This window comes from Setaria viridis, chromosome 9 (genome assembly GCF_005286985.2).
Source record: "Setaria viridis chromosome 9, Setaria_viridis_v4.0, whole genome shotgun sequence".
In the NCBI taxonomy this organism is placed as follows: Eukaryota; Viridiplantae; Streptophyta; class Magnoliopsida; order Poales; family Poaceae; genus Setaria; species Setaria viridis.
Genome location: NC_048271.2, coordinates 8,955,633 through 9,007,748, shown reverse-complemented (window position 1 = coordinate 9,007,748; position 52,116 = coordinate 8,955,633). Strand labels below are relative to the sequence as shown.

The 52,116-nt window shown below is 47.7% G+C and overlaps 4 protein-coding genes, 1 long non-coding RNA gene and 1 pseudogene across 5 annotated transcripts; 2 read left to right on the top strand and 4 right to left on the bottom strand.

Moving 5' to 3' along the window:
* Window positions 1-1,194: 1,194 nt before the first annotated feature.
* LOC117837395 (photosystem I P700 chlorophyll a apoprotein A2-like) lies at window positions 1,195-6,415 on the bottom strand (annotated as a pseudogene).
* A 1,970-nt stretch (window positions 6,416-8,385) lies between these two features.
* On the top strand, window positions 8,386-10,066 carry LOC117837149 (bisdemethoxycurcumin synthase). The gene is made up of 2 exons (XM_034716734.2): window positions 8,386-8,703; window positions 8,909-10,066. Exons 1-2 carry the CDS (start codon window positions 8,487-8,489, stop codon window positions 9,886-9,888), a joined length of 1,197 nt encoding a protein of 398 aa, XP_034572625.1. The 5' UTR covers window positions 8,386-8,486; the 3' UTR covers window positions 9,889-10,066.
* A 4,305-nt stretch (window positions 10,067-14,371) lies between these two features.
* On the bottom strand, window positions 14,372-15,944 carry LOC117837052 (uncharacterized). Its single transcript, XR_004636223.2, has 2 exons — window positions 15,538-15,944; window positions 14,372-14,787 (listed from the first exon to the last, which is right to left on the bottom strand). It is a non-coding gene; the product is annotated as an uncharacterized lncRNA (long non-coding RNA).
* Window positions 15,945-26,900: 10,956 nt separating this feature from the next.
* On the bottom strand, window positions 26,901-27,806 carry LOC117840457 (EPIDERMAL PATTERNING FACTOR-like protein 2). The gene is made up of 2 exons (XM_034720966.2): window positions 27,476-27,806; window positions 26,901-27,366 (listed from the first exon to the last, which is right to left on the bottom strand). The coding sequence occupies exons 1-2, from the start codon at window positions 27,566-27,568 to the stop codon at window positions 27,088-27,090; spliced, it is 372 nt and encodes a 123-aa protein (XP_034576857.1). The 5' UTR covers window positions 27,569-27,806; the 3' UTR covers window positions 26,901-27,087.
* Window positions 27,807-29,955: 2,149 nt separating this feature from the next.
* LOC117840455 (endo-1,4-beta-xylanase 1) lies at window positions 29,956-32,683 on the top strand. Its single transcript, XM_034720963.2, has 2 exons — window positions 29,956-30,621; window positions 30,708-32,683. Exons 1-2 carry the CDS (start codon window positions 30,058-30,060, stop codon window positions 32,391-32,393), a joined length of 2,250 nt encoding a protein of 749 aa, XP_034576854.1. The 5' UTR covers window positions 29,956-30,057; the 3' UTR covers window positions 32,394-32,683.
* Window positions 32,684-35,003: 2,320 nt separating this feature from the next.
* On the bottom strand, window positions 35,004-39,984 carry LOC117840456 (homeobox protein knotted-1-like 4). The gene is made up of 5 exons (XM_034720964.2): window positions 39,555-39,984; window positions 39,275-39,394; window positions 39,027-39,138; window positions 35,723-35,988; window positions 35,004-35,623 (listed from the first exon to the last, which is right to left on the bottom strand). The coding sequence occupies exons 1-5, from the start codon at window positions 39,801-39,803 to the stop codon at window positions 35,381-35,383; spliced, it is 990 nt and encodes a 329-aa protein (XP_034576855.1). The 5' UTR covers window positions 39,804-39,984; the 3' UTR covers window positions 35,004-35,380.
* Between the last annotated feature and the right edge of the window lie 12,132 nt (window positions 39,985-52,116).

The window sequence follows — 52,116 nt, the reverse complement described above, 5'->3', positions numbered from 1 at the left end:
GACCCCTCGGCCGCGAAGCTTATCCAGGGGATGTTTTTTATATGTATTCACACCTTTTAGAAAGAGCTGCTAAATTAAATTCTCTTTTAGGCGAAGGGAGTATGACCGCTTTACCAATAGTGGAGACGTTTCCGCCTATATTCCTACTAATGTAATCTCAATTGCAGATGGACAAATATTCTTATCCGCGGATCTATTCAATGTCGGAATTCGACCTGCTATTAATGTGGGTATTTCCGTTTCCAGAGAGTAGGATCCGCAGCTCAAATTAAAGCCCTGAAACAAGTAGCTGGCAAATCAAAATTGGAATTAGCTCAATTCGCGGAGTTACAAGCCTTTGCACAATTCGCCTCTGCTCTCAATAAAACATGTCAGAATCAATTGGCAAGGGGTCGATGATTACGAGAATTGCTTAGACAAACCCAATCAAACCCTCTCCCAGTGGAAGAGCAAGTAGCTACCATTTATACCGGAACGAGAGGATATCTTGATTCGTTAGAAATTGAACAGGTAAAGAAATTTCTGGATGAGTTACGTAAGCACCTAAAAGATACTAAACCTCAATTCCAAGAAATTATATCTTCTAGCAAGACATTCACCGAGCAAGCAGAAACCCTTTTAAAGGAAGCTATTCAGGAACAGCTTGAACGGTTTTCCCTTCAGGAACAAACATAAATATAGCATGTCTACTCTTATTAGTAGAACTCGTGTTAGTAGAAGAGGAATCATTGAGAAAGATTTTTCATTTGAATCATGCAAATAAGTTTTCTTAGTTTTTAGTATAGTTATTTAAAGAATAGATAGAAAAAAGATTGTGTCCGATAGAATTTGAAACTATACCAAAGGTTTAGAAGACCTCTGTCCTATCCATTAGACAATGGATGCTTTTCTTTCGTATTTTTTTCTTTCTTTTACTTTTTTTCTCGGAACAAGAGAAAAAATAAAAAACTGTTAGACTGAAACTCTTTTAGGAAAGAAAAAAAATCCATATACCATATACAAATGGATGGTACATATATCATAAAGAAGGAATATGGAGCGGGTAGTGAGTATCGAACCTGTAACCCTAAGGTTATGAGCTTTGTGAACTACCAAACTGCTCTACCTTCTTAAACTAAAGAGCGGGGAACTTGTGGATAAAAGGGGATCGGATACGCCCCTCTACCATATCTATATAAATAGAATAGTCCATTTATACAGAATGGTAAAAAGGGCTCTTCTACGATCATCAATTCGAGAATACCATACAAATATGAAAGGGTATTTTATCCTTACCAACTGGATCTTGTTGCACTCGGTAACAAACATGCATAAACCATTTCTCGAAGTATGTGTCCGGATAGCCCAAAGTCTCGATAGTTAGCTCTAGGTCTTCCGGTTAAAAAACAACATCGATGAAGGGGTGTAGATGCACTATTACGTGGTAGGGATTGCAATTTTTCTTGCATTTTTTTTCGCTCAAACTCAAAGGGGAAACTTTGCTTCTTATCCTTTTTTTGAGGATCCACGAATCAAATGATATCTTTTTTATAATTTCTGCCGCTTCTTCTCCCTCTGAATCAAACTTTTTTTTTTGCCATAATGTGCCGTTCCTATTATTACCAAGTATATGGTTCTAATCCTAGATGGAAAAATAAATAGAAAAAAAATCTAAAAAGGCAGATCCTCCCTCTCCATCAAGAGTAAAACTAGGTTCTGATACAGTAAAAAAAACAAAAAAAAAACTAAATTAACCAAACTTGCCTGATGTTAAGGCAATCAAGAAAGCTGCATAAGTGAATATATAACCCACAGAAAAGTGGGCTAATCCAATCAATCTTGGTTGCACAATGGAAAGAGCCACGGGCTTATCTCTCCAGCGAATTAAATTAGCCAAAGGTGTGCGTTCATGGGCCCATGCTAAAGTCTCAATTAATTCCTACCAATATCCACGCTAGGAAATTAAGAACATAAATCCAGTTGCCCAAACAAGATGTCCAAATAAGAACATCCAAGCCCATACTGATAAACTATTCATCCCAAAAGGATTATATCCATTGATAAGTTGTGAAGAGTTTAACCATAGGTAATCTCTTAACCATCCCATCAAATAAGTGGAGGATTCATTAAATTGTGAAATGTTGCCCTGCCATAATGTGATGTGTTTCCAATGCCAATAAAAAGTAACCCATCCAACTGTATTTAACATCTAGAAAACTGCAAATAAAACGCGTCCCAAGCAGAAATATCACAAGTACCACCGTGCCCTGGGCCGTCGCAAGGAAAACTATATCCGAAATCCTTTTTATCCGGCATTAATTTGGAACCGCGTGCATCTAAAGCACCCTTTACTAAAATCAATGCAGTTGTATGCAAACCTAGAGCAATAGCATGATGAACCAAGAAATCTCCGGGTCCTATTGTTAAGAAAAGCGAAGTGGCTAGTGCTGTTTTGCCGGTCTGTCTGTCCCCAATAATTAACTCTCGTTGACCGCGCCTTATGGGGATCATCGAATCGATAGCAATAAGCCCTATTTGAAGGGGTTCATATACGGAACGCATAGAAATTATACCTAGAGCAGGAGATTCAATTAAGCGAGATTCCGAAGCGACAATTTCGCCTCTCCCATCAATAGGTTTAGCGAGAGCATTTATAACACGACCCAAGTAAGCCTCGCTCACGGATATCTGAGCAATTCTTCCTGTTGCTTTTACAAAACTTCCCTCTTGTATCATCAACCCATCGCCCATTAATACAATTCCAACATTTTTGGATTCCAAATTCAGAGCAATACCTCTCGTCCCTTCCACAAATTTGACTAATTCACTTGACATTATTTCACCAAGACCTATAATATGAGCAATCCCATCCCCCACTTGAACTACGCGACCGATATTCTCAATCCCTACTTTCCTATTAAATTGTTCAATACGTTTGCGGAGAATTTTATTAATTTCGTCGACTCGAAGGGTTGCCATTAGTGTTTCTTGAATCTTTTTTTCGAAAGCAAGGGGAAAATAATGCCTAAATTCTAAAAGAAAGTAGAAGTTCAAAACCTAATAAATTTCATTATCTCTTCCATTCTATGGCCCCGAGAATGCCAATATTAGCACGAATCGTACGGAAATGTAACTCGGTATTCAAACAACTATTCAAAGTTCCTAGAGCTCCTTGTACGGCTTGTTGGAAAACCCGTTGTCGAACCTGATTCATCGCCCTTTGTTTTTCAAAATAAAGGGTTTCGTTTTTAGACTTTTCTAATTGTTCCAAACTAATAGAAGTAGCATTAATCAAATTTGCTTTTTCTCATTCTATTTCAGAGTATCCATTCATTCGATACTCATCTGCTTCTAGTTCAACTTTCTGTAATCGAATCCGAGCTTTTTCGAGTTGTTCAAGGGTCCCTCTATGCAATTCTTCCGAATTTCGAATAGTACTTAAGATCCTCTATTTTTTATTATCTAATAAATCTTTTAAGGAAAGTAGATTATCTTGCTATTAAGTTTACAATTTTTATGATCTCTTCCCGAACCAAACATGAATCTTTCGATTCATTTGGCTCTCCCGCTCCTTTTTTTCTCTTTTGCTATGTATTATGGCTATTTCCATATCTTTTTTTATGTAATGAGCCTATCCTCTGTTTTCTGTTTGTATTTCTATATACCCAAACATATATAAGACTAGATGAATATTAAGATAAGAGGATTCTTCCAACTAGATAAAAATATATCATGGTCAGCAAAGTTGTTTCTTTATTTGTGTTTGCTCTGTTAGTTAATAATTTCAATTTCATTAAGAAAAAAAAACTAAATAAATGGAAAATCTAAATTGATACAATTGCTTTTATTTTTTCTTCAAATCCAAAAACTTTCTCTTTTATACATAGGTCGTCGATTCGGCATTGGAAAAAGGGCTGGATGCCCTTCTAGTAAATAGTTCAAACTATTTTATCGATATGAGTGTTCTATATCAGATAAATTCCACACTAGCTATTTCCCGTTTAAAGCATTTCGAGACTAATGTAGTTGTAGAAAGAGTATCCCCTTTTGCCCGGACTTCAAGCAGTTTAGCTTTAACCGTGTTAATGGTCTCACATTATTGGTCTATAGAGAATCAAAGTAAATTTACCAATGAGTCACGAAATGCTATGGTTCTTCCATATGATTTCTAAAGTTATTCAGAAGTAATTCGTCGAGATCGTGCACCTTTTCTTATTTATCAAAAAAATACTAAAAAATATTCTAAAGTGCAGCCGGATAGATCCAATCTATTCTTGAAATAGACAACTCGCACACACTCCCTTTCCAAAAAAAAATTAATACACCAACCACTACAGTTAGATTTATTAGATTTGTTGCTAAAATATCGGTATTAAGTCCGAAACTCCCAGCGAATGGCCTGTGAGCTAAAAAAATGAAAGAATAGGTTACATTTTTCATATGCTCTCCTCTTATAGATAGGATGAACAAAGAAGAAAGTTTTTCGATCACTTATTTCGCTCGCCCTTTTTTGATCAGTTTTTTTAATGCAATCTTTTTTTAATGCAAATAGATTTAATCTAATAATTTCTTTAGATTAAGTCTTAGGTCTTGTTTGACCCGTAAAAAATCTCCTTTGTTGAAATGTTCCTAAAATTCCTAAAATAAAATAAAAGAAAAAGAGTTTCCACTATCCTAAACTAAGAATGAAGGAAGAGGACGAGCGTATCCTCTAAATTGATCCAGCGAAGAGGCAAAAACCTTCCCTTGTGATGCAGAGAACGCGTGGAGCTTGCCTTGACCCGCTTCAGATTAGAATAAGCAAATCGATTCTCGTCTAGCGCTTGCTCGTGTGTTCGCCTTCATGTGCGCGTACCAGGATCCTTGTCCAATTGCTTCTCACAGGAGAAGACAATTCTCAAAAGGTAATCATTACTCCGTTTGCATGTTGCAGTAAGACTGTATGTTTTCTCTCTCTACTGCTGATCGGACAGCAGCAGCGCGATATTCCTCCGTATCGGACTTGCACATCAGAGAAGACTTGACTTTGGTTCAGACGGGATGCATGCATCTGGTTGCTTTCTATCATCGGCAGCGGCGGGTGGCCATCTTGAGCAGTCCTCTTCTGCTTCGGATACCGACTCGACGTCTTCGACTTGAATACGCAACGCGTCTCTGTTTCAAAATATTCACACGCTGGGTGATACGCCGGATGCTGTATGGTTTCGGTTCGAAGTTGCCGTCTGAAACTTGTCAGAATCAACTTGAAAGGAGTTGGCATCTTCCGCCGATGGAATTGGCCATGATCCGACTGTTTTTCTAAACTTCTCGACTCTGCTCCGAATCGAAATTCGGCGACTTGCTTCTCGTCGAGTAGATTGATTTTGAAGATAAAGTCCTTCAAGCTCGCCTGATAATATCGAAGATCACTCCTACCTGGCGCGCCAGTTGCCGATACCTAGGGAGTACCCAAGTAAAAGATTGATTGGTGGGAGTAGCCAGATCTGAAACTTGAAGGTAAAAGTGAGGACACAAGATGCGAATTTATACAGGTTCGGGTCGCCAGAGTAGCGTAATACCCTACGTCCTGTTTGAGGTGTTGTGTATTGCGCCCTGCGCTTGGGTGTTGAGTAGCCTAGTTGTTGGTTATTAATGATGGTTCTACCGATCTAGATACCCTTGCCTCATTTATATACTTTAGGGGGGGTGAGATAACTAGTCGGTTACAAGGAGGAGTCCTAGTAGGATTACATGGGATGAGTCCTAGTAGGATTATAGGGGAATCCTTGTAGGAGTCCGACTTCTTCCTTCTTTTCGGGTACTGTGGATTTATCCCAGACACCAGAGGAGGGAGAATGAAGTTGCTAACCGGTCTAGTGAAGAAGTTGGTCGAGTGAAGAAAAACGAAGCCCGAGCAAATGGTTGAGCTTGCTTGGGGAGGAAGCTAAGAAAGCAGCTCATTTTATATAGAGCAAATGGTTGACATTAGTACCGGCTGGTAGTTTCAACCGGTACTAAATGGTTTCATTTAGTACCGGCTAGCCATTTAGTACCGGTTAAAGCTACCAGCCGGTACTAAATGGCATTCTCACATTTAGTATTTAGTACCGGTCGTCACTCACAGTACCACCGGAGCCTCTATAATACCGGTTTGGAGCCTCAGCCAGTGCAACGTGTCCGGTACTAACGCGTTGAACGAATGCTCAATTTTCCAGTAGTGGTTGTACATACTCGAAGCTTAGGAGAAGGTGGCGGAGCATAGCGCCGCAGAGCCGAACGAGCAGGACCAGGTGAAGGCGAGGCGGACGGTGCCGACCACCATGAGCCGCCGCCCCAACGCCGGCACGCCGCGCTTCTTCCCGACGCTGGACGCCATGCCACCACGGCACAAGCGAGCGAGGCGTGTGCAATCGAGGAACGCTGCACCGCGAGAATATGATGGTGAGTGAGAGGCTGAGAGCCCGAGCAGAGCACGACTACTTATAATGCATTTTCGTTTGCTGTTCAATGCTATAGGTAGCCATATCCACGTATTTTTGTTGGAATTTTTCATTTATATTTAGAGATACTTCTTGTGTCGGTACGTAAAACTAATACCACCATAACACATAGGTAGTCATCCAGCTCTAGAGCGCACCATCATTCACTTCGATCCATTGGAGACAACTTGGACTGTTTCGTCTCGGCACGGACCGGACGGATCTCTCACTCGTACAGTACTCCTACTCTTCAACACTGCAATCTAGCATTGTAGGTGTTGGTGCACGTTGCTGTATGTTTGGATGCACGAAGCTTACCGCAAAATGACAATATATAAACAGATGCATGAATCATGTGCACACACACATACTCCAAACAAAGCTAGAGACGCAAACTCATTTTACTCGCCTCAGTTTGGCGTGCAGGTGCAGTACAGTGTCCGCATATGTCTCCGCGTCACTGCTGCACTGAAAGGGTCTGTTTGGTTTGAGTTGCTTATTATAAGCAACTTAAAGTTGCTTAAAGATGCTTATTTGGAGTTACTTATTTTTAGTCTAAGCTGTTTGGATACCCTTGCTTATGAGATGGATATTGTCATATTTACCCCTTGTGTTGCTACCTTCCAATTTGCCTCCCCACCCTTCTTCTTCCTGCACTACCCGATCCCGGCCTCCGAGCCCCAGAACCAGGGTGGATCAGCACGGCGGCGGGCGGTAGCGGCGGCGGATGGCGCGGAGGCGGGCGGCAGGCGGGAGCGGCGGGGAGGCGGGCGGCGGCGGGCGGCGCAGCGGCAGCGGGCGGCGCGGAGGTGGGCAGCGCGGAGGCGGGCGGTGCGGAGGCGGGGAGGCGGGCAAGCGGCGGCGGGTGGGAGCGGCGGTGGGTGGCGCGGCGGCCGGCGGCGGCGGGTGGCGTGGAGGCCGGCGGCGCAGAGGTAGGGGAGTGGTGCTCGGTGACGGGAGAGGGGAGAGAGAGGAGGGTAGGGTGCATTGAATGAGGGCAGAAGGTGTAAAGTGCACCTTTTACTCCCCATAAGCAACCATAAGCAACCTAAGAGTTGCTTATTTGCTTATAATAAGCAACCCCATAAGCAAAAGTGATTGGTTCCATAAGTAACTTATTTGCTTATTTTAAGTGCTTATGCATACAACTCAAACCAAATGCCTGGGAGGCTGTAAAGGAATTGTTAAGAGCATCAGCAGCGTAGCGCGAGGCTTGGAACGTCACTTCACAGGGGAGGCTTCTATCAGTTTTTTGTCACAGGGTGCATGCTTGCCAGGCATCGATGCCCAAAGGGCTGTGGGGCCTGTCCAGAAATAAAAAAGAAGCATGGCCCAACTAGCACAGCTTCATCCACCGAATATATTATTCTATACCTAAGCAGAAGTGAGCCCCGGTGACTCTACTCTACCCGATGCTAGTATTTTTTCAACCGAGCATCGGTGGCTGCAATGGGAAAAGCGACGCTCCAAACATCTCCGGAGACTACTTTTTTTTCTTGTATGTGTGTTATCATGTAATTGCGCTTCTATGCTCTAAATCGTGTGCGAGTGCTCAGATAAGCCCGCGTTGTAATCGTTCTATACGTTTTATCCTCCTTAATAAAAAATACGCAGCTCTCTTACGTATTTAAAAAAAATAGAGTATTGTTTTTTCACTACACTGCGGGTGCTCTTAAGTTACTGGTTCTATGCACGGTTCGGATCGGATGGACAAAGACGGGTCACATATACAAATTTTCGCTGGCCCACGTTACTACAGTACACGGATGCATCTGAATCTGGGTCTGCTACACGAAGAAAACATGGATGCATATGTGTTCCAATGAACAATACGTGAGTAAGTAATATAGATTAGCCACGGATCTTAAATTCATTTACAAACTTCTAATACTTAATTACCACTCTTAAAATTAGTGCAGGTCCATTATATATAGTATATATGCACGTCCAAATCTTGGGCTCTTGGCACATCCATCTCTCAGGTGGCTATAGAGAGTTGTCAGCCACGTAGCTGCATAGAAGTTAAGCTGGTACAAGTGCGCGTACAAGATGATCGCTCCGCTGCTCAGCAACCAAATAGCGAGGCCGGCTGGTGCCATCAACGACACAAGGCGGAGGCTGCAGGCAGACGGCCCGGCCACCGTGCTCGGCATCGGGACGGCGAACCCGCCGAATTTCGTGAGGCAGCAGGATTACGCCGACTACTACTTCCGCGTCACCAAGAGCGAGCATCTCACTGACCTTAAAGCCAAGCTCAGGAGAATATGTAAGTAATGTAAAAAACCATCTTATTTTGCGATCGTGATTGGTGATGTAGGGTGAAGATCGAAGCATAAGATAAGATAAGTTAGGGCACTTGAAAATATATAGTCACACTTAGAAACAAACGTACGATTAGTATATAAACCAGGATTTGTTCATTTGTAAGTTGTCGGCTCAGACTCAGTTGCTCAGTTGATTACATGTTTCAGGCTACAAATCGCCGATCAAGAAACGCTACTTCCACCACACGGAGGAGCTGCTCGACAGCCACCCCGAGTTCGCCAACCGCACGTCTCTATCCTTGGACGCGCGGCAGGACATCTTGGCCACTGCCGTCCCCGAGCTCGCCGCGGCCGCCGCGGCAAAGGCTATCGCCGAGTGGGGCCGGCCAGCGACGGAAATCACCGACCTCGTCGTCAGCAGCTACTCCGGCGCCCAAATGCCCGGCATCGATTTCCACCTCGCGTCCTTGCTCGGCCTCCGCCCTTCCGTGCGCCGCACCATGATGTACATGAACGGCTGCTCCGGCGGCGCCGCCGCGCTCCGCCTCGCCAAGGACATCGCGGAGAACAACCGCGGCGCGCGCGTCCTCGTGGCCTGCGCCGAGCTCACGCTCATCATGTTCCGCGCGCCCCACGAGGCCCAGCTCGGTTCGCTCGTCATGCAGGCTCTGCTCGGGGACGGCGCGGGCGCCGTCGTCGTCGGCGCCGATCCCGTCTCCGGCGAGCAGCCGGGCTTCGAGATGGTGTCGGCTTCGCAGACCACGATACCGGAGAGCAAGAACATAGCCGTGGGCCGGCTCGGCGCGGATGGGTTCCTCTTCAACCCTTCCAAGGAGTTGCCATTACTGGTTCGTGAAAACATCGAGCGATGCGTCGGTGATGCGCTTGCGCCGCTGGGGACTGTCGCGAGCTGGAACGACCTCTTCTGGGCGGTGCATCCGGGTGGGCCCGCCATCTTGGATGGCGTCGAGGCGGGGCTCGGGTTGGATCCCCGGAAGCTGGAAGCGAGCCGACGGGTACTGCGGGAGTACGGGAACATGTCCGGGCCGTCGGTGATCTTCGTGCTCGATGAGCTCCGCCGCCAGCAAGAGGAGATGAACGAGATGGGCGTCATGGTAGGGCTCGGACCAGGGCTCACTGTCGAGACCATGGCGTTGCGCGCCATAGATAGTCAAAGGAAGGTTTAGCACACCAGCATACGATAAGCACCGGCTGGTGTCTTAATTATATATGCCTCTATATGTTTTGCACGTAAATTTTGCATTTGCATGAACATAGTTCAGTTTAAGTCGTGCATGGCATGTATGCCACATTAGGAATATCTTTTTTTTTCATTTACATAACTCTCGTGCCTGTCGTCCTGAACTCGGTTCTTGTTGAGATCTTGGGATCATATAACAAAGCAAATAAAGAAAATAACGGTAGGTGTACGAAACTCTCATTTGTTTTTTTACGAAGCTTTTATATACAAGTGGCAACAAAAAATCGTAAAAATATTATATTATATGATTATTTTCAAAGCGAATGAACTAATATTTATGCCCTTGCGATCAAATCAAAATTAGAACCTTTATTATCAAAAAAAATTATATCCTTTTTATCATCTGCGCAAATGTACATAGGACACGACAGTTGATTACAATGTGAATGTGAACATCACCAGATGCGATGTACCAACACTTTTTCTCCTCAACGTATCAATTATTAAGTTGCATGCTATACCAGTTTTTAAAAAAAGTTTAAATAATTCACACATACGTCAACCTTTCTCTCGTGAGCATGCTCCCTTACACCTCAAAAGTTGAAACAGGAGCTGATTCGAGATCCCTCACAATATTGAGTTACTACATGCATGGATGCACCGACAATTTCAACCTAAAAGTTCAAGCTGATAGCGAAAGGATGCAATTTACTTGTACTTCAACACTAACCTCAGTGGATCTAATATTTTTTTAACTAAATGTATTTAGCAGGTGCACTTCTACTTGTACCTCGTTTATTTCCTCCTATTATTTATCAAAATATTTCTACCCCCAAAAAAAAATCTCCAACAATTGTTAATGTTGTGAAGAGGTTGACAATAATTCAGCTTAGCCTAATGATAAAAGATGGACAATTTGCTTATACTTCACCAGGTTATACTTTTTGCTAAGTGTATTAAATTAGCATGCACCCTTATGTTTCTACCTCCTTTATTTCTTCCTATTATCGTACCGCTCAAGATAAGGAAAAAGCCAAAAAGTTCCATGAGAACTAAGGTAAAAAGGGTGGACAATGCCAACTTATTCAATTCAAGGAAGAATCCTTTGTTGTACACATGGTACATGAAAGAAAGAAGGTATTGTAGCAACTCCTGATCAACAACCTAGCTAAGTCTTAGCTTTTGCTGGGCAAGCTTGAGGGAGTTTGTTGATGGTCCTTATGACATAAATCCGACCGTCACATTACTCAAAGGATAAAGGAAAACCCCACATATATTGGCAAATAAGTAATTTCAAGAATACAAGTCTACATAAAGAGAGAAACGTGCACAAACGCTAGAGAAACACATCGAAGATCATTCTAGGCGAAGCACGAATACCAAAGGGCCCACATGCTAGGGCAAAACCAGCCAATCCAGCGGGGGTCCACAAGGAAAAGTGCCAAGGCCCATCCAGCAGCCCACCATGCAAAGGCGGTGGAGAACCGGCCCAGCCCAGGGTCGGCCGAACCCCAGATTCAGCCGATCCTGGACAGTCGGTTCCGTCCTCATCCTCCACATGGCGCTCACTGGTTGACTCCCCAAGGCGGTGGCGAGGGATTCCCTGGAATATTCGCCTGGGAACCGCCCTCTACCAGCTATAAGAAGAGGAGACCCCCTCACAACACACACCATATTTGAAGCCTCTCTCCCTCTCTCTCTAGTTACTCTTGTACTCCTTAGGCTAGTGGAGCTAGGCTAGAGCTGAAACTCTTGTAGTGCTAAGCTAGTCTTCGGGTTGGTTGGGGACATAACCTCCGGCTCTCAATATGGCTTTGTACTCGAGTTGTCGGTATTCGATCTACAAAGAGTATGGTTGTTATGCTATTTCGGTAGTATGCTATGCCATGTCTTGCGCTTTATTAAGTTATACTCGTATGCTTAGGCTGAATCTATGTTACCGCATCGGTTCGTTGTGCCTTCGGACTTGCTCTAGTTCTATGCCTATCGATCATCATGGTTGGGGTTCCGAAGGGGCCAGAGTAGTGATCACGAATACGAGCGTGGTGCTCGGGCACGTTGGGATCCATCAAATATTATTGTACCCCACGGTCTGTCGGGGTAGGCGGCAGGTGGTGACAGTCCTGTCCGTCCCTTGTAGTCCCCCACATTCAGGTATGATATGGTGTAGGAGTTCTGAAAGATATCTTGCCCTAGCAGATCAGGGAGGGATATTCTCCCCGTAATGTTGTATGGTTAGAGTTAGTTCTAATCATGTGCTTGTATGATCCTTGCTAGTATAGATAGATGCTACTAGGACCTCTTGTATGCTTTGCTTCCTCTAACCTTAGGTTTATTTGTTTATTCTTTATTTTTGAGATTGGCTTATGTGTGTGTCACATTACCCTCACATCTATATCATGGCTTACCCCTGTGAGATCTTTGGTCTGTTACTTAAGCATATCGTCCTAGATATGTACCTAATAAATCCTTTTACACCAGTGCCATCCTTTGGGAAAATATAAATAACAATACCCTGAATACTCTCCGGGTGAAATGCTACAACGGTATATTTGTGCACTTGCGGATTTATTCATAATGTTAAGAAATACCAACAGGCATCGGCTGGGTGGCCCACATGTCAGGTTTAGGACAAGAGAGAGGGTGATGGAGGGAGACGGCAAAAGGATGACGGTGTACCAGTTCGGAGGAAGGGGGCGGCGCCGCCGTGTGGCCATGGCCACTGCCACGAGAGCTCACCGGAGCACTCCTAAATGGTGTTTCCAGCCACCTCCAGCCCCACGGCGAGCACCAGAAGAGAGAGGAGGATGAGGGGAGCTCGGCTAGGTGTTGTGGGGGAGAGGGAGAGAGGGGATGAGGCGCAGCCCCTGGAGGACAGGGCTCGACCCACCTCGGGATGTTGTGGGGAACTCCGGCGAGGGGGTGTGTGAGGCGGCCACATCACCCTGGAATGAATGAGGGCGAGTGGCTGTCATGGCGGTGAGGGATGGTAGGAGGTGTGCACATGGCAGCCGATAGAGTGGGCTCGGCCAAGGGCTCTATTCTACGATGACATGGGCGAGATGGCGACAGGGCTAAGGGAGAATGAGGGGGGACGGATTGCGGGGAGGGGATAGGGAGGCCGCGTTCAGGAGGGCGACCACCTGTGCCGGCTATGGTGGTGTCCCTGCCGGTGTCAGGCAAGGTGGTCGGTCATGGGGGATGCACCAGGGAAGAGGATAGGGAGGAGAAGGGGGAGTGGATAGGTGAGTGCAGCGCCCGGGAAGGAGAAATGGATGGCGAGGGCACGCATGTGGGTAGCAAACTCAGACGCGGTGGCGCAACGAAGTTACTGTGATGGGGTTACCGCGGCAGAGGCGGGGGAATTCTTCCCCGCCGGCGGTGGCGCTACACAGCCAGTGGGTGGCTGCGCTCATGAGGCCAGGCCGCAAGCGGAGCTAGGCCGAGGTGAGTTGGGCTACGGTCATGAGCGAGTGTTGTGCTGGGCTGGCGGAGAGGGCTGGGCTGTAAACGGAGCTGGGCCAGAGGCGGGACGTGCCGGGCTGAAAAGAGGGAGCGGCCGAATGGGAGATTGCGCCCGTTAGGGTTTAAATAGGTTTCTCTTTTGGGTGAATATGGTTTTAGGTTTGAATTTGATTTGGAATTCAAATTCGAACAGGGTTTGGGATATGAGTTTGGATGGGACCTAAAGATTGGACTTTTTGAAAGGATTTGAGATTTAGCAATGGTTTTGCATGAATAGAGTTAGCTAAGGTTTTTTTATAGGAGATGAGTGATATTCAATATTCTAACTTAGATTAGATGAGTGATTTAGTTTGAATATTGATCAAAGGATTTTAGATAAGGGGATTATTTTAGAAATATTACTTCTAGGGTCTGGAAGACTTAGATAGAATTTCTAGGAACAAGCAAATGCTTCGCATATGTGGATTAATGCATAGTTTTATTTATAAAATAGGTTTTGTATATTTTAGGAAAGAAGATTATGCTTTATTTAAAGAATTTTTTTAACGGACGGTAAGAGAATTGCTGAATTTTTATTAGAAGAGGAGCAAAAAATAAAAAAGATATAACTAGGGGTAAAAACACACCCCTCGGCGATAAAAAACAGCACGACTAACTCCCCCACACAATAACAGCCGGCACGACTAAAAACACAAAATAAACTAGAAAGAAGAACAAAACTAAGCAGACTGTGGCAGTTCTGGAGATCCTGATGCTCGAGTTGCCAACTGATGTGGCAGTTCTGGAGATCCTGATGCTCGAGTTGCCAACTGATATCGGTGAAAGTCTTCTCGCACAAAAAAAGCCACATCATCCACTAGTTTGTTTTTCCTGATTGAAAGTTCTTCTGTTGCGTTCCTTCCGGATGTTCCACCAGAAGTAAATCATGAGGCTGTAAAAAAGAGGTCTATTTTCTTTGTCATTCGCGACTCTGCATTTTTTCCACCATCTATATACGGAGTCCGTGGTTAAAGAAAAAATTTAAAAAATTCGTATTTTTAAATGCTCTAAAAAGTAGGGATGCTATACACGAGTATGCATTACAACACAATAGTTTAAGCTAATCTCAAAATAGTTTAACTTATGCATTGCTATACGTCGGTTAAGCTTCATCTTTGGTCAACTTTCACAGCCGAGCCATTTAAGCACCGCCACACAGCAGCTTCCTCCACTAGAAGCTTTATAAGTACTGTCGACAGTAACACAAGCACACAAACACTTAGGTCACCACCCTTAGAACAGAGGAGCTGCACACCTGCATCTTCTCACAAGAGTTGGGCACAAGAACACTAGTAGCAACTGCATCAGTCTTAGTCTAGGTAAGCATCCTTTCAATCCATCCTTTTCACGTAGCAGCATGCCTTCTCCCGATCCCAATGATCTATTAGATAAAGCATAGGTGATTAGTGCATGAAAACATATTCACATCATTGGAAATTAGCAGCTAGCAGCCTACATATATCATCAGGTTGCATTTTTTGTCCGAGAGTTTCAGTTTTGCACAGCATGAGAATTTACTTAAGAGCTCTAATTTCTAATTTAGAAAATCTGCACAGCTACACTTGAATTTCTTTCAGGGATCACAATAGAGATTGGACATGTGCCTGTACATGTTCTTTTTAGAGACCTGTACAGCTAGATGTGAATTCGAACTCCAATCTGAACAATTAATCCTTTGGAACCTTACCTGACCATGTCAATTGTATAATCTAGTGGCAGAAAATTTCCCTTCAGGAGGCTATTAGGAACTAATCTAGTGCATTCGCTGCAAGTCACAGAATTAAACATCAGGCATGACTGAACCCAAGCATATCAGATACAGTTATTCTCAGATCAGGCACTTTCAGCCTCCCACAGATACGCTGATAGGCTAATCTAGACATGAACTAACCTCAATGATGGAGGAAGTATACAGCGACAGGGTCCATAATGTACAGCAAAGCAAATATATGGAAAAGCAGAAACTGAAAATTCATTTGGGCAAAACAACAAACAGGTGCTGGGCATAGTCGAGGTGACCTGTACGTGCAGGTGCTGGCCACGGCCGCGGCACCAATGGTTGTAGTGGAGGAGACAGTGAACAGCCCCAGAACAAATCAAAGAGCTGAGGCCTGAGAGCTTCGAATCGTACCTTAGCTTCTCTGTGTGGCGGAGGGCAGATGCGGCCCATGGTGGTGGCCGAGATGCGGCCAGCGGGTGGTGACCGTCTGACCGGAGGCTGGCAAGCGAGAGCGGCCGCGCATCGCTGCCGGACAGGGAGGGGTGCGTCCCCGTGCCGTGACCTCTGCTCCTCATGTCGAAACATCTTCTAGTTGTGATGGGCAGTTGTCCTCTAGGTGAAAAATCCTTCTCATGAATAGCCTTCTTGAATCCACATTATTTAGAGGCTTAATTTCATAGATTCGCTCTTGAGAATCACTGCTACAAGATTTGGCAACGCTACTGATCCGGGTAGTTGTAATTACTCTGCTGTGATGACTATTCTGAGGTAGGACTGACTTCACAAGCCCCCAGTTCGATGTACTCCAGACATCATCAATGACAATTAAGTACCTGTATGCAATTTTAGTGAATGGCTTTGAGTAAACTTGCATAATAACTAATAATTTGTGGTCTGTAGAATTATGGTACCACTGGATTTTCTAAACCTAGGGCCTAGGCTTATATCTACACCTCATATTTTTATGTGTGACATGTGCACAACAGAAATCTGGAAAAATGTAATAATGAGGATGTAAATATATGTATATACTATATACGTGTTCAGGCGCGCGCTCCAAAAAAAATTTATATACTAAAAAAACGAAAATGGCAATGCCTACTGCGAAAAATAGACTACTTCATCATACTAACACTATCACCATGGTTGCTGTTCATGCTACTTTGAATCATCTATCATGTCCAACTCGCCATTAAAACCTTGAATCCATGTGTAGTTCGATACGTGAATGATACTATATGTTGCAGTGCTCACTAGTAATTCTTCTCTTGAATTTAATTTTAGCCAAAGTCCCTCTAAGTCCTATCCAAAGCACAAGTCCTTTTTAGCCGAAATACAATAATTTAATCTGGGGTTTAATTTTATGTTCGAAATTTATAGTGAAAAAGTTCAATACCCAAGTTAAAGTTCAATCCACTTTTTGGAAGTTCCCTAGTTATTAAAAAGTCTCCCCGTTCTAAATCCCAGGTGAAGCCTTTGTAGCTTTGCTTTGAAAAAAAAATGTCAGCTGTATATCCCTATATTTTTCCCAAATTTTTGGAGAAACTGAGAATTATACATAACCAATCATAAACCAGTTTTCTAACAAGGATGTAGTAACTACAAGTACTTCTTATCTTGCAAATAATCCCTAAGGGTGCGTTTGGTTACGAGGACGAAGTGGGACGGGACGGGACGATCCCACTTCGTCCCGCGTTTGGTTGGAGGACAGGTGGGACGGGGACATCCCTACGAGGGAATATATCCTCCAGATGCGGGATGCTCCCATCCCACCAAAACGAGCGGACGGGGGCATCCCACTTCGCCCCCGTCACGCGTCGTCACGCGCCGTCCGCACCGGTGGAGGGGGCGAGGTTGGGCGGCGGGCGAGCCGCTGGCGGAGGGGCCGGCGCGGGCGAGCTCCGCCCCGGCCGGCGGGCGCGAGATCCGCCACGGCCGGCACGGGCGAGCTCCGCCGTGGCCCCTGAGATCCGGCGGGCGGCGGCGTGGCCTGGGGTGAGCGGGGCGAGCGGCCGGCGGGGCAAGCGGGTCCAGCCGGCGGGGCGAGCGCCCCCGGTGCCGCGGCCGGTGCCCACGGCCTGGGCGGCAGGGAGCTCCGGCGGGGGCGGTAGGGAGCTCCGGCGGTGGCGAGCGGGGGCGGCATGGCTTGGGGCGGCAGGGAACGCTGGCGGGGGCGGGAACCGGCTTGCCGGCGTCGGATGGGGAGATGGGTCTGGTTGGAGAAGATACGGGTGAGGAGAAAAAAAAAGAAAAGAAGATGACATGTGGGCCCATATATGACATGTGGGTCCCACTAAACACATGCAGCTAACGGTGTTACCCGAGCCATCCGTCCCTCGTTTTCAATCCATCGTACCAAACAAAAAACTGGGATGAATTCATCCCTCTCAACCAAACATCAGACGGGATGATCCCATCCCAAAAAATAGAGACGGCACCGTCCCATCCCATCTTGTCTCCAAACCAAACGCACCCTAAGAGTGCGTATCAATTGCTCAACCTCCAGACGGCCAAATTGTCCACGCTCATGCTCTTGTAGAAGCTGGGAAAGTGCATCCTTAGTAAGCTTCTTGAGATCAAGGTTACGAGATACAGATGCTGCGGCCTTGTAGTGGAATTGCCCCCCAAGTGAGCGATACACCTCCATGGCAAGCGGGGTCTTGCCTAGTCCTCCAAATCCTACAATAGAGACCACCTTCAATTGTGGCTCTCCATCCATCAACCACCCAGTTATCGTGTCCCGTGGACCATCAACGCCTATGAGGCCCTTGGACTCTGCAAGTAGCACCGGCAATCGGGGGTCGATGGCCACAGGCGTTGCACTCCTGACAATACACTCGTCCAGCTTATACCTTGACCGGCGTTCGCTCACATCCTTGACGCGATCGCTAAGTTCCTGGATCTGGTTTGCCACCTGGTGACGCGCCCAGAGCTTCTTGATCTTGCGTCACATCTTCTTGATGATGCCCGGTTGATCGGCATCCCCACGGGCAAGTTTGTGCATGAAGGTGTCGATGCAGTCTTCCATGTCATAGGCGAGGTCTCGCGCGTTGTTCCTCCACTGCTTGAGCTGCCCGTCAAGCCCCTCCACATGACCACATCGGCCAGCTTGACCAGCAAGGCGTTCATGCTCCCCAGCTCGTCCCTGAGGTTCTCGATCTTGCGGCGGACGCCCTTCTGCTTGGTGTACTCCTCAGAGAGTAGGCCGGTGAGCTTGGCGAGGAGGGAGGTCATTGCCCCGGTGGAGGCGCTCACCATCGCTCCCACCATATCGGTGCTAGTAGGGATGCTGGTGGTGCTGTTCGTGCAAGGTAGGTGTTTGCTGCACTAATGCTTGTGCTGCAGTATATGGATCTGCAGCGATTGGAGAACTGAAAAAAATCTGGGTTTCATCGTCGTTGGACAGCATATATGGACAGCATGTTCATAGCAGAATCAAAGGACTCAACTTCTGTCGCGGTGGCATCCCAACATTGAATTTTAACAATGACACGCTTCAGAACTGAAAGGTGCTCAAGGCCGAAATTGGCACAACGCCATGGTTGCGCCTTGTTTTCCTTGCATAAAACTCTATACGAAATGTTTCGACCTCTGGCATAGCTCCCGGTGCAAACACCAGCCCCACTCTTCCATTCAGCACTTGGAAGGAGAACTCCTTTAGGCTCTGGAATCCTTGGTTGCTGATCACGAGCCTTTCAGTTCCCTATTCTGAAGTAATTGACTGAGTTAACCGGCCCCGCGTCATCCCCGCTCGGGCGACTTGGGCGGCGACCGCACACCCCCGCCGCCGACACCCCCTTCCTCTCCTTCCCTCCCCTCGCCGCCGCCGGAGGGGCCTGCCGGAAGCCTGCATCAGCCCCTAGGATGGCGGCGGCGGGGTCTTCCTATGGGCGTGTGTCCCGGGAGGGGGACATCGCGGATCCGCCGGACCTGGTGACGGTGGCGGCTCGGGGTGGCGAATCCGGCGCCCCGGAGGACGGATCCGCGTGGAGACAGCGGCAGCGTGTCTGCGGAGGCCATGGAAGAGCGGCGCGGCAGCTTGTGGCGACCGGGCCCGAGCGTGGAGGTGAGATGGCGGTGGCCGACCCAGCTGCGTGCCAGTGTGGGATGGAGGACGCAGCGACCTTGGCGGCTCGCCCCAGGCGGATCGGGAAGGCTGCGGAGGAAGCGGCCGCGGGTGGTTGCGGTAGAAGGAGGGCCGACAGCACGGTGGTAGCTCAGTGCGGGAACGACGATGCAGCAAGGAGTGGCGGCCGATTGGGGGAAGGCCGCGAGAGGTGGCCACGCGTGTGCAAAGGCGCGTGGCGCACGCGACCGGTCAGCGGCGGCGGTTGGTGCGGTGTGAGGCGGGTCCGGTGTGAAGCCGATCGCCCGGCGTGGGGTGAGCGGCGGACCGGCGCGGAGCGAGGAGGCCACATAAGCGGGGATGACGTGGGGACCACCGGCAGTGGAGGTAGAGGTACGACAGCGTGGCGCGTGGAGGCGTGGCAGCAGCACCACCCCGGATGGGCTGTTGTGGTTGTGGTCCGGTAGTGTCGAACCGTGAGCGTGCAGCGAGGGGTCGGGATGCTCCGGGTGAAAGCCCTCACCGGCATTCTTGCTAGTGGTCATCGCTGGTGGAGATGATGGCATCGCCCTAGGGTGTCATTTTCCCCATTAGGGGCGTGATGTTGTAGCTCCAACCCTGCTGCACGGGGTTCTCTAGGTGAAAACCCTGTCCAGATCCTGGACGAGCGACGGCGGTGCCATTAGCGTTGTGCCCTCGGAGGCGTCGTCTCTAGATACCCAACTTGGTTTGTGGCATTGTTGGTCCATTGGTCATGGGCGGCCGCGGCCGGTGGTGGCAATTCTGCCGCATGGCAAGCTGGACTGGTAAGGCAATCACAATTATGGTGGCGACCAGTGGTTGTCGCATGGTTGTTGGATTTGGCTGCTTGCAGCGGACTGCGGGGGCTAGCGTTGCTTGGCAACGGTCAGTGTGGCGAGGGATAGCGTTGGAGGATGGTGCTTGCAGCAACGCATCGTGGGACCACTAGACTTGCAGCAGACCGCAGCGGGTTGCTCAGCTTCGTTGGGCTATCCAATGCGGTGCATCGTCAGAAGATGGCGCAAGCGACTTCTTTGGCTTGCTAGCACGGCGGCGGAGGCTATGGGCGCGGGTGAAGCAACAAGGAGATGTCGACCTGCAACGACGGCTTGGCTGATTGATGGAGACCTTGGGGAGCGGGACAACATTGCTCACCACTTTGATGGCGACAAAAGAAATGGATCCGTGACGTGGAATATTGTGGCTGGCGTGGCGAGGCCCCCACGTGCGGTATTTCTTCGAGGCGATGAGAGCGAGGTGGAGTTCAACGATGGATGTGGCGAGGCCCCCGCGAGTTGTGTTATCGTGGTGGCGACTACGAGGCAGCCTACAAGAGATCTGGATTCGGTGGTATTACCCTGTCAGGTGGAGTGTGGTGTTGTAGCGGTACTACGGCGGAGGGTCCCGCATGGCGGTGGCCTTCTCAGTGTGGTACGGTTTGCTTCTCTCGGTTCCCTGTCAATGCAGGGTCACGCCTGGAAATTTCGGCAACTACATGAGCATGAGAATATTGGTGGGGGCTGCGGTAAGGCTTCGGTTCTGCTACCATTGTCGGGCAGAGTAAAATCCGCTTGAGATGAGTTGAGTTCGGCGCATGTTGATGTCCCAATCCAACCGGCCGATGTGTTATTGAGTTGAGTTGAGTGCAATGGCGTGGTGCGGTATGTGTTGATGATCCAATCCAACCTGCCGGTGTTTGTGTTGTGTTTTTCCCATTTGTTGTTTTAGCATAGTCTGAATTTTATCTTCTTTTTAATATAATCGGCAGTTTTCCTGCCTAGTTGGTTTCAAAAAAATCACGAACCTTTCAACAGGAAAGTGGCATCTCCATAGCTCAAGATATAGCAAAGTAGGCAGATTACATAATATGTGAAGATCTTCGTTATCCATGGTGTCAACAAGAACTTGCAAGTAAGAGAGATGGAACAATGAACCGACCCATGGTGTAACCTGAAGATGGACGTGGTGATGGTAAGCTTTTGCAGAAGTGGAAGAGCTTGTCCAGAATCAATCAGCGCATCTAGAATATCATCGTCATAGCACTGAATCTCTAGGAACTGAAGGTTTTGTTTTCGCAATGTCTGCAGAGATGAACAGAAATTTTGTTGCGCCCAGCCACATCACTATCCTGATCATCAGGCTTCGAGTACTTTATCCCAAGTCTTCTTAGTTGAGTCATCTGACCAAGACCTTCTAAGAATTCGGTGGAGTTGCCGGAGGTAGTATATAGCACTTGCAGAACCTGAAGATTTGTGATCTCCACTGGCAACATCAATTTAGGGCAAACAAATAGGCAAACCAATTTTCTCAATCGACCTATTGTCACTGGTAGTATTCCTTCTATTGAATAAGGTCTCAGGTCCAGTGTCTCTAAAAATTTGCCGATTTCTTCTGGGATACTTGTAATATCTGTGCAACTGAGATCCAAATACCACAAATGAAAACAATTTCCTATGTTTCTCACTTGTGCAGAAGGGCGCCATCTCACAAAATCCAAGACACGAAGAGCTTGAAAGTTCAGCTGATCAAGCATTTCAACCCAACACCCAAAAATATTGATGGAATGGACATGGTCGTCCAAATTATTCATGCTCGCTGGTAGCCCTTCATGTTCTGTGTCATATATTGCATGGACAAAAGCCAAATCTTGCTAGCCACAAATTTAGGTTCATGTCCATCTAATATTGTAATAAAATTCTCTTATGTTGATATTAGAATGTCAAGGATCAAATGGTTCATTTCCATCTAATGTCAAGGACCAGCTCTTCTTTAAACAGTAAACAAGTTAATGGCCTAACAATATTGTAATTTCTAAATTGTCATAATCATCACTAATCATAACGTGGCTTAAAATGTTTTAAACGGAATGATAAAAATGCTGTAAAAAGCATATATGTACCAAACCAAACATTATGCTGCAAAACTGAACATACTTGCAAACAGTAGAGCAGCGATGTATCAAAGTTTCCAACATTTCCAACCTGCCATGCTCCCCAGGGTCAACTTGAGAGAGTAGATCACTGTTAAGTTTCTTGAGATCAAGGTTTCTGGACACGGATGCTGAAACCTTGCACTGGAACTGTCCCCCCTACAGTGCGACACACCTCCATAGCAAGAGTTTTCTTGCCTAATCCTCCAAACCCAACTATTGAGACCACCTTCAGCTGCTGCCCTTCAACCATAAGCCACTTTACTATCTCTTCTCGTGGACCATCCATGCCCACAAGGTCCTTCGACTCAGCAAAGAGCACTGGCAATCGAGGCCCTTCAACTGCACATCCACATGGGATAGCATTGTAGTCAAAGCATTCATGCTGCTCAACTCATCTTTAAGGTAGCTGTTCCCAGGACAGACAATATGCTGCTTGTAGTAAATAAATGAACCATCAAGAAGTCCAGATCAAATCGCAGATGGTGTAACACTGACCTGGCCAGTTGTGACTTGGTTAATTTAACAAATCATACTGAAACGTTCTCAAAGAAAACAAATCATGTATGATAATTACGAAAGGAACAGTTGCAATTTGGTTGTGTATGACGACACTCACATTTGCAATATGTCAATGGAGTAGATGGCCTGTAAAATGTTCAGTAACGTCTATGTGGGTTTACAAGTTACTACTGTACCTATTAACATATCAATATACCATGTACATTGCTTCAGAGAAGGAAGCTTGCAAGAAGCTTCCAACCGTGGAATTATGGCCCATCAAAGTTTTCGCTTGTCAAATTCAGGCATCACTCCCCATACTTTTAGGCTCTAACTACATGTTATGTATTTGCTGATTGCAAATTGGACCTGTAAAGCTGTACAGTGGCAGGAATAATAGAGTGGAGAGGAAACAATGATTATGAGGACTAATATTTCAGTTAGCTGCCAATTTCAGTTAGTAAAATATATAAATTGCATAAGGCCGGATGTCAAATATTCGGATTGCTCAACTCGAAATCAAATGCTTGGCATCACTGTTCTAAAAAAAATGCTTGGCATCAAAATGTATGAGGGTGAACAAAAAAAATCAGACTTGTGGTTTCCTTCGATACAAGTACCAACGCTGCGCACTGATGATGAGCCAAGAGCATCGGAAAGTTGAGATAGAGGAGAGGAGATGCCACTTACTGCGTAGGTTACATTGCATTGAAGGCGACGGGGTAGTTGGGGTGGGGCTGTCCGACCGGAACTCCATGCCTGTGCAGGCGCCGCGGTGGCGGTGCTCGTTCGCGGCGATCGACTCCGCCGCCGCCGCCATGAATGCTCGAATCGGAGGCCTCGGGTTACGAGCGAGGGACGGACAAGTGCTGATCCCTACCGCTGCAGAGCGCGTCCTCGTCGTCTCACCCAGTCACCCTACTCCACGGCAGGAGCTTACGGCTGCCGCCATCCCTCTTGGTGCCTATGCCCTTCGCACCATCTCGATGTGCCGCCGCTGCATGGTCTGCGAGCGGAGGCGGAGGCGTGCGCGGGGAAGAGGCAGCCTAGTCCGCGTGGATTCGACGGAGGCTCGCGCGGGAGGTATGGCGACGGAGCCAGGGGAGGTCGCCGGCGGCGATGGCGCCCGCCCGAAACCGACCAAAATTTTGCAGAGAGACCCCTGAATTGGATCGCGAACCCCCGATTTCAGAAAGGATCCTAGTTTGGGCCACCGGCTCCCTTCCCCTTTCTCGTCGGCTCCACCACCCGCCCGTCCGCCGTTGCCGTCCTTCTCGATCTGGATCCCTGCTGGCTCCTGGATGGAAACGCCGTACATCTAGGGCAGCGCTCTGCAGCAGCAGAAAGGATCGTGAGTGATCGATTCGCCGTCGCTGCCGCATCCGAGCGGAGCGAGCAGCCGCGCGCAGGTGATGAGATCGCACCGGCGGCAGCAATGGCGGCCTGGCCCGCAGCTCCGTGACGTTCGTGTCCTCCCGAAAAGGCGGCGGTCGCTGCCTCTGCAGTCTGGGCTGTGGACCTGTGGACATCGTTTTTGCTCGTTGGAGTACTTCACTTCACCAATTTCTTTCGTATGTTTCGCGCCTGATTATGTTGCTCGTACGTGAAGCGAGACATTGTAGTAGACGTGGCAGAAGAAGTCTGGCGATGGCAACGACCTGAACGAGATGTTGAAATCATCCCTGCTGTTCAGCTGATGATCACTCTGAATTGCTTTCAGCTCCTATATGTGCTTAAGCAATCAGTCCCGTTAATATTAACTGGAGGCGGCATGGCAAGCGACGAAGGAGCGGAGGAAGAAGGCCTTTGGTGGATGTCCGTGCCCGCCGCCATGATGCTGGCGATGAGCCTCTAGAAGTCCATGTAAAGTATGTATGGGCCGCCGTTAAGGCCCATACGTCGACGCCTCGGCTTTCACCATGCAACAGGCGGGCTTTATTGAGCCCGTGACGACGTCTAAGGATTTGTCCCACCTCGGCTATTTAAACCGTTTTTTTTTTCATTTCATCGTGTGCGTGGTTTTGACCGTGTTCACAGTTCAGGTAGCAGGTCGCCGGTGTCCGTGACGCTACGCTGAGGGAGAAGTCCTTGCCGGGCAGTGAATTTGAATTTCTGGATGACAATGATTCATTTTTTTTAAAAAAAATGTGTTTGTCCAAAATCTATTGAAATTGTATCCAAAATATCGGTACCGCCAATAGCTGTCGATATATTTCAGGACCAACACCACTGGAGTACTACTGCTACAGCATGCAATTGCAAGCTGGAGCTGCAAACGTGCACATTTCCCAAGCTAGCGCCTGCGTAGGGGTATCTCGTCAGGCGGCAAGGTAGCTCCCAGATGCCGATCGATCATCGAGAGAAATAGCGGCCGCGCAGCAGCAGCGCTCACCGATCACAACCGGCACAGTGACGAGGCGTGGCCGTAGCACGTACGTACGACCCAAAAGGCCCGCCGGCCGGCCATTTTTCTGCGGCGGGCAGAGGGTTGAGCCCGAGCTGACCGGAGAGATCAGAGGCGCAGAGGCAGACCGGGGGCCGGGTGGACGACGTGACCGGACCGGACGCGACCGGACGATACGATACCCAGGCCGCCGCGTTTGCTAGCATAGCTTATTTCGTCCACGACAGGATTCGACGGGTCCAAACGCCAACGCCCGCCGGCCCCCGGTCTGCGCCTGTGTTCAGTGTACGAGTAGTATATGCTAGTCGTTCACTCGTTTTTAGGCCAGCAAAGCAAAACTCTTGACGGATTTTTACTACTAGCATGGCTGGCCGCCCAGGCCACTGCCAAGGGCCAACGGCAGTGATTGACGTTTCAGTGGCCGGAATGCCGAACGCGTCGCCGGCAAGGCGGCAACAGCACATTGGCTCCATGATGGCCAGCCAGCCCGGGTACTCGATGGGACAAGTGATCGCAAACGCCATTTCCAAGCTAGTGCATGTGGAAGTGGATTTGACCCTTCTCTAGGGCTTTGCCGGAATTCGACAGGCCACTTTCAAATTTCAATCTCTAACGAATAATCGACGTTTGGTTCTTGCGTTGGATTAGTCGTGAGCATGGAAGTGAAATTACCAAGCTTGAGCAGGCCGGGCAGCTGGGCCACGGTCATCGGAAAGAGGCAAACTGGCAAAAGAGCCCGCTCGGCGCAGTGCCTTGCGCGTACTTTGATGCCCGCACACTGGACGGCTGGACGCCACCCATGCATCAGTGCGCACTGCACACCACCCACCATTTGGGGAGCTTGGATTGGAGCGCTCGTAGCTCGTTCACGCTGCAGCAGCTTGCTACGATGTGTCACGACAGTGAGAGGCGAAAGCCCTTTCCAGCTTTCCATTTGGAGCAACTCCCCCTCTCACCCTCCCAGCCTTTGTGCTGTCTGCTGTGCTCTCGTGTGTCTTTGCAAGAAAGGAATCGCCTCGCAGCTTTCAGATCAGCAGCGGCCAGCTACCTGCTGCTGCTGATGTGCCGCAGCTTGTTTTGCCTTGCACTGCATCCACTGGTCAGCTGCACTCAGCCTGCACCATGCTATGCTATGCACATGCTATGGGTTCTGTATCATTTGCTTGCAACGCTAGCTGTGGCTTGTGAGCTCGGAGCAGCAGTGCTTTGCAGTGTTTGCTCATTTTGGTTTTGCTGTGGGAGTCTGTGAGCTGAGGTCTGAAGCTGATCGATCAGCTCAGCTGCTTTTTCCTGCGCCGGCTGAAGAGGGCTTTCAATTGGACGGGACAAATCGTGGAGGGACTGTGGCGTGTCCGGGTGAATGTACATGTATTATATTTTCGGAATAAAAGAACAACAAGAACAAGGAGCAGCAGCCTGACTTTACCCTGTCCCCCTATACTCTGGGGTAGCGACCACTAGCACCACATGGCACAGTGGTTACTGCTACACTGCAACTCTAGCTAGCTTCTGGCGTCCTTCAACTCGAACAATTAACGAAGAACACTCTTTCGTTTAGCTGGAATTTTCACAAACAGCTATGTCTAGACATTTCAGATGGTTGCATTATTGAACAATAAAGAAGCCGGACAGGAGTGGCTAGCTAGCCTATGCTATAGTGACAAAGTGAGGTCAAAGATGGACAAAGCAAGGTTACAACAAAACTGAAACCCAGCTTGGATAGCATCATAGGCTGCCTCACGCTGCACTGTACTACATCTACTGACAGCAAAAACAAGCTCTGGATGCTCAGATTCTGCATCACTGCAGCTGACCACGACCAGAACAACCAGCCAGTCATTACGAAGGGGGAGTTGAGCACTCGATTTCTCCAGTGGTCACCGCTAATGAACACAGCGTTGCAAAAGGGAGAACAGACCTCGACCATACGAGGAAGTGGAGAACAAATTACCACCAGCTCCGAGATCGATCCTATACTATTACATTATATCCACAAGATTGCTTGGTTTTGCTTGCTCCTTACAATGGGGGCAGTACGTTTCAAGGGTCCAAGATGAGCCGCCCACACTTGCATCTCCAGCTCAGCGGCTTGTAGTTGGAGTGGTCGTCGTAGGAGGCCGGCATCGTTCTTCCACCGGTGGCGGCGGCGGCGGCAGCAGCAGCAGCCCGGCTGCCATGGCCGAGCTTCTTCTTCTTCTGCAGCTCCTGAGGGGATATGGGCACCTGCACCGCCTCGCAGTGGCCGCAGGACCTGCACCTCCCCGCGCAGCTCGGCGGCCTCGACCCGATCACGCCTATGACGCCTACGATGCTCTTGTCCTGCAAGAAAGAGATTTAACCAGAAATCCTCATCAGAAGAAAGAAGTCTAAGCAAGAACCGAACTGTAACATGATTAACCACACTGTAACCGTGTTGATTACCACTGACCTCAGCGAAAGCAGCTTTGCCATGGCCGTGGGTGGAAGCGTGCGCGGAGGCAGTGAGGAGGAGAGCTAGCAGGAGCAGGAAAAGATGGCCCATCTGTTGTTGAAGCAGGTCGGCCGGAAAAAGGCTAGTAGGGGGAGGAATGGAGGGGCGAGGCGATGATGGAGAAGAAAGGCAAAAGTTGGCGACCAGTCGGTCTTCAGAGTCTCAGATAGCGATGCGCGTGCGGGCGTTTTATGCGCACGGCCGTGTGTATAGGCGATGTGGGAGGCTTTGGTCGGATTCTCGTGGGAAGAAGACAGGTGGTAAGAAACACAGCTGACTCGTCAGGCTTTGCTTCGAGCTTTCCCCTTTGTCAGCTGAGCTCGCTTTCGTCTTTCGGTGTACATGTACCCTGCATGGCTGTATGTATCCCAGTACGTTAGTATGAGCCAAGGGTATATCGATATCCCTGAAATCACATGGCTCGTTTTTATCTGATAGACAGGACAGGCAGTGGCACCATCTTCAGAAACAAGTTTCATTTTGTTCACAAACATTTATGAAGAAGCAAAGCAAGTTTTGTTGAGTGCTAACAGAGTCAACAAGAAGGTCCAGTAGTGGATGCCGAAGAGGGGGGTGAAATGGAAAGTTAATAACTCGGATGGCATAGCCCTAGTACAAGGAATTGCCTTAAGATAGATCTAGTATCTTATCTTTTTTTCCTTTTGAGTTCAGACTCGAATACGATTGTATTATCCGGTTAAAATCTTCACTTCTCAAATAGTACTCGACGTCATCATCTTATTTTCGAAATTTTATGTGATCTATTTTTAGCGCAGCTTTTTCAGACTTTCGGAGTACGCAAACTATAGGGCTGCGGCCCATCTCTTTTCTTATCCACCGGGACTCCGGGAGATCCACACCTTACTACGCTTTTTTTTAGAGGCCTTACTACGCTTTTAACAGGGCTGCTCGAAGTAAACCGTGTATCTTCTGGGCCTTGTACCTGGGAGCCCAACTGGCCTCACATTCAGCCCAATACAGCTGCTACCGCATGGGCCGGGTGGTCCGCGGGATCAAACCGAAAGTTTCAGTCTTCATATTTTTCCATGTATCTTTAATTTAAAGAAAAATTTAAAAAATTCGTATTTTAAATGCTCTAAAAAACGAGATGTTACAGGTTATGGTCAAGCACTTAGGGCAGTTTAGGAGGGTTTACAGAAGCTTCGGCTTCACCTCCGACAACATTATTTTATGCATGTAGCAAGGGACCTTTTGCAAAATAAAAAAATAAATTGGAAAATGGTAGGAGCCAATGAAGCCACACGGAGCCGGTGCAAGGAGGAGCCCTCCCTAACACGCTCTTACTTTAGGTGAAATTAGGCATATGGGCTGCGACTATATCAGGATATTATTATCCGGTTAAAATCTTCACTTCTCAAGTATTATTCGATGTCATCATCTGATTTTCGAAAATTTATGTGATCTATTTTTAGCGCAGCTTTTTCAGACTTTTGGAGTTCGCAAACGATACATAAGGGGTTGCGCCCCATCTCTTTTCTTATCTACGCTGGGTGGCCTGCTCGAAGTAAACAGAGTATCTTCTGGGCCTTGTACCTGGGAGCCCAAATGGTCGTTCATTCAGCTCAATTCAGCTGCTACCGCATGGGCCGGGTGGTCCGCGGGATCAAACCGAAGTTTCAGTCTTCATATTTCTCCCTGTCGCAGAGAGACCGGGAAAGCCACGTTTTTTTTTTTTGGGAACGACAGGGAAAGCCACGTTGTGCTGTGCACACATCCACTGACTACTGTTCACATCACAAAAACTGTACTCCTATCAGCAAGCCAAGTCTCCCGTTATAGTATGCTCCCTGCTCCAGCAAGCCAATGGCAGCCCGGCGATCCAGCGTCTCTCCCAGCGACGGCGACGTCCCAACCGCCGATGAATCCAGTTTTAGTATTATACGACCGCCGTTCTCCTGATGCCAAGACTTGCCGTGATCTCCCCGCTCTTAATCCCCATTTGCCCGGACGCAATCTAATCCACCCTTTCGTGCTTCTAGAGAAAAAGGCCAATCGGCCGGGAGTCACTGGCGCCAGTGTGTTTGGATCAGGCCACTCCTCCCTTCACTCCAACGCCTGCAGCTCCGCCGTCCATGCATACGCACACGGAGCATTTCCGGCGAAAGCGAAGCGGTCCTTGCATTGGGAGAGCAGCCGTATATTGCGGTGCAAGACTTGGGATCATATGCAGATGGATTATCGATCGCCACCGGGTGATTCAACCCCTAAGCTGAAGCAACCATCCGGTCCAAGGCAGATCGTTTGTGGATCGCGCATCGTTAACCTCGAGCAAGAGGCAGATCAAGTGTTCGTCAAGTTGAGACGAAACCGATGCGAACATCTCCTCTACGTAGCTTGCAATCCCCGCCACATTTGTTGGTGTCTCCATGCCTGTCTTTGAGACGACGATCCGTATATATACATGCCCAGTTCATCTCACTGGTCTCATCTCAAGATTAGCCAGCTCCTCGATTACTATTAGCTGACTACACAGTAATAAATCACCCTCCTGCTTACTCCTGAACCCGGCGGTTACTGCAATGGCGATCGGCAGCGACCCGGCGGGGCTTGTGCTCGGCGACGGCGCCGGCGACGACAACATCATCCTGAACCCGGAGTTCGAGGACGGATTGGACAACTGGACGGGGAACGGGTGCAAGATCGAGCTGCACGACTCGCTGGACGACGGCAAGGTGCTCCCCGCCAACGGCAAGTACTTCGTGGCGGCGACGGGGCGGACCGACACGTGGAACGGCGTGCAGCAGGACGTCACGGCGCGGATGCAGCGCAAGCTGCTGTACGAGGCCACGGCCACCGTGCGGCTCCACGCGGCCGCGGGCGGTGGCGGCGTGGCGGCGTGCGAGGTGCGCGCCACGCTCGGCGTGCAGACGGCCGACGGCCGGCAGCAGTACCTCAGCGTCGGCAAGGCCCAGGTGTCGGACAAGGAGTGGGTGCAGCTGCAGGGGAAGATCCTGCTCAACTCCACCGTGGCCAAGGCGTCCATCTACATCGAGGGCCCCCAGGCCGGCGTCGACGTGCTCCTCGACAGCCTGGTCGTCAAGCACGCGCAGAAGGCCCCGCCGGCGCCGGCGCCGGACTTCGAGGTACATATTTCTTCACGTATTTCTGAAGATGACATGGCACCTGTCAAGTCACCTGGATGACGGAATCTAATACATGTTCGCTGCAGAACCTTGAGTACGGCGCCAACATCATCCAGAACTGCAACCTGGACGACGGCCTCAACGGGTGGTTCCCGCTGGGACCCTGCACGCTGTCCGTCCACGACGGCGCGCCACGGGTGGTCCCGCCCATGGCGAAGGAGTCCCTGGCGCTGGACGACGACGAGCCGCTCAACGGAAAGCACATCCACGTCACCAACCGCACGCAGACGTGGATGGGGCCCGCGCAGATCATCACCGACAAGCTCACCCTCTACGCCACGTACCAGGTGTCCGCCTGGGTCCGCGTCGGCGCGCTGCCGGCCGGCGCCTCGCCGCAGAACATCAACGTCGCCGTCGCCGTCGACAGCCAGTGGCTCAACGGCGGCCAGGTCATGGCGCGCGACGAGCGCTGGTACGAGGTCGGCGGCGCGTTCCGCGTCGAGGCCAAGCCGGCCACGCGCGTCATGATCTACGTGCAGGGCCCCGACGCCGGCGTCGACCTCATGGTCGCCGGGCTCCAGGTTTTCCCCGTCGACCGGAAGGTCCGCGTCAAGCACCTTAAGAGGCTCACCGACAAGGTCCGCAAGCGCGACGTCGTGCTGAAGGTGACCGGCGCCGATAGCGGCGGCGCAGTCAAGGACGCCGCCGGCGGCGGCGTGGAGGTGCGCGTGCGTCAGGTGTCCAACAGCTTCCCGCTGGGCGCGTGCATCATGCGCACCAACATGGACAACGAGGACTTCGTGGACTTCTTCACCAAGAACTTCAACTGGGCGGTGTTCGGGAACGAGCTCAAGTGGTACTGGACGGAGCCGCAGCGCGGTCAGGTGAGCTACGCCGACGCCGACGACCTCCTCCGCCTCTGCTCCGACCACGGCATGTGCGTGCGCGGCCACTGCATCTTCTGGGAGGTGGAGAACACCGTGCAGCAGTGGGTCAAGACGCTGTCCACCGACGACCTCTCCGCCGCCGTCAAGAGCCGCCTCGACGGGCTGCTCACCCGGTACAAGGGCAAGTTCAAGCACTACGATGTCAACAACGAGATGCTCCACGGGTCCTTCTACCAGGACAAGCTCGGCAAGGACATCCGCGCCACCATGTTCAAGACGGCTGCTGAGCTCGACCCGGACGCCCTGCTCTTCGTCAACGACTACAACGTCGAGAGCATGTGCGACATCCGGGCCACGCCCGAGGCCTACATCCAGCAGATCATCGGGCTGCAGGAGCAGGGCGCGCCGGTGGGAGGCGTCGGGCTGCAGGGCCACGTCAGCAACCCGGTGGGGCCCGTGATCCGGTCGGTGCTCGACCGGCTCGCCGTGCTGGGCCTGCCGATCTGGTTCACGGAGGTGGACGTGTCGTCGGCGAACGAGCACGTGCGCGCTGACGACCTGGAGGTGATGCTGCGGGAGGCGTACGCGCACCCGGCCGTGGAGGGGGTCATGCTCTGGGGGTTCTGGGAGCTCTTCATGAGCCGCGACGACGCGCACCTCGTCGACGCCGAGGGGCAGGTCAACGAGGCGGGGCGGCGGCTGCTGCAGCTCAAGCGCGAGTGGCTCACGCACGCGCATGGCCACGCCGACGACAACGGCGAGTTCAAGTTCCGCGGCCACCACGGCGAGTACCACGTCGACGTCACCACGCCCACCGGCAAGATCTCGCAGACATTCACCGTCGACAAGGACGACGCGCCCCTGGTGCTCAACATCAAAGTGTGAGCAATATATGCGTGCACATTCAAATCATATACATTGGCGGGAAATATCAAATATGGTGCGTGGTATGATGACATCCTAGCGGATATAGTGTGCATTTGCATTGTTTATGCCTAGCTAGCCAGCCCATTATTAATGAAAGAAATAGCTTTCCCTAAGAAATAAGGGACTGGTCAAATTCATATATAAGAATGTACTCGGATGTTTTATGTTTATCAACTCGTGGTATTACTGTGCACATGGTTTATGTATCACAAATTCAAAACAAATACACAAATGGATTCGAATGGCTACATTAGTATATTCTGCAGTGTACATGTTTCTGAACCTTTTAGTTTATGGTTCTTTTCTATGAAAGAAATACTCAACATCATGTATTCTAAAGTTTGGTTCAGTTGTTAGTGTTTAAGTTGGTGAGTTGTGATCATGGTTGGCACTCTTGTCCTGTGCTGTTTGTTTCTTACATTTTCTTCTCATAAATTTCTCTGCAATCTATTGCCGTGCCTTTTGAAACAAAATTGGCTGAACATTTTGGTATGGTTATCAAAAAACATTAATGGCATGAATGGTAACATTCCCAGCATGTCTGCTGACCAATATGCGGTATATGCTTTTTTGTCAAAGGCAAACATAAGATTGTGACTCAAGATTAATCACAAAGAAGACATCTTTTTAGGGATACACCCTCCACTTAAAAATAAGTGATTTTTGGAGATGTTATGTGCAAGTCAACCATTTAAATTTTGATTACAAATTACTTTAGATTTGCTGAGTTTGGATATTGTAATATAGGAGTAGAGTTGTCTTTAAAAGTAGTTTCGTAATAGTATTCTTTTGCTACACTAAGGTATTACACCAAAATGTAGTGGTCAAAGTTTTGTTTTATGAACTACATATGTTGAATGTTGATTTCCAAATCAATACTTTTGTGATAGAAGGGGGTGTATAATTCCTTTTTTGTTGAAAGAACTTCCATATTGCTCATGATAGTTTAATTTGTAGTGGCCAACAATATATATTGTAAGTTAATGGCATGCAAATAAGAACTTAACATAAAGATTAATTAAGAGTAAGTTTTGTTCATCCCACATTTCCTTTATTTTGCAAATGAGCCTAGAGTTCATATATTCTTTCTTAGATTGTAGTTAAAATACTGTGGGACAATTGTGCCATTGCCTCACATGATATGCCTAATTTTTTAATTTGTATCTTTGCCCCTTCTCGGTAAAGAAGAGGCAATAACACAAAGTGGTTTTTGGAGATGGAAATTGATAGGCAATTTGTGATTAAAGTAAAGGCAGGAGCATAGGAGGATTCTAATGTACAAATGCCTAAGAAAAAATGTTTATTTAGATGATATTTGGATTATTTTTCCCATAACCGTATATGTCAGTAATTATGACGAAAATTTAGGGGAACAATGATATAGGTGGACAATTTAAATGTAAATCTAGGGGTTATTTTATATTAGTTTTAGTAATGACTTAAGTGGACAATCTAGATGTAAAGATAGGGGTTATTTTTATATTATTGTTGCAATGGCATGTGTGGGTAATTTATATAGAGATTTAGGTGTTTTTTATATTTATTTTCATAATTGCAGAGATGTGCAATTTTGAAGCAAATCATATCAATGGAAAACGTTGCCAACAGTACTTGTTTCTACAAAATTGATGATAGAATGTTTTGCTCTTTGTGGGGAAATTCTTAGAACTTATCTTTTTTTTCCTACCACATCTCATGAATTGATGCGGAGGCTTCAAAAGGAGCCTCTAATTAGTAGTACTAAAATATGATTCTAAACTTCTAAGCACGGAATTTATTCCAGACAAAAATACAAAAAAGGCATCCTAAATCCATGAGATCTAATTAATTTAACTTTAAATGCCATTCTTTATGGATTTTCTCTTTTACAATTGTAAGGAAGAAAACGATAGAATTGTTTAGCACAAAAAAAAACAATAATAAGCACTAAGATTTAAAACCTGGTGGGTGCATACAGTAGTACTCCATGCTTCGACGACCATACTAAGATGTGCTTTCCTTCTTTACGAATGCTCTTGTTTCTACAATTCTACTTAAAATGAGATGAATAAATTATCTCAAAAGGTGTTTTATTAACTTGAAAACTTCCAGTACGACTCTATACCAGCCACCATATCGAAACATGCTTTCTTTCTTTATGAACGTTTACTACTGTGTACCAAAAATGCTACGATTATAGTTATGTCTTAAAGTGTTTAATTTTGACTGCATCTAACACTTCCATTAAAAAATAGAATGCAGGTCTAAGAAATTTTGAATTATATATATGCTTGAAACTTGAAACTCATTTGACTAATGTTTAAGCACGCATGAACTGCATGTTTCTTTACTTTATTTGTACCTTTCTCTTGTTCGATCAAATAGTCGCTTCAAAGCCTTTGCAATGCCACACCACCGTACCAGCAACTTCTGTGAAGATCTGGTTCTGATCATAGCAAGTGACGCTCTTGACAGTCATCTCGCGCCACACCGCACTCTGAAGGCTCCACACCAGGCTGCCACAATATAGTCGCATGCAACTCATTCCTACACACAAGCACAAGCATACGAACTGTCAAGTAGCACTGCTTCAACAAGAACAAAATCATTGTTATTAGCAACCTGATATGCAACACCCTGGCCATGCATATTGTTGCAACAACAAAATGTGCATGACAAGGAGCATGCATTCATGCTTATATATGTGTACAACTGATCTCTCATCATGTTAGTGAAACAATTAAGTAAAACTTTATATAACTTTGGCGTTAGCTACATATATATATGTTTGTATATATATGAGCGAATAATTAAGGAGGCCATCAAATTTCTGTATATTGAACACCACACGTCCAAACCATGTATACCCAAATCACGTATATATATGCATGTATACGGGACACACATCAATCCATGCATGTCGAGTTGTCGAGCTCGCCCGCTGAGGCAGCAGCTAGCAGGCGGCATCACGGGCCACGGGGATACGAGCTTCCTCCGGCGAAGTACTGCCCCTCCGCGCGGAGAGCGGCGGCGGAAGCGGAGCTGCTCGGAGCGCCGCCACCGCCGTACGGGCGCAGCCTGTAGTCCGTGGCCATCACCATCGCCGGCGGCGCCGGCTTCCAGTGCCGCTTCCGCTGGTTGATGAACCAGTTGTTGATCTGCTTCGCGTCCAGCCCCGTCGACTCCGCCAGCGCCGCCTTCTCGAGCTCCTGCATGCATCCATGCGGTGGCGCGCCATCGATCAACTGTTGCAATGCTAGCTCTCTCTTACTTGACAGCATGATCGATGTGTGAATTCGAATACGTACCGACGGGTAGGGCCATCTGTAGTGGAGCTGCCACCAGTGGAGGAGCTTCTGGCGCGCGTCCCTCGGCAGCTTGCCTTTCTTCTTCTTCCTCGAGAGCTCCCTCCAGAGGCTGCTCAGGTAGCCGCTGTACTTGTTCAGGAGGCGGTTCTTCAGCTCCTTGTCTTCCCCGCTCGAGCTGCCGGTCTCCGGGACCGGAATGCCGGCCAAGTCGACGGTTTCTTGCTCATCTTCGTCGGAGGAACCACCTCCTTCGTAGCCGTTGTCATCTGATCCAAGATTGTTGGCAATCAGCAACACAATTAAGGGTGTCGACACATTTGCAATTGCACATCAATCTGTCAATGTTACAAAGACATCACATAACGTTCAAAACCAGATACATCATATATATAGCCAGCCCGTGGTCATGATGCCTTGAACCGCACTACATATATTCTTGAGCACTGTAACTTTCACACATACCGTTTTCGCATCTAACTTGTGCTGCCTGCAAAGCTTTTACCTAATTGCTTAGGCCTAGTAATGATGCATGCATGGAAGCTTCACGATTTGTATCTCTTGAGAATCTTGATTGTTGGTCCTTAATTAGAGTATCGTACAAAAACCAATGTTTAGAAATTGGTATTCTAAAATCATGATGCTCGATCGGAATTTTATCACCATATAAATATTGTGTGAAACTTCTTGACGCCTTTATTTGTACACTATTCTTCCAAAAGTTCTCCAGCAGGTGCACTAGGGCTAGATTGCTGCAGGGCAGCCAAGGCTCACCCGTTTTGACTAGTTTAACTGAAAGTTTTAAGCTACGAGAAAAGATGGCAGATTCACTTGTACTCAATATTCCCTCGAACTCACATGGAGGCTCTCGATCTCAAAGCTATAGACGTGTGAAATAGGAACGAACAACAATTATTTTATTTAATTGTTGTTACCAGGATCTGAACTCGTGGCTTTTAGCCCTTATACCATATTGAGTTATATGCCTTTGAGCTAGCTAGGACTGTCATCCAATTATCATTAGTTGTCTTCCTTCTCGCATTTTTCATTTTCCTCCACACTTCACCCCTTCCCATCTTCCTCCTCCCATCTTCGGCAGTGCTGTTACAATCGGATCTTCCACCCTTGACCCCCCCGACACCCCCCCCCCCCCCCCCCCCCCTGCCAAATTCATTATCACCTCCCCACACACCATCACACAGTGCCCACTATTTTTGGCTGCCAACCCACGTATCCCTGTAAGCCAAAGAGACAGGATACCACCCCCCGTTCGCTAATCTCCATCGTAACTGGACTCGTACAAATATTCAACACAACATCTAACAAATCCAAAATCCAAAGTCCCAAAACCTGAAACTAAGCCCCAGAAACTAGCGATTGTACAGAGTTATGAGCCGCTAGTATTCTCAGCCAATTGATGGGTAGGAAAACTGTTCAGATTTTTGGACTTGCATACCAGTCAGTATATATAGCACCGTGTGTTGTTCTTAGATTTGTAGAATTGTATCATACCACGAGCAATTCCAAGCTATGTTGTTGACAGGTGCATGCATGTAAACTTCAGACTATAAAACATGTGTAGCACGAGCATGCTAGCTATGCTGAACTAATTTATGGTATGGTATGTTGATGACTAGGAACCATTTGGTATCACTTTGGCTACCCAAGTACCCATTAGCTAGCTGCACAATGATTCATACAATGATGTATTACCAAGTAAATCCACACACATAAAGCACATACACGCCCCCACCACCAGCACCGTTCAACAGCAGACTCATCATCTCTTCCAAATTAAGCTAGCACTACCCGCTGTCACTCGCTGAAAGCTAGGCCAATAATTAACCAGAACACTTCAATCAGGCCTCCACATGCCCATGCAGTGCAAGCACAGAGACTAGCAGGCTGGCCTCTGTTATGCATCATGTATGGCATGGCATGGCATGGCGTAGCGATGCCATGTCCTGGAACCTGACCAGCCACGTGCACAGTGTGAGTGTATGTGCTGCACGCCATGCAACGCGCCACCAGTGTGCACACACGGTCGCCAAGCAGACGGGCCGGGATCGGGATCTGGACCCGGGATCTCTCGCCGATCGGACGGCCGTGGAGGTCCTGGGATCCACCAAAGAGACCGATCGACAAGAGGTAGTGAAGCCCTGGGCGCCTCTACTATACCACCTGTTAGTTACTTTGGTGCCCTGCGTGCCCGTGGGTTCCAACTTCCAATTCCAACCCCGGCCCTGATCTGACGAACAGCAGCTGCACAGTAGGCTGTAAGGGACAGTAGCTGGAGGTTGCAGAGGGTGGCCTTCACCGAGTGGTGCTGACTGCTGACCAGTGCAGCTAGCACAGCCCCCAGAAATCCAGCATGCATGCGACCTGCAGCTGCGAGAGCTAATAAAGGCCCCAGTCTCCACATGCCACCCAGAGTCGCCCCAGACAACGAGATCGTATGGTTCTGAAAATGGGTGAACAGTGGGATACATGGAACCCTACCATAGGAGGATGATGGTACCAACTAATCTGGATGCAAACTAATCAATAGAGCGTTATGTTAGTTTGATGCTGCACTTAATGGAATTAGATAGTTAGCAGCTAGTTAGTATGCAGTGTTTGGTGTTTAGTTCTGGACAACAGCGAGTTCAGCAGGAATTTAAGCAGGTGGTTAGAGGATCGGAGGTGGGTGTGTAAAACAGGTTTGATTGTGCAGTTAGGCATTTTCTCCAGGCCTTCTAAATCTACTTGGGGCCAAAGACATGCATGCAGCATAGCATCACTAGGACTGCAGGTGCTAGACTGCTTATCTACATAAAGCAAGTGGCACAAGGGCCCTCATGAACTATAGTTCTGATATATAGATCCAAGCTATAGTTCTGATTCCTGAACTCCTGGCTGCTCCGATTCATTCTTAAGGTTTTACACATATGTCCTGATGTATAGTTCACACAAAAAAGCTTCCCAGATAGACCATTTTGTGGGGAAATCAGGCAATTTTATCTTGTTCTCACACTTAAAGAAAGGAAGCCTACAGTTCATCAAAGTTTGATACTAATAGTTTCGCTGGTACCTCTTTATCAATGTCTGAGTTGGTAAAGATGTTTAGTATTACCACTAAGTTAAGCACTCCCATAGAGAACACATCACATGGAATGCTACAGCGCCAAATGCCTTCTGTAATTTCTACAAACAAGCATGTACTTTGATACCTGCACTGCAACAGTCAGCTAGCAGCACTGCTGTTGCTTCAAATCTGACAACAGGAAACATAGCCCAAGATTAACTCAGATTAATTAAACATATTCACCTAGCGAAAACGAGTCGATCTGGGCCTCCATGCTTCTGAAGAATTCGTCGGCTTCTTCGATTGGTCTTGTGAGCTCCTGTCTGTACCTTACCAACATGTGACAGTAGATCTCCTGCACACACACAAAATGTGGATCCATTGTTTCTTCAGCTATGTACAGACGCTTGCTTTCTTTCAGAAAATCTAGATGCTAATTGCAACTGCAGAAGAATCCAGTGTCCAGATAAATCACATAGATATGTTGTTACCATGAACTGATCGAGCTCTGGGTCTGCCTCTGTCGGTTGTTCTTGCCCGTCGCCTGAATTCATCTCGACCTCACCGGCGAGGGCAGAAAGCCGACCAACAACCTCTGGCGGCGCTCCGACCTCAAGTTACAAAAAATCAAGAGCGTTTGCTCATGAAAATTAGAGAATATATAAAAGGTGCTCACACGAAAATTCTCACGTAATCAGATATATAGAACTGTGCTTTCAAAAAAAAAAAGATATATAGAACTGTACACATCTGTTGGAAATTTGTGCATACCTTTCGGCAATCTATGAAGGCTCTCAGGAGAGCCGGATAGAGAGGGTGTGACATGATCTTCGCTTTGATTATTTCGGATCCCCTCTCGCTGTTGGACTGTCCAGAAGGATCTGAGACGGCAGCCGGCGGCGGCGTTGGCGCCTCCGCTGGCGGCGAAGACGATGTGGACGCTCTGTGATCTAAGGCGAGGTAGAAGGGCGTCGTCGTGGTGGCCTTTGAGCCACTGGCAAGAACAGGCAGCTGCTCCATGCACACCGACCTAGTTATCTGGGGATGTTTGATTGTTTGAGGAACGGAGGAGGAGGCATTAGGGCAAGGCAAGGTTGTCTATTGGATTACCTTCAATTCTGGATCAGAGAGAGAGGGAGAGAGGGAGAGAGAGAGAGGAGACAGTAGCTGGATAGTCATAGCTCATGGGACAGAAATTAATAAAGGGTCCAATAATGGACAGGGAGGGGGAAATGGTCGCTGTTGCTCGAGTTGTTTCTGAAGGAAAGAAATAGTTGTACGATCGTACAGTCCCAGGAACCATCTGATGGACTTTTTCTTTCCCTGAACGAGGCTGATGAAACTTATTGTCAATAGAAATGTTCTTGTCGTTCACTTTTTCATATTTTTTTTAATCTAATATATAAAACTACTTAATCATTAATTGTCAAAGTGCATTTGTAAAAACTAGCTAGCTAGGCGTATTGAACTTTTGTAATTTATAATGATAATATTAGGATTACGAGAATGTGATATTTTGTGATATTTCTAATGTATATTTGACGTGGGTTTTCAATCTAACACAAATTTCCTTATAAAAAATTAACACAAATTGCCCATCAAGTGAGTAATTCAATCCATTTCTTCTTTTTTTCTTCTTCTATAATAATAATGAATTCATACATATTGTCAATCTTCTGAAAATTATAATTCTCAAAATTTATACATATAGATCTTTATATTAACTAATATTGTAGCAGTATTGACAAGGAGTCTTCATCAGAATGGTCTCATTAGTTTCTGTAATATTTATAACCGGTCATTTAGGCACTGGGAATGAATTTAATTGCATCTTTTGGTTTTTTCAACCCAAGTTTACATTAATAAAAATAGATTTTGATGTAGATTCATGCGCGATATGGAGTAAATTTTACTAGATTTTTAATATAGATATATACTTGTGAAAAGAAATAACTGCTAGAGCGTTTCTAGAATTTCAGATCTAATAAGCTCATAAGTTAATTTGAACCTTAAAAATTGTAGCCACTGTATTGGGTTGGGTTACCTTGGTGATTTACAATGTAAAAAAAAAAAGCGCTTATTGAGCCCAGCTCAGATCTTTTCACTCACGGATGCACCGCCTTGACCATGCTTATTGTTATTTGTCCCAAATCAGTAATGTACAGAGAATTTGTGCATGCATGGCATGGAAAACCCTAGGGTACCACAGATACAAAATTGACTCCTCCAAAATGTTATGTTATAACTACCTAAAACTCAGCTAAAATATCCAACTAATTAACAACGCAAATACGTCAGGTCAGAATGCACATCAACGTAATGAATGTCCCGTCTGCAAATGTCACCATCACGAAAGACGTGTGTACTGCGCACACGAATGTAGCTGATATGTGAAACCCTTTCGGACATCATCGGATCGCTGTTTTCTCTCCTGTTATTTAATTTATTTTTCTCCTAGATTAATTACAAGGTTGATGGACCATTGAAACCAGCATTCCGTGGCCAACCATGCTGAGCATCTTTGCAGGAGACAGATGGGCCCTTTGATCCGTACTTACGTACGGACGTGAACAGTGTCCGATTGGTCACTTGATGGTAACAGAGATTTCTTTATTCAACTTATTAGCGAAGAGCTGCAATAAACTTGCATGGACTTCATATTGTTCATGCATCTTGCGATTTTGGAGCTTCTGCTCTAGCAAACACGAAGGACAGTCGACAACAGGTCGGGCCAATTTTGTAGTCTTAATAATACGCGATCATTTTCCTCTGAGGCCATGAGCTTTTCATTGACCAGCACGACTACAATCATGCTAGCTGAGATGAATACGACACAGGGTCACATAATTGGAAAGGAAAAAAGGAATTATTGCTTGCTCTACATTCTCGAGGAGAAAACTTTGTGATGTGTTCTTCCAAAGGATAAAATAGTGATGCGTGTATTTTGCTAGTGGGCATAATTAATACTCCCTCCGTCCCAAATTATTATTCGTTTTGGCTTTTCTAGGTGCATAGCATTTGCTACTTATCTAGACATACCATATATTTAGATGCATAGCAAAAGCTATGTACCTAGAAAAGCCAAAACGAATAGTAATTTGGGACAGAGGAAGTACATATATACGAGATTTTAACCACCGGCTCTACGCTGGTTCTCCTTCAATGAAGAAAGAAACAAATTTTTTAATGTACCTCCAAGTACAATTGCAGCGTCATCTCTACGTTTTCTTTTTCTGTTTTGAAAAAACAACGTTTTCTTTATGTCTCTATTGATTGATGGGGATAATGTCAGAAATATTAATTTTATGCATTTTTTACACTATGGGTTTTAACATTTTGGAAATTTAAACCGAGATTTGGTAGTTTTAGTGCTTCTCTCATCATTCACAGGAGCAAATGAAACTTTTTTTTTTTGCGGATAAGCAAAGGAAACTTAAACTAATGCTTTCAATAAAAAAAAAGCTCAAAGCGATGCTTTCAACAAAAAGCAGGACCAAAGTGCATTTGGTGCATTCACAGGAGAAATGGGGAAAACAATCCTGGGCACTTACCTCTCATAAATTTGCCCAATGTCTGGCCACTTGTACTGAAATAATGTACTTCCCCTTCCCCTTTCCAAACTATAGATCATTTATTTTAGCATTTTAGGTTCATAGTTTTTATAAATTATGCCTAGATACATAATAAAAGTTATGAATCTAGAAATGCTAAAATGACCTACAATTTTTAGGATGGGAGGTAAATTGTTATTTATTCAACATTTGGGCAACCTCTCAAAAAAATCTTAAAAACATTTTGTTGGGAGGCTGGAATTAAATTCGCTGTGGATATTTCTGAGGGCAATAGATCGATTTCATTGAGTTCTGGCCTTATCTGGTGGCTGTTTTTTTCTCCCCCTGCACAGGCTCGCTCATCACTACGTTGACCCGTACGTACTGGAGGAGCAGTAGTGTTTGTGCAAGTATTGCTACCAGCTACACAGCCAGAAACGGGTGGAATTAAGTGGGGCGAATGCTGCCTGCGTGCTCGAGTGGTTGCAGATCGAGACATGTTTCAGACAAGGTGCTTTAATGCCTTGTGCCTAACGATGCAGATCTGTCCACACCTAATTACATAATTTTTTTTCGGATCACATAGGATGTTTGATACCAATTAGAAGGACTAAACGAAACTAATTTTAAAACTAATTGCATAAATCGTGGCTAATTCGCGAGATGAATCTATTAAACCTAATTAATCCATGATTAGCACATATTTACTGTAGCATCACATGATCAAATTATGGACTAATTACGCTTAATAGATTCATCTCACAAATTAACCTTCATTTATGCAATTAGTTTTGTAATTAATTTATATTTAATACTTTTAATTAGTATCTAAACATTCGATGTGAGTCTCTGTCACCAAACGGGACCTCAATCAATGGTTTCTACGCATCGGAGCCTATAAGCTGGTACTGTATCATGTGTGGGAATGGTGCCCCTGTGTCACGGCCGTAGTACTGCGCCATGTGCGCCACCACCGAAGCAGGTGTGCTGTAACTCTCAACAGTTTGTAACCTATGCATAGTGTGTTTGTGGAGTGGAGTTACCCTTAGATTGTCTATTTGGATGCACCGGTTGTAGCCATCCAGCTAATTTTAGCTCTATACGATCCAAACAGCCACGACTATATATTACTCTAGTAACTCTAGCTAACACTTCCAGCTAGCTACCTCTACCTAGTTAAAAGCAAATTAGCTAGATAGCTCTAACTAGTTTGGATCCGAACATCCCCTTAGAATTAGAAAGTATTCCTATTCTCTGTACAAGGGACCAAATATACGTATGCACAAGAGTTTTTTTTTCTCAAGAAGGCAAAGATTTTTTTAATTTTTTTAATTTTTTCAATAGTTTTGTCAAATAGTTGCTGACAATACAATTTCCAGCAAACATGCGACCAACAGCTATGTAGTAGATGCTATAAAACGTTGACCACTTCAAAGTAAAAATTGTCGAGGGAAGATGGCCACTCTTTTGCAGTGATACTCCTAGGGTGGTAAAAGCGCTCTAATTTAATCTAGCAAATTTAAGGATTAGGCTCACAAGGACCGAATCATAAAAATATATGATTTTAAGTTAAAAATAAATAAAATTGAATTGGATTGTTGGTCTTGTGGAGGAAGCATCATGATACATTACCACCCCTGCATACTCCTCCATCCATGTATTTTTCTTCTCCAGCCACATGCATCGTATATGATATACCGTACTGGCTGGCTGGCTGCGGTTAAATATTTCTGTGTGCGTGCATGCATGGCGCCATCAGGGGCGCCGCAGGTACGTCATCATCATCATAAGACAAGACCAGGAGCTGGGACCCGCGCGGCAGCTGCTGTCCCCAAAACCATCTGCGGCGTGCATGTGAGCCCGGCTCCATGCTCTGCCTGATCTGCTTTTATCCTCCTCGGGATGAGTCATCCGGCAGGGACTGCCAGTGTGCATGCGCGCGCCGTCAGCGAGCGCTTGGAAGGAGTGGAGGGCGCCGGCGGCGGCGGGGAATTTTTGGACCGCGACATGGGGACGAGCGCGCGATTCGCGGGAGCTCGGATCCTCCTGAGCTTCTTTTATTTGGTCACCCGCGTCGCGCGCGCATCAATTCCTCCTCCCCCTTCGTCCGCGCTTGGAGACGACATGTTCATTCTGGGACGTGACAGTCGCATTATTATCTCCACCCTGCTCTAATTAAGCTATCTTGTACCAGTTGTTGGGCAGGCCTCGCAGTCATTATTTCGTCTCTAGAAAGCCAGCAATTACGTGCACATCTCAGTTTTGGCTTGATGGTATGAAGTATACCATCCGGACATGCAGGCTGCAGCACTTCTGACGGTGTTGAAGCACAGGGAGCGGGGATTTGATGGGACCCTCTTTTAGAGATTCGATTTGAGAGTTAGTTCGTGCGTAGGGATTCAAGAAGTTTTGAGGGGAGTTGGTGTGGCTGATTGCACTCAGAGAGTTTCTAGACAGATTCAGGCTGCTCGGAAGCGTAATACCCTACGTCCTATGTGTTATGTTGCTTAGAGTTGTCTGTTGTGTTGGTATAAGAGCCGGCCTTTTATAGGCCAAGCCCGGGGGGGGGGGGGGAGGGGGGGCTGAATGGGACGAGCCTTGCACCCCAATCCATCTTTTTACATTGCGTGTGTGAACACGGCGACCCAATGGCCACCCTCCTTGCTACAGTTCCTCTGACGCGCCATCCATTTTCCCTAACGCTCCTTTGCCTTGGTAGGCACGACGTCGGAGCACTCCATCCAAGTCATCTATATGTGAATTCCATATTTTACCATCTTACTTTGGTAATCCTTGCTTTTATCAGCCCGGCCCCACCGTCTCGGGATGAGGAGCATTGAAACTGGCTCCCGGGGACCTTCTCGGGAGCCCTTCGCCACTTCCCAGGTCCACAGTGTGGGCCCGCCCTTCTGACAGAGTCCTCGGAGGGCCTTTTGCCACCGCCCGGGTCCTCAATGTGTGCCCGCCTCTTTGGCAGAGGGCAGTTGGGAGCCTGGCGGGGCACTCTCGACACGAGGGTGCGCGCCCGCCGCCTGTTGGACTGGACGAGTGAGGCCGTCAGTCCCTGAGGCACCTTGGCGCGTCCCATCAACCGTAATGATGGTGTTTTTATGGTGACGGGGCGCTTGCTGATGGCCTACCTCGATGCCGCGTCCTTCTCATGCCAGGATACACCACCGCTTGCTTAGCTACAAAGCGAGCCTTCCCGGGAAGCTTCCTGAGAAGCCTCCTCGGCTTCGTCCCGTTCCCATCATGTGGGCCCTCGGCGGGTCCCGCAATGTGGAGACGATATTTTCTTGGTCCTGCCTAGGCTTTGTATTTTGGGGCCATCCCTTTAGTGGGCTCCATGAAGAGGGAGGCTTTTTCTGCAAGCGGGCCCCAACTGTAAGTGCCTCCTCAGGGGACATCCGTTCCCTTGGTGATGACAGCAGCCCCGGCCCTATGCTGGACCATCTTCCTCAGGCCAAGCGTGGGGTTCAGTAGAAGAAAGGGGGCCACCTCTCGACACTCTGTCTTCACCTTGCGCCCCAACGCCTATGTTTCGGTTGGGATTTCCCTAGATTATGGGTCCTTCCTGTACTTATTTTTTGGCGGCTGTTCCTCGAAGTCGAGGCGCCACACTCGTGGCTTTATAAGGTTGCATGGGCGAGCCTTAGGGCTTCCTTCTCCACTTGTCATCTTCTTCGACTCTTCGCCTCCTTCGTCGCAATCTTCTTGCTTGCTCCTCTGCTTACTGCCATGGCTAGGAGTGATCACCCCAGCCGCCGCGTGCCTCCACCACTATAGCGTGATCCTCGGGTCTCCCACCTTAGGAACTCCATGATCACGATCGTGGATGCCCTGGAGAAGATCCGAACGATGCTACCTCCGGTCGGGCTGGATGGTGGCGTGGTGATTCATGGAGCGACGGATCCAGCGACCCCCGACGAGCCAAGGGAGGTGGTCATGTTCCTCCCTTTCTTCTTCTGCGGGCTCATTTCCTAGTTCTCCGCTTTCTTCCTTCGCGTGCTGGAGGAGTACTAGGTGCATCTGGTGCACCTCACACCCAACGTCGTCCTCACATTGGCCATCTTTGCCCATCTATGCGAGATGTTCGTCGACGTGTGGCCTTCCGTCGAGCTCTTCCGCCACTTCTTCTATCTCCAATGTCTGAGCGCACCGGCCAGCAGCGCTCCCCGTGTGGTTGGGGCTTGCTTCTTCAAGCTTTGGGCTGCGCATGAGGGGGAGTACATTGCCATGATCCTCAGCGATAAGTGGGAAGATTGGAAGCAGCGGTGGCTGCACATGAATGCCATCGTGTCCCACCAGCGCCTCTGCCTCCCGACCTCTCCTCTGGTCGCCGTCGCTGACACATGGTCTGCCTCGCCGGTCCTTGGAGAAGGATGGCGGCCCGTGCTGGACCAAATTGTCCAATTGAGGCAGGCCGGGCTCATGTCAACCATGGTAGTGGCGGACTTCCTCCACCACCGTCTCGCCCCCTTGTGGGCGCGGGTTCGCCCGGTGTGGTTCTACACCGACGATGACGACACGACCCGTACATGGCGAGGGGCGGGCACGAACCTCACCGAGATGGAGATCTCAGAGCTGTGATGCTGATCGCGGAGGTGCGGGACCCAGCAACGAGGATCCTGCCAGGGCGCATCATGCCCCTATGTGGGAACTAGGCACACCACGCTCTCCTCTAGACGCTTCTAGAGACTGACACGCGCAGACTCGTTGCGCGTCGTGCTCGCCCTCCCCCCATGGCATCTGCATCGATGGGGGAACAAATGGATCTTCAGGGATGGTGGCCCACTAGAAGGGAGAGGAAGCATCAGCGGCCCTCTTCTCCGGTCTCGGTGGACTCTTCTTCTTCAACGTCACCGTCGCCCTCTCCTCCGCGCGTTTCGCCTGCTGTGGGGCAAGGATCGTCATCGGCGAGACCGTCAAGTGCGGCCATTGGTCGCTCCCCCCACCCAAATGCTTGAGGGCAGGGGCAGCCATCGTGGCCTCAGCCTCCCGGTGGCACTACATGGGGCCCAGGCATAGGTTTGACTCCTACTCCTCTTTTCTTTATTCATCTCTCTCTATTTTTTTTGACACTGCTTTTTCTTCAGGGGCACGAGTGTTTCGCTGGGGCAGACCCCACTTGGGGAATTTGACGGGAGGGCCTTGCCATCTTCACATCCTTCCGTCCGACGATCCACCCATGCGGGTGTTCCCCCACCCGTGGGGTTGTCGTCTCCTGTGGATGGGGCCACGAGCGCCACCAAGCGGCCGCGCGAGCTGACCCCTGCCACACTTGTTCCCTCGAGTGGGGATGACACGGGAGTAGTGGCCGCGACCGCGGTGGCCGGGTCCCCCGGTACTCCGTTGGCAATGGCGGCAGGAGCAGCTGGAATTCATGGGGCTCCGGTGGCGATGTCGGCCATCGAGGTGCTCAACATGTCGCCGCTTGGAGCGGTGGTGGGTGAAGTCCCCAGCGCACCGGCTGCGGTGGCGACCGGGGCTCCTGACACCCCGGCAGGGGTAGCGGCGTCGGCGACCAGGGCTATCGGTGCGCCATCAGTGGTGGCAAGCACCGCCTTGGCTTCTGTCGTGGCGGCGGCGAATGCCCCTTCCCTGGTGGAGCTCTCCGGGGCATCCGCACCCCCAGCGCTTGTGCCGCCGATGGTCATAGGTCGACCACCATTCTTCTTCGCGTGCGACACGCCCTGGAGTCTGCCCTTGAAGCTGTCCAGTGGGCTGCCGTGGATCCCTGCAAGGAACTTCCAGCGAGGTGTGTGGTGAAGCTCCAGGACCACGAGCAGGAGCTCCGTTCTCTGGTGCTCGATCGGCTTCACAATCCCATCTCTAGTACCAATAACATCTCCATCGGCTTCACAATCCCCAAGAATCATAGCCGACGAGGAAGATCCTGAACATGGCAGCCAACGACAAGAAATCCTTGTTCAGGTACGCAAATTATTTGTACCTGTTGAAATATCTTATTCTCCAACTAACCCATTTCATCCACAGGCTGTCAATCCCTCAACATCAGATCTCTTCTCATTCAACGTAGAAGAATTGGCAGATGAGGAGGATACTAGCACAAGCCATTCAATGCAGAACCATCCAGACATCAAGGATCAGCTATTAGCTATTCTCTAGTTGCTTTGTCAGGACACATCCGTCTTGCTAGAAAACGCTGAGCCGATCCAAAGGTTATTCAGGCAGATTAGGACTCATTTGATTGACGAACTGATCATGTTATTGACTCCTGTAGCCTTCATTGAGTCACACTATTTTGAAGTCCAAGGAGCCAAAAAGCGTATAGCTGAAAGGCAAGCTGGCTATCAGGCTAATGGTTAATTGGGTACCATCAAGTTGAAGGCCAAAGAATTGAAACATGAAATTGACAGCCTAGACACACCTCTCTCCTTAGATGCACAAAGTCTAACGTCCTTGGAGACCGAAAGAAACCAGCTGATGCTTGAGCTGGATCGGGTGAACAAGGCAATTGCAGAAACTCAGGGCAGGCTCAATAATTATCCTAGTGCAATCCAGGAGAAGAGGAAAGAACTGGCTGCCTCCATCAACCAAGTACGCCATCAACACCGGCAAATCAGTGAAATCCCAGGGTATGATGAAGAAGATATTCAGCTGATAGCCGATGTTGAGAATATTCGCCTGCATGCGATTCAGGTCATTGAAAGGGCTTTGTAAAGAACATTTAACTTTAAGTCTTGAAAGCGACCCTTCAATATGGACTTTACTTTTCTCGACCTGTCTGCATCAATTCGCTTTTACTTTTTCAGGCCAAACCAAACGTCACGAGAATACTATTTCACCTGGTGAAACTAACGGATTCCTCTCATTATATCACACGAGTCCATTGTATTGCTTTGGCTGCACTCTAGCAATCTTGCTTATAAATAGGCCACCGGCGTTAGCACTTTCATCACCAAGAACCATGGCTCAAAGAATAGGACTTGTAGGCTGGAAACCCATAATATTTAAAGCTCATAGAAGATCCATGACCACCAGATGCTAGAAGAACTCTTGTGAGATAGACTATGATGCTCCTTTTCTCCACAGCCTCTTTTGTGAAGCCAGGAGGTCACGATGCGAGAGAAATCCTCGTGATGTACCTCCATTATCATCTCCAACGAGCTTCTCGAAGATGCTAGGATAGAAGGAGATCTCCTCTCATCAAACTTGCGCTTTCTCTTGTATCTTCTTTGTATTTTTTTCTAGAGGCGATATCCCAAGATATCGGCTATCTTGAGACGATAAAAACAATCATCAATTTTGTAATCCATCAATATGAAAAAGTTCGCACGACAAACCTTATGATGCAACTTGTATCAGCAATATCAACAGATATCGGCTATCTAAGAAGATGAGCTTCTTATCGGCTTTTATATACTATCGGCTTTGACTCATTACCCATGAATATTACAAACTAACAAGTCAGCCGATAGATACGTCTTCATCTACGCTTCCTCATCATCTGCTTGACCCGTCTAGAATAAGAAGCGTGCAACATCCATAAATTCATCTTCTTCCCAGACTTTCCCAGACAAGCAGCACACCTTGTTAGACTCCCAAAAAGGAACATCGGCTGTAGCGATGATGGCAGTTTCATCAGCCGGCACGATTTTCACTATATCTCCATCCCACTGAATTAGTAGTTGACGCATCATGGATGTAATATAACAATTTGCATGAATCCAGTCATGATCCAAGAGAAGATTGTATGAACCTTTACCATCAATAATGAAAAAGGTAGTAAGCAAAGTTTTGCTACCAATCGTCAGTTCGACATTTAGGACCCCTTTGGCTTCTGATCTCTTATCCTCAAAGTCTTTCAGGACCACGTTAGTCTTAATCAAATCTTCTGGAGTCATGCCAAGTTTTCGGTAAGTAACGTATGGCGTAATGTTGGACATCAACCGACCATCAACGTGTCCCTTCATATATAGAGGCTTCAAGTGTCGATGCTTTTCCACCTTTGGTTTCTCAAATTTAGCTTGGTGAGCCGGCAGCACCAATTGGGCAACCTCTTCTTCATCGCTATAGCATATCCCAAACTCAGCAGGCAAAATAAAAACCATATTAATTTTAGCCGATACCTCTTTGCCTTTGTCCGATTTTGTTGACGCGTCACTCCTCGTGTTGCTCCTTGTAGTGCAAGCGTTGAACCCTTCTTCTCTGAGTTTTGGTCAAGCCTTCTGGACACCAACATTCTCCAGGAATCAGCTTCTCTTGTTGATCAATATGTTCTTCCTTGGATCTATCAATGATCACAGCTCTATGCCTTGGAGGATAACTCAACCTATCATGCACAGATTGCACTTCCTTATGCTCATCAAAATCCTCAACTGTCTGATGATGTCTGGTTGTTTGATACTCCAAATGTTCATGCACCGATCAACACTGTTTTTTGGACTCGCGATAGCCTTGATACTATGAACTGCACTTTGGACAATCAACAGCCGATGGCAACCTAAGATTCTCTCCAACCGTACTGGAAGAAAGGATAGTTCCAATGTGACTCAAACTTGCTTCTGTTACCCTCCTCCTTGTGTTCATAAGCCTCCCGTCTACGCTGATATTTGTTGATCAACATCTTGGAGGTCACCTTAGGTTTCCTGGCAGATCAGCTAGCTTTAGCTTACTCAACTTTCTGAGCCCAACTCACTCTTTTTTCGAACTCCTCAGCCGATACTTGCACCCTTAGGTCTATTGCGCCAGATTCCTTTGCCCTCTTTGACATAAGCAAAATTGACCAGAGTCTTGATTCATCTTTCTTGTCAACGAACGCAGGTTCCACCATATTGACAGCTGGAAACGGATGCTTTGTTGACCTTCATCAGCTTCTTTGAGTCATCAACTTTAAGTCTTTCGTACTCAATAGCCGTTTGAATCTGTTGACGGAAAGTCTTGCAATCATTGGTATGATGTGTGCAGAGTTATGAAACTTGCAATATTTTCTCTTTTTGAGCTTTTCAGCCGACGGTATCTTGTGATGCGGAGGCAACTTGACATGTCCTTGTAATAGCAAGTCAAAGATTTTGTTGGCTTTGGTGATGTCGAAGTCATATGTTTATGTTTAGTTTTGATCCATGGGCACGCAATTGGCTTCTTTCTCTTTACCCACTCTGCAACACTAACTTCCCCATCTGCATCGGAGTCTTCATCAGATGAATCATATGCATTGAAATGCGAGACCCTATACTTATTCCTGCGTGAACTCTGGAATTGGCTCTCATGAACCGAAACCTTATGAACTAGATGTGCTAGACTGTCAAAATCCTGAGGAGCAAACTTTTCCTTATTAGAGTCTAGCAGCCCCTGTTAAACCAATTGCACTAACTGTCCATCGATTAAGTACATGTTATAGCACTTGTTACGCACTTCTTTGAACCTTTGGACAAATGCAACCACTAGCTCTCCGTTTCTCTACTTCATCATTATGAGATCCGTCAGCTTCATCTTCTGAGCCTCCACATAATAATGCTTATGAAATATCATCTTCAAATCTTCCCAACTATTAATGGAATTGGGTGCCAATGTTGAAAACCATGTGAAGGCGGGACCTATCAGTGATATCGGAAACATCCGTACTTTAAGTGCATCTATAGAAGCTGCTTCCCCGCACTGAACCAAGTATCAGCTGATGTGTTCCCTTGTAGACATATTGTCCTCCCCAGAGAACTTGGCAAAGTGAGGAACACGGTACCGATGCAGCATCGCCACCTGATCAAACCATCTAGGATATGGGCGTTGGTACATGTAAGCTTGTTCCCTTGGTTTGAAAC

What these genes read in the sequence shown, in the direction of transcription:
- LOC117837149 (XM_034716734.2), top strand. Translation starts at nt 8,487, where the DNA reads ATGATCGCTCCGCTGCTCAGCAACCAAATAGCGAGGCCGGCTGGTGCC. An exon ending in AGCCAAGCTCAGGAGAATAT is followed by an intron (nt 8,704 to 8,908) that starts GTAAGTAATGTA and finishes TACATGTTTCAG; the next exon opens with GCTACAAATCGCCGATCAAG.
- LOC117840457 (XM_034720966.2), bottom strand. Translation starts at nt 27,568, where the DNA reads ATGGGCCATCTTTTCCTGCTCCTGCTAGCTCTCCTCCTCACTGCCTCC. An exon ending in GCAAAGCTGCTTTCGCTGAG is followed by an intron (nt 27,367 to 27,475) that starts GTCAGTGGTAAT and finishes TCTTTCTTGCAG; the next exon opens with GACAAGAGCATCGTAGGCGT.
- LOC117840455 (XM_034720963.2), top strand. Translation starts at nt 30,058, where the DNA reads ATGGCGATCGGCAGCGACCCGGCGGGGCTTGTGCTCGGCGACGGCGCC. An exon ending in CGCCGGCGCCGGACTTCGAG is followed by an intron (nt 30,622 to 30,707) that starts GTACATATTTCT and finishes TGTTCGCTGCAG; the next exon opens with AACCTTGAGTACGGCGCCAA.
- LOC117840456 (XM_034720964.2), bottom strand. Translation starts at nt 39,803, where the DNA reads ATGGAGCAGCTGCCTGTTCTTGCCAGTGGCTCAAAGGCCACCACGACG. An exon ending in CCTTCATAGATTGCCGAAAG is followed by an intron (nt 39,395 to 39,554) that starts GTATGCACAAAT and finishes TTGTAACTTGAG; the next exon opens with GTCGGAGCGCCGCCAGAGGT. An exon ending in CAGAGCTCGATCAGTTCATG is followed by an intron (nt 39,139 to 39,274) that starts GTAACAACATAT and finishes GTGTGTGTGCAG; the next exon opens with GAGATCTACTGTCACATGTT.